The 71392-nt window shown below is 47.7% G+C and overlaps 8 protein-coding genes across 8 annotated transcripts; 2 read left to right on the forward strand and 6 right to left on the reverse strand.

Annotated features, from left to right (window-relative positions):
* Positions 1-3109: 3109 nt before the first annotated feature.
* N7446_012570 (uncharacterized protein) lies at positions 3110-3859 on the reverse strand (the record flags this gene model as incomplete). The annotated part of the gene is made up of 1 exon (XM_058521312.1): positions 3110-3859. One exon carries the CDS (start codon positions 3857-3859, stop codon positions 3110-3112), a length of 750 nt encoding a protein of 249 aa, XP_058366678.1.
* A 21361-nt stretch (positions 3860-25220) lies between these two features.
* Positions 25221-25493, reverse strand: N7446_012571 (ATPase AAA-type core; the record flags this gene model as incomplete). Its single annotated transcript, XM_058521313.1, has 1 exon — positions 25221-25493. The coding sequence occupies one exon, from the start codon at positions 25491-25493 to the stop codon at positions 25221-25223; it is 273 nt and encodes a 90-aa protein (XP_058366679.1).
* Positions 25494-26290: 797 nt separating this feature from the next.
* On the reverse strand, positions 26291-28967 carry N7446_012572 (uncharacterized protein; the record flags this gene model as incomplete). Its single annotated transcript, XM_058521314.1, has 4 exons — positions 26291-26579; positions 26654-27115; positions 27174-27324; positions 27386-28967. 4 exons carry the CDS (start codon positions 28965-28967, stop codon positions 26291-26293), a joined length of 2484 nt encoding a protein of 827 aa, XP_058366680.1.
* Positions 28968-38270: 9303 nt separating this feature from the next.
* On the reverse strand, positions 38271-39143 carry N7446_012573 (alpha/beta hydrolase; the record flags this gene model as incomplete). The annotated part of the gene is made up of 2 exons (XM_058521315.1): positions 38271-38624; positions 38724-39143. 2 exons carry the CDS (start codon positions 39141-39143, stop codon positions 38271-38273), a joined length of 774 nt encoding a protein of 257 aa, XP_058366681.1.
* Positions 39144-40102: 959 nt separating this feature from the next.
* On the forward strand, positions 40103-41388 carry N7446_012574 (uncharacterized protein; the record flags this gene model as incomplete). The annotated part of the gene is made up of 6 exons (XM_058521316.1): positions 40103-40372; positions 40400-40409; positions 40432-40499; positions 40556-40929; positions 41015-41351; positions 41374-41388. 6 exons carry the CDS (start codon positions 40103-40105, stop codon positions 41386-41388), a joined length of 1074 nt encoding a protein of 357 aa, XP_058366682.1.
* Positions 41389-48396: 7008 nt separating this feature from the next.
* N7446_012575 (uncharacterized protein) lies at positions 48397-49461 on the reverse strand (the record flags this gene model as incomplete). Its single annotated transcript, XM_058521317.1, has 4 exons — positions 48397-48983; positions 49013-49079; positions 49145-49336; positions 49408-49461. The coding sequence occupies 4 exons, from the start codon at positions 49459-49461 to the stop codon at positions 48397-48399; spliced, it is 900 nt and encodes a 299-aa protein (XP_058366683.1).
* An 18147-nt stretch (positions 49462-67608) lies between these two features.
* On the reverse strand, positions 67609-68460 carry N7446_012576 (uncharacterized protein; the record flags this gene model as incomplete). Its single annotated transcript, XM_058521318.1, has 1 exon — positions 67609-68460. One exon carries the CDS (start codon positions 68458-68460, stop codon positions 67609-67611), a length of 852 nt encoding a protein of 283 aa, XP_058366684.1.
* A 325-nt stretch (positions 68461-68785) lies between these two features.
* N7446_012577 (ankyrin repeat domain-containing protein) lies at positions 68786-69852 on the forward strand (the record flags this gene model as incomplete). Its single annotated transcript, XM_058521319.1, has 2 exons — positions 68786-69204; positions 69306-69852. 2 exons carry the CDS (start codon positions 68786-68788, stop codon positions 69850-69852), a joined length of 966 nt encoding a protein of 321 aa, XP_058366685.1.
* Between the last annotated feature and the right edge of the window lie 1540 nt (positions 69853-71392).

Consider the following 71392-nt stretch of genomic DNA (forward strand, 5'->3'; position numbering starts at 1 on the left):
TGATATCCCTAATGGTGGCATGCAAGTGTATTCCTGATGCATTCGATCCTAAATCGAGTAGAGTTCGTTGAAGTTAATTGTGACGTTATTGTGACTGCGAACCATCTGAACGACGGTGATGCAGATTTCGATTTCAGATAGTGCTTCATATCACGAGAGTTACCTAAATTAAATATCACTCGCTTTTACAGACCACGGCCCAAGTGTCTCCCTGGCAACGGCGCCAAAATCGTTTGACCGGAGTTATCGTCTTCTATCCGGTTCCCAATGATCCTTCGGATGTAATAGTCACTTCCCAACTCTAAAGATCTCCTGAAACTACCATTTTGTCAGTCTTCTACACACTACAAGCGCAATACAATTGGGACTTATCAAAAAAAAGTTAACTGCTTGTTTCCCAAAGCTTAAGCGAAAGCTTCAAAATTCATTCAAAGTCTTTTCTCCCAGTCGATCAAAATATCTCCCAAATATCCCTGCCACCGCTTCTGAATCCGAACGCACGCGGCGATCAGCTGCCCCATCCCCAGAGGTGTCCCCAACAAACATAAAAAACCATGAAAAAGAAACAACAGACACCTCGATTGACTTGCAATCCATCACCACAGAGCGCCACAAAACAGAGTCAAGCTCAACTCATCATCTGACTCAGATCCCGCGAGGAGAGTAGCAGGCTGGGCGGGTAAGTTGTGAAAAAGCAAAAGCTTTCGGGTGGCCACTTCCGTGGGAAACTTGTGACAGTTGCCAGAGAACGTCAATCAACTTTCTTTATCGGAGAACACCGTACTGATCACTGGAGGCATGTAACGGATACAGCTCAACTGAAGGGGTTTCTCGTCTTGAGAAGATCTGGACGACGGATTTTCACGGCTCCGGCCAACCTAAGCACCGCTCGATTTGCCTCTTCGGGCAGTATTTCCTTGTTTTTGAGAAGGCCTCATTGGGGAACACGGCCATGTCAACGCTGTAGGGCATGCTGCTTGGCCACGCATGTACCAATAGAGGCGAATCATGAGTTTCCGACTGACCCATGACATCTTTGGCTTGATCTAGGCGAGCATCTAACAAACGCAAAATTCGGTTGGCCCACACCTTTCGTCGAGAGCTATGGCGTCTGCACTCAAAACAAAGAAATTGCTTTGCAGCCAAAGATAATCTCTGCGCTAAATGATATGCGAAAGAGGAGTTATGGGAGAGCTGAAAGCACAATACTCCATTTATCCGGCAATCAATCGGCACGGTGTTTTGACAGTGATCCCATATGCACCGCTCACGGTGCAGTGGATCGCCCAATGCTTGGCCCAATACCCGTTGGAGATGAGTAGGATTCCAGGCCATGATGAGGAATAGCTGTAAACGCCTCGGGGTGATTGTGAGATCTGGGGTGTAGTCTTCTGTTTGGAGAGTTCTATTCTCGAGTGGTATCTGTGATCAAGTAGGAAGAGTGCAATATATAGATGCTTGAGAAAGCACGTAGTGGGACTTTTCATCTCGCTGGGCCTTTACATGCCTGAGCATGAAGTCTGGGCTTAATTGGCCACCAAAATTTCTGGTCTCATTCCTGGAAAGACGGTGTTAATTCCTGGGAGCTCTAGTCTCATTGTTCAGGGTTATACATGAAGCATACGCGATGCGTGGAGAAATGATATGCGGGACGTGCATCTGGGCTCCCTTGAACGCGAGGAAGCAGAAGCGGCTTTCTCGCGCTACGTCTTGTATCTAGAGTCAACTATAGTTGTTCTTAATATTGATTATTCACCTCGAGACAATATCAGCCTCTATGTATACGTGAGACCCTCACACCCGAGCCAGAAGCTATTGGGAGTATCGCTTCATTTCCAGAACGAAACCGAGACCCAATAGTTCTGACGCGCTGCTACCTTGTCTGGGGTTTCAGCTAAGTGCAACCTTTTTGAGTGTGAAGACACCCAACTTTGGGGTCGGCGGGATAATCTTTGACAAATCCTCTTGCCGGTTTTGATTGGACTGTGGGAATTAATGCATTGGCCCTGGAAACTCCAAAAGCAAATCTAGGAGCTGTGTATCCATTGGGAGCCCCAACTTAGCTCTTGGGGCCCTCATATTCCTGAGGAACTAAAAGTTATTCCTGGGACCTTCAGTCAATTTCCTGAATGAATAGTAAATGGCTTGGGGGATACATCGTCTGGACCTGGGAGCTGTTGCACTCCTGGGGCCCTACCTCTGGGTCCTAGAGTCAATCCTATGCCTCCGAGGGTCAAGAAAAATCCTTACTAGACACCTTCACCAGAGCTGCGCACAAATCTGAGTCATTCGATCATTCCCAGAAGGTCAATTCATAGTACCAGGAACTACGCCTAAGTTTCCAGGAGTTAATGAAGCTATTGTCAAGGATATACATGAAGCATACGGAACGGATGGAGATATGATCTGCGTGGGACCCACATGGTGTACATTCCCCTAAACGCGAGGAAGCTACCTTTCTTTTGCTTCCTCGCGCTACGTCTTGTACCTAGAGTCAACTATAGTTGTTCTTAATATCGATTGTTCATCTTGAAACACTATCCACCTCTATGTGTACGTGAGACCCTCACAGCAGCCACTGGTCATCCCAGGATCGACGAAAGTGTCTCTAGGATCAGAATTTCTTCAAGTATGGATGAAGAAACTTCAGGGCAGTTTCACGTACGGGTCCACTCCCGTCACAAGTTGGTTTTGCAGCCAGAAGTCGTAGAGGATAATAACCAGTGAGAAAAGTGGGAATGCTCGCAGCCCGATTCAATCGATCAACAGACGATCATGTGTTGGTAGGATTTGTGTTTGAATAGTAGGCTTCCTAATCCAGCATGACAGGTCACATCTCCTATGATGGATTTGAAACCCCCTTCTGATGCTTCAATATTTTGCGCGATTATACAAGGGGGAAACTACCTCCACTGCGTTTGAGGAGTATGTTTGTTTATGTTGTGTGTTCCTGCTTCTTAGGGTCACATGTCCTTCAGTTATCTATACCCTCCAGAGCTCAGATAGATCTTAGCCTCTTTAACTCCCTGAATTGATCCTCTCCTCCCCTAATTCTGCTCCTCAGCCTTCCTTCAAACAGAGTAGAATATAATTAGAGATATCAAATAGTCTACACGGCGTAATACAGCTGCCCAGTACCCTTCCCTTCTATGGCCGATTTCGCTAGACTATCTGCCATCCCGTTCCGTTCTCGGGGCACCATCCAAAATTTGACAGAGATATCCTGTTCAAGTTGTTCAATTAGCCGCTCAATCCGTTGGAAATAGGTAGAATTCGCGACTGGAGAGCCCTTAGCATTCTTCCAGCCATTTTTCTTCCACTTCGGGAGCCACTCAGTCAGGCCCCGCACCACGTACTCGGAATCAGACTTGATCACAATTGCACTAAGGCGATCATCTGCCATGTCCCATTCTGCCTGGATAATGATTGCATCAGATAGAGCTCTCGAGCAAGCCTCCAGTTCGGCTATCTGGTTTGTGTGACGGTCAAAGCTGTCTAAAGTATAGGAGATATTGAAGCCGCTGTCGTAGCCATGGAATACCCCAATCGCCGAACGCGCCTCGTCGTTGCCATTGTTCGAACATGCCCCATCAATCGCAATGACAAGGCAGTCATTGTGGGCCACGTGTGCGTTACAATGGGGGCACTTTCGCTTTGATCCGGGGCATGCAAGATAGATGCGGTCTCCTGTCGGAACCTCAATGTCGTCTTGGCTGAAATGTTGAGGGTATACATTTTCAGGGTGAAATTGGCGGCCGTGAGTCAAGTCGATATCTGGAGGCAGTGGTGGGGATGAGACAGATGAACAGCTGCCTTGGTTGAAGAGAGAGCCTGGGCCATGAGCAGAGGAACTATGCATCTCTTCCACATGGTTAGAAACCTGATCGTCCTTTGCTGAGTTAGTATTGAACCAAGCGAAGAGAAACCAACAAAAAAAAAGGGCTAAGAGCGAGGTGGATGTACAGTTTCAGGTTTGCCCCGAAATCCATCCATGTGCCCACCCTTACCTTGCTAGAACTGGGGGTATTTCTTCTCCTATATCGTCTTTGCATCCTGTTTGGTCTGTGGAATAGGCACTTCGATTTTATGGGAGTTGCGGAAAGGTGGGGAATGGGGGATGGGGGCGTAATCTCCTTCACTAAATCTGCGATCATGTGATGTACTTTAGATTAGTCACCAACGCAACCTTTCCCGTTTTGGTTTCTGTTTACACGGGCACCCAGCTCAGCGGGACCCGTGAAAAGTTCAACGTTACCTCAGTTACCTCAGCCGCCCCCAAAAAGGCGGTGAATTTGGCCATCCACCGCCTGCTGTTTCCAGCGATGCTGACACACCTTTTTTGGGGAACGTCTGAGCTGGGAATTTGGTGGTACCATACAAGTTTCCGGGGTTTTTGCCCGTGTTTATATGGCGAAGTTTCCAGGCGCGTCTTTCAATATTTCCAAGTTTCTCGCGCACCCACGCGAATATTAAGAATCGGGCGACGATGTCTTCTGCATCTTTCTGAGCTGAACCCATTGACACCAAAATTGTATGTATAACTGGAAAGGTGGGTGAGAAATATGTCCTTAAAATACCCGAAGGAACCCTTTCTTAAGCTGTCAAAGCCATTATATGCCCCAAGTATTCCGCCAAAACCTCCATGAAGCATATATTGACATATTTTAATGTATAGTGGCTACATCTGATCCACAATATTAACTCTATCGCGTGAGAATTGACTCCAAACCCGCCTCACGATGCCAGATCGACGCCCATCACGACGGAAGCCTCCTCGGAAATATAACGCGAAACTGAACGACCCCGGAAATGGACAGACACAGTTGGATAACTGGTTGGCCTCTGAGAATAATCGACCTTCTTCAAAGGCTGGAGAGCCTATTGAATTGGGAGTGGAGTACGAGAATGAGGGCGCAACTGTCTTGCTGGAGAAACAACAAGTTGAGAAGAATTCAGTTCTTCAAGCGCAGAAACTGATTCGCGATGCGTCTGAGAAGCGTAAGGATGAACAGGACCAAGCCATCAGACAAGCAATTCGAGAGCTGTATCCCTATTATCCACGTGCGGGTCAGTTGCAAGCATTGAGACAATTGATCTACCTGAGAAAGGACCTTATCCTGATTGCGAAGACGTCATTTGGGAAGAGTATGATATTGCAAGCAGTGTCACTCTTGCTTGATAAGTCTATCACCCTTGTTGTGCTTCCATTGAATCAAATTGGCGTTGAGCAGACCAATTACATCGAGAACATTGGAGGGCGACCTTGTTTCCTAAACAGGGAAACATTCTCATCCGAACTTCTTGACAGGGTACAAGCGGGCAAGTTCACACATGTCCTCGTGAGTCCAGAGCTTGCAATCAGTGACAAGTTCCGTTCAACTGCTATGCATCCAGGTTTCCGAGACCGGCTGGCTCTGGTTGTTGTAGACGAAGCTCATCTTGTGGCTCAATGGGGCAAAGATTTTCGAACGGACTATGCGCGATTGCATCAATTGCGAAGTCTATTCGGCAGTGGCGTCCCCTGGTTTGCATGCTCTGCTACGCTTGATATGAATACATTGCGCGTTGTTATTGAGGGACTTGGGTTTCCAAAGGATGTTGAAATCTTGCGGACATCCGTCAATCGTCCAGAGTTGCTCATTCAAACAGCTTGGATCCCACAAGGCGCGCATAAGAAGGCAACGGCCTTGCGTTTCCTGTTTGACAATGGTCCTTGTCAGCCCATTTTACGACCGTCACGAATCCCAAAGACATTGGTATTCTTTGACTCGAAGAATGATGCATATACTGCCATGGAAAATTGTCGGTATTGGCTGCAGCATAACAAGCAACCAGATGGGGCAAGTGTTCAACATTGCAACTATACCCTCAAAGAGGCAATGGATACGGTGAAGGTCTACCATAGCGACACCGCAAAGGGAGACAAGGAAGCAATGATCAAAGAGCTTCAGAAACCCGGACCGCAATCCAAGCTTCGTGTCCTCATGACCACCGAGGCACTAGCGCTCGGAGTGGACCTCCAGGATATTGATCAAGTTGTCATGTATCGGTTCCCCAAAAACCTACAACCAGCAACGCTCTGGCAACGCGGTGGTCGGGCATCTCGCCTTGGACAGGATGGAAAGATCGTTATTCTCGTTGATCAGTGGATACAGGGGCGTATCAAGAAACGTGCCGTGAAACGCAAGATTCATACAGAAAATGATGATCTAGCGGAAGACAACCCACTGGCCGATTCAGATGATGAAGTCAAAGAAGCAAACCCTGAGAGACCACAGAAAGGTGGACGCTTAAGTCATGAAGAGCGACGTGCTGTGTTGCCTGAATTTTGGTATCTCCTTGCCAATGAGCCTACAGAATGCCTCCGGAAACGGTTCCTGGACTACTTCAATGAACCTGAAGAGTTCAGATGTAATCCTCGGCGAGACCGGTGCTGCAGCAACTGCAATCCTGAGTATCAGCTCAATGATCCAACTCGTTATCTGTATACTGAGCACGGTCCGAGGTCAGGACAGATGGACGAGATAATCATCAACCAGTTAAAATATTGGTCCAAGGAGGTCCTTTCAAGCGCTTTGAACGGAGTGAAGTTCATACCTGATTGCTCAAGCATACTGGCAGAAGAACAATATGTCCATCTTGCGATATATATTGAAAATGCCACCTATTCGGAGCGGGAATATTTCCAGGCAAAGGATCTTCAGACAATATTGGGAATATGGGCTTTGTCGAATCAGCTTGCTGAGGGTCTTGTGGATGTCTTGAAGAATGCATATCAAGCAGCCTTTATGGCCACTATTCAAACCCCTGCAAAGAGGAAGCGTGTGTCGAATGACTCTAGTCAAATGAGTGAATGCAGCAACCTCACATGGTCTTCTGCAGTCACGCCAGAAAGCACCAGTCAACCAACTCCATCTCGGAATATCTCTCCGTGGGTTGATATTAACACGCCATCCCAAGCTTTTATGGACATGCCTCCTCCTTCGGCAACTCCAGTTCCCAAACGCAAGGCCCTCGGTGTGGTATCAGGAAATGGGCGTCGCGTGATGAAGGGTGGAGAAGACCTAGGTTCTAAGGTCTGGTAGAGAATGATGAACAATCCATCTGATGCATTCCATCAATGTGTGTCAGTCACCTTATAATATAGCGTGGGAGTATTATCAATGGAATGAAGAGAAGTATAGCTAAAGCTGTCCCGGCAGCAACCTGCTATTCAGTGTCATGTGTCATTCTCTTCAATCTCATCTAGAACAGCAATAGGAGTCGATGTCATCTTGCTAAAATCAACTTCTTGTGCCCACTGTCCGTTGACGACGAGGCTATTGAAGTTCTGTACGGCTTTGAAGAGCTTTTCGCCAATTGTTTCTGTGAGTATATCACATGGTTGAAAGCCTCTTGTCCGACCATTTGGTTGCTTTTGGATGCACTTCGAGATCTGATAAGCTAGATGACGAACATCCTGGCTAGCATCCTTATTTTGGTGTCGCCCATTGCTATATTCTCCAAAGGTAGCCTCCAGAAGCTCCTTTAGATCAGTACAGTAGCTGGCTGTGAGAGCAGTTCGACGGAACATGGTAGTGATGTCCAGATTTGAGGTCCGTCGAGTCGACATGAGTGTCTTCATATGAAGATTGAAGAACTCATTCAGTCGATCAATTTCGAACCAACCGTCCTCCGCACCCCGTAGATTCACAAGTCCGTTGGCAAGAATGGCAGTCTGCAGCTCGGGATCAGCTGCTTTGGTTTGAGTGAGCCATGTCATATACAAGGAGAGGAAAGAATATCGGGTTTTCTTTGTGCCAGGGAAGAGGAGACAACATTGTGCAAAGATCCGCTGGATAATTCCAATGTCACCAAGTTTGATGGCAAGCTTCAAGGACTTGTAAGTCTCCATCTGCTGAAGGAATTTCGCATGTGCTGAGAACTCATAGTCGACTGGTTCTCCTTCTCGTTCACGAACCTTAGACTGCTGCTCTTTAAAATGGAACAGAGACTGGCGTATCTGATCCACAACGTCCAGGAATTGACCCCTTCCGAGGCTTTGAATCCAATCATCCACATCTTTAGCATCCGCGAAATTGACTGTTAATGGGACAAACTGATAGAACATGGCCGTGACGCGAGCGTCAAATGAGCGAGTAGCCACCTCTTCTTTATGGTGGAATGGACTTTTGTGTCCCTGTACGCAACCGAGACAGACCTTATTATGATGGATCGTCGATTCAACGGTAGGGTGGTCTGTCCCAGCATAGAGCTCAAAGATCATATCCAAGTAGTTCATACGCCAGTGGAACAGTCCGGGGATTGGCAATATCCAGCTGAAACGATCGAAAAGACGAGAAGCCTCCGCACGTTCTTTTTTGACGGCACGAAGGAGTGACACTGTTTTCTGATCTCCATAAACCAGTTGTAAAAGCCCATCAAGGTCTGTATCATCATCATCCCCCAGTTGCTCCAGAAAGACATTCTGAATGACCTTGTATGTCCCCTCTGTCGTGCCTTCGTTGTATAACATTGGCCCAAGGCTGTAGTGAATTGTCTTCTGCGCTTGCAGTCGTTTAACTGCTGGGAATTCAGGCCAGTCAATAAGATGGGCTCGCGGTTTCATCTGGCCTGGTTTGACGCACGCTTCCGCAGTAAATAGTTTCTCTACTGCCTCCCGATGAGTATAGCGAATGGCCTCTGCAATCCAATGGCGCTGACATTGATGGAAGATCTCATCATCCTGATTGCCTGGTGCCATGTAGATATCATGAGGACTCAGTGCAACCTCTGGATGGAACATAGATCGGAGAAGCCCTCCTGCAGGGATGGACTGACCGATACAAAGCTTGCCAGTGGTGGCGGAGATATGCTCTGATGGATCACGAATAGTTTGATGTCGAACAGTCTGGCTGTAGTCAAAGTTATCCCATGCCACAATGAGATTCCTGCGAGAAGCCTGGGCATTCTGTTTCAATTGTTTCTGTACACATCTTGGGGTAAGAAGTCAGCCAGAACATGTTATTCTCCGGTGAATGCGGTTATAGTACCTGTCCTAGTTCTGCAAGTTCCTTCCGTCTGTCCATGATAGTCTGGTATGCTGAGTTTATCCCCAGGCCAGCCAGAAAGCTAATCACACGTCGCTTGACACCCATTGCATGTAAATACAAGCCGATCAACATCGGGAAGTTGTTGCTTTTCCGTGGTGCAAAAGCGCAAGCCAGAATTGAACAGACCATCACAATGCTGCCCTGGTGGATCTTGGGTGTATCGCGATGGTTTCCTGGAGGTGTCATGATGCTAACGAGCAGTCCACAGAGCTCTGGAGCTTTCCTCTGCATCTGCGTAGCCAAGCTAGAGATGTCCATATCTTTAGGGTCCACATTGGACTGGAACTCGCCGAGTATATCTCCGTTAATCAGCCCTCGAATCTCGGTCTGTATCCGAGACACGAGATCGGATGCACCAGTGGCATATATGTCTTTTGAGACACTACCTAGCCGCTCAATAATTTCAGGTTGCCCATATATAGCGTCAGACAATTTCTGTGCTCGATACGATGTCGAATATCCATTTTTTTTGACTGGTTGTGCATGCACCATGTGGTAAAGAAGATCCTTGATTGTCCACCGGTGCTTATCATTAAGCTCAGCCAGTACCATATCGACACGTTCGCGTGGCTGCAATCCTGAGATATAACGAGATCGCTGAGTAGACGCAGGTGGTTCTTGTAATGGTGAACTGGAAGAAGGCCACTCGAGGGAGGATTGTCGAGCACGCTTTCGCGATCTAGAGATCATATTGGGCAAATCCGGTGATGCCATTCTTTCTAACAATGTCAGAAATACTCTCAGAGAGCTTGAGAAAACACACCTTGACCAAATGGTGGGGTTGCTGGCGAGAACCGGAAACTTGTATGTACGGAAGGGGTTCCCGGCTCAGACCACGGGCTGATGAAGCAACCCAATCGGGTTAGCGTGGCAGAATCGGCAGAATTCTGTCTCATCATTGGCTGTGGTCTGAGGGAACTGAGGTAAGTTCAACGGGACCCATGAAAATATGACTAATGACGGGTCCCGATCAGCTCTGGCACCTCACCGGGTCCGGAAATCCTGCCTTATATAATCAATTTTTAGCGTAGAATTTTTTTATTCGCCCCTATTTCAGTGCTTTTACACAGCTCTTACAAGCATTCTTTACGCATACTTCATTATGGCGAATTCCTTCCTCCAATCGCCTTCCCTACCGCCTCAACCCTGTCCTAATATTGAAAGGGTTTCAAATATAGGGGGTATGGCTCAAGCTGCACTAGAACTCAATCGTATTCTTTACGATATTCCAACTGTAAGTTAACTATACCTTAGCGATACATTATACATATGCTAATTATATCCTTTATTCTAGCGTCCGAGATCAAACTCTGAGATCTCTCTATATGAGGACTGTCTAGATGGCTATCAGTCATCCGAGGCTAGTTCTCATTATAATAATGAGAACTATGATAATGAGGATCATGATAGTTCTTTAGGTTCTATATCTATGTTAGGCCTAAGCCAAACAGACGTATCTACTGATGGAACTTTAATTAGTACCAATCGTAGAGATACTGTCACTGCCTATGAGGTTCAGGAGCATCTTCTACTTCCAGAATATCCTGCCACGGACGACAATGGTGTCTTACATATCATTCATGCCTCTACCAATCCATTTCAGGATATGCCTAGTGACTTTAGTGGCATTAATGAGATATTTACACAACTTATGTCGGCTGTAAGATTTTGATATGCTTAACATATGGAATTAACGTATTCGGCATGCGAGCTGGCCGGGTAAGCGAGCTGGCCACCCACCCAAAAACACCTCATGTAATTAGACCGTCTTTATTCAACCACCCACCATGCCACCAATTCGCTCTCAAAGCTCTCAAAAACGTACTGAGCAAGAGGGTAGGAACTTGTTAGCTATTGAAGCCATTCAGAAACAAGAAATTAGCTCTTTACGCAAGGCTGCAGAGCTTTTTGATGTCCCCCGCTCTACGCTCTCGGCGCGTCTTAGTGGTATCACCTACCGCGCCGAAACACGCGCTAACAGCCATAAATTGACTGTTTTCGAGGAGGAATCGCTATATAATTGGATCATCTCACTAGATGATCGTGGAGCTGCTCCTCGGCCGAGTACTGTACGAGAGGTAGCGAATTTACTACTGGAAGCGCGTGGATCTACTCCACCCATTACGGTCGGCGAAAAACGGGTCAAAAACTTCGTCAATCGATATCCTGAGCTCTCTACTCGATTCTCTAGGGCTTACGACTACCGGCGAGCTCAATGCGAAGACGAAAAGGCGATTTCAACGTGGTTTAACTTCGTGAGGTCTACGATCGAGAAGTACGGTATTCTAGACGATGATATCTACAATTTCGATGAAACCGGCTTCGCCCTCGGTCTTACAGCTACCGCAAAGGTTGTGACGAGAAGAACCTACGGTCGGAGAGCTGTTTTACAACCTGGAAACCGCGAATGGGTGACTGCAATTGAAGCTATAAGCGCGGCAGGGTGGGCGCTACCGCCATGCGTTATCTTTAAGGGCAAGGTCTTTATGGAGGCCTGGTTTAAGGATACCAACTTGCCGTGGGATTGGCGCTTCGAAGTCAGCAAGAATGGATGGACAACCGATGAAATAGGCCTCGCATGGCTTCAAAAGCACTTTATTCCATTGACTACTAGCCGGACGAAGGGAAGGTATCGTCTCCTAGTCCTCGACGGCCACGGCAGCCATCTTACGCCTAAGTTCGACGATATCTGCTCAAAAAATAGGATTATACCGATCTGTATGCCGGCGCATTCATCTCATATCTTACAGCCTCTCGATATCGGCTGTTTTGGGGTGTTAAAGCGGGCATACGGGAAGCTAGTTGAGTCGCAGGTAAAGCTTGGTGTCTGTCGAATCGATAAAAACGACTTTCTTACGGCTTATCCTGCTGCTCGAAATGAAGCATTTAAGCAAGACACTATTCTGAATAGCTTCGCAGCTGCTGGTATCGCCCCTTTTAACCCGGATCGCGTGGTTTCGAAGCTTTCTATACGCCTACATACCCCACCTCCTCCGAGCCGTGGAAGCGATTCGAGCCTCAATTTTACCCCGAAAACTCCGTATACAGCGAAGGATGTACGGCGACAAGCATCATCTATTAAGAAAATGCTACAAGACAACCCATCGCGGGTAGAGGCAGCCTTTGAGCAGATCGTAAAAGGCTGCCATTTAGCTATCCATGGCGCTACTATTATGCGTCAGGAAAATAGCGAATTACGGGCTGCCAATGCGAAGACTACCCGAAAGAAGCAGCGTACAAGGAAGCGAATAGCTCACGAAGGTGGCATGACTGTTTTGGAGGCTTTATCGATGGTTTCAGGACAAGAAATAGCTGATGAAGCAGGATCAGCTAGAGAAGGAGGGTCTTCGCCAACACCTACTCAGCCTCCTCAGAGAGCAAGGCAGCGGTGTAGCCTTTGTAAAAATGTAGGACATAAGAGAAATAGGTGCCCAGAGAGGTCTGAATAGCTTCAGTTTCAATTATAAGATGTTGTGGTGCTGAAATGTACAATTTAATGCTAGTAATAATTGGTGGGTGGCCAGCTCGCTTACCTGGCCAGCTCGCATGCCGAATACGTTATTACTCATGAATATAGGTTCAATTCTCCACAAAACATCTCAAGTCTGCGAAGCAAATCAGCACAAAACTTCTCCAAAAAGGCCCTAATGACAAAGAATCAAAGTCATGGCATCGATCCTTTCAGTGTACAGGGATTCAGCACTGTCATCAAGTTCACTATAGCCTTGTGAACTCATCACCAAAGTATAATCGGGTTAAACCAGAACTGTTTCTTGAACTACAGTCAAAGGCCGCTAAGCCTATACATGGGACTATTAGCCAGATTATTGAGCAACGAACGAGAGAGTAGGTTAATGGTTTCTTAAGCTTAACATATATTTAACTAATATCTTATATAGGCTCTACTTTGGATTTCTCCACACCTGGAATATTGACGGGCCCTGTCGCTATGGTCCAGCTACCCTGACATGTAGTGGACAAAAGCCAAGAGTGTGGCAGCGGGACGGAGTAAGTCTATATGCTATCTATACGTAAGATATATACTTACTATAGTTAGATCACCTTTATTGGTTGTCCTAACAATTCACCCGAACAGACTTGGCATTATGCCCAACCTGTATCTAGAAGTGCTGCAAGGGTCGATATTGCATTTTTGAAACTTCTATGTGAAAAGGATGGAATGCAAGCGACGGGTTACCATACCGGGAATTGCCACTTTGTTACCCATCGTTCAGCTAGACGCCAACATTGTGGTACGTTTAAACTTTTGATATACTAAACATATGTCCAAAAAATGCTAAATATATACTAGATTCTGTGCACTCTGATGGGATTGGCAAATTGACTAAGACCGAGTGCTCTGTTAAGATGGACGTTTATATTCCTTGCTCATGGAATCGATTTCCATTCTTTATGGTTGTAACGTATTTCCCGGGCGAGTGGCCATCCCGGTCGAGTGGCCACCTCAAAACACCATACTAAATCGGATGAATTACAACGTAGTATCTCAACAACCACGTTTAAACTTTAGCTCCTTATTTATCGATGGACATAGATAAGACGCATTTGTACTATATATCAATTTCAAAGAGAGTTGAAGACTATGTCATCGTGGTTTCGAAAATTACCGAAAATTACAGTGCTAAAAACCAGAAATATATATATCTTAATCAGTACTTTATAAAATTCTTTTAAACCCCTTGAAGAGTCTTAACAATTTCCTAAAAAGTATTGTGCTATAAGGCAAATTCTCTATAGATCGCCGTTGTTAAGGTAGTGAGTTGTAATTCATCCGATTTAGTATGGTGTTTTGAGGTGGCCACTCGACCAGGATGGCCACTCGCCCGGGAAATACGTTATGCCGAGGGTCTCATTCGCATTTTCCACCGCCACCAACAAAGCTACCACATGAGATTGGTCGCGAGATTGTACAGGCAATCGACGCTCAAGATATACTAGGATTAACTGCACGTACGTTATCGTTTCCTAATACTAAGTCCTGTTTTATTAACTAACCCTAGGTAAATTGATGCTTTCGCCTACATTTGCAAGAATCCTAAGCCAACATAGAGATTCCGCGCTTCGCTATATCCATAAAAGCTTGCACATTGAGGATAAAGTAACTGCTTTGATTCATAAACAAAGACTGCTATATTACCCACAAGGTACAAGTCTTGCTGGCGTGTGGCGCGAATACCAGTTCGATCTAACTAAAAACAATGACGAGCAATGGATTCGTGAGGTCTTTTTCTTTGACGAACAAAGAGAGCATTATCTCATTATATGTTGTACTTACGAGCAAGCTAAGCTTTTTCAAAACGTACAACATCTTGAAATGGATCTTGCTTTCAAAATGGTTCAAGGACAGACTAAAGTGTTCTCAATTTCTTCGTGGAACGAACAGGCAAGAAGTATTAGTCTACCTTATCCTGAACATATGTTAAACTTATGCTAATTATAAAAGGTCTTAATACATACGCCTATGCTTTTATGAACCTTGAAACCCGTGAGGCGTATCGGGTTCTTTTTCGAAAGATCTTCAAGATACTTGGCGATGTTGGACGGAAGCCTATTCGATGGGCGTACCAGCAAGGTGGTGATGATCATAGTGACGGTATCCGTACTGTTACAGTGGATATGTGCAAAAAGCAGGCACCTGGTATGTGATTGATATACTAAACATATGTGAAAATTATACTAACTAGATCATTTATTTATAGGGCTTGGAGACTATCTTGCTGAACTAGATCCTCGCTGGATATGGTCAGAGCATTTGCAACATGTTCTAATCCTTTGCCAAACACATGTTAAACGGGCATTTCGCAAAAGATTTCCTGATCATGAAGCTACTGCGGCAATTGATCTAATCTGGACTGCAAATTCCAAGGCAGAAGTTATCCAAATCATGGATGATGTCGCGGAAAAATGGCCAGAGACCCAGAAGTGGTTTGCAAATAAGAAGGTTGACTGGATTCTTGCTGGAATCACGTCTGAAGCTTCAAAAATCCCTATTAGATGGTGGACAAATGCTCCACATCATACTGGGATTAGCGAAAGCAGTCATTTTCATGATAATGAGGCAATTGGCCGGAAGCAAGCTCTATTAACTGCAATTCTTCGGTAAGTTTTTTATATTAGTATGTTTCTATTACTAACATATATTATCTAGATGTAAAAGACATACTCGGGAGATGGAGAAGAAAAACAAACTTGCAATTGAGGAGGGTATCTACCCTACTTGGCGTTCTTTAAATCCTATTCATCGGATTGCAAAGCAATATCGAAAAAAGGGTTAGTATTTCTTTGTTACATATGTCTAACTTATGCTTATTTTATTCTAGACAAACGAAACCGTCACTCTGCAAATCGTCGAACTCGGAGACCATATCTTCCTTGGAATCCAGCCAATCCCTATGATACATTTGATCCAGCAATGCAGCCACCCGAGCCTATAGGTATCTCTGATTCTGTTTCAGTCGCTACTTCAGATACTACCGACATAAGCTCAGTATATGGTCAAGGTACACCTCAAGCGCAGTCGATTATCTCTCAATATAGAGGTAGTTCAATTCTATCTGAATCACCTAGATTAGCGCCACAGGATAGTATATCTCAGCAGCTTACTAGGAATCAGGTTCTACTTGATGAAGAGGCAATTTTACGGCAGGAAATTGCAGATCTTGAGCGAAAACAAAGGATTCAGGCTCTTCAAAAGAGAAAAGAGGAATTACTACGCAATTTGCATAGTTAATAGAGTCAATTTTATTTATTTGGATATTTTTTGGATACGTTTAACTTATGTTTATTTAGATCCAAGTGTGCAATTTGCATATGGTCAATGTATTATCATGTAGAAATAAAAATCTGCAAGAAAAATACTACAGCGATCTAGGCCACGGACTCGAAGGCACTGGAACTGCTAACGTCTCCATCACCACCCTCTACGTCGTCCCCATCGCTCTCACTATCATCATCCTCCGAGTCTTCATCGTCCTCAGTGTTATCACCAACGAAGTCTGGATCGTCAGATTCGTCGTCCTCAATGACACTACCCATGTTACCTCCGTTAGAAGCAGCCGTAGTAGGTCCGAAGCCAGGGAAAGGAATAGGATTAGCAGGGACATCGGGTCCACGCTGTATAATATTAGCATAAGTCAGACATATGTAAAAATCCAACTTACACGACGGCTCCGATGGCCAGAGGTTGGGGTTGAGGGGACTTGGAATCGATGAAAACGGGAGCCATAAGTGGCTCTGAACTTCGCGTTATTGGCCCTGTAGATATAATTAACATATGCTTAGTATATCCATTCACTGAGTTGCACTTACGCAATACGCTCCAGAGCATCGCACCAAAATCCAACAAGGCCATTATCAGAGCCACGACCAGGCTCATGCACGTAGCTCGCATTTTGCCAGCCAAGCTGAAGGATCCAACGCTTGATGGCGTTGTGGGCAGAAATGATGTCCTCCCTGCGCTTGGCACGACGATCAGGCATAACGACTATTTGGTTGGTGCATTGTAAGCATAAGTCAGGCATATCCAATCCACAAGTACTTACGAGCTCCAGCATGCTCCTGGCGTATGTGACGACGCATCGAAGGCCCATCTGGCAGGACCATACCGCACATCTGGCGTGGAGGATTGACCAGGATATCGCAGCTGTTGTAACTCATATTAGTATCCGCCATACATATGTGGAACGTATCCAATAACAACGTACACGCCGATGTTCTCCTTGTTGAGGACAAGGGCCTGGTTTGGAGGGGGGTTCGCCATGATATCAGCCGCCTTGATATCGTACTTGCGGATACCAGCTGCCATCGCTGTGTGGTATGCAATAGGCTTCCACCCTGGGTTGTTGTCTGGGATTGGGCCTGGATATGTTTATTATATGTAAATAACACGTCCTGTGTCCACATACCATGAGCGTAACCCGCGAAGACCTCGGGGTTTACAGCGGTCAAAACCGTGTTGTTGTCAAAATCGTCCTGGGATGGACCCAGTCCGGGGTGCAGTGCCAGGTTCGCCATGTTGGTTTCCTGGAGATAGTTAACATATGCCTGACGTATGTAAAAACGCATCAGAGAGGATTGTAAACAGATGTTCATACCTGGGAAAAGAAAATGTGGGTGGTGAAGAAGGAGGGAAGTGGTGGTGTGTTGTTGTTGATAAATTATATATCTCTCACTTTCTTTGTTGATTTTCCTCATGACCCTTCGAATCATTTAATATTGCTTTGTTTGTTTGCAATTTATAACAAGCAAGGCTATTTTGGTCGAATCCTTTTACACCCTCTTAGAAATCTAGACATAAAGCAATAATATACAACATGTGTATAGTGATGTATTAGGATATAGTGCGTTTTAGTATTAAGTGGGTCAAAGCTTTAGGTAATATTGTATAAAAGTCAACATAAATAGATAAAATTGAGGCATAAAAGCTGAACGGGACCTGCACAAAGCCAGGACCCGATGAGGTGGCAGAGCTGAACGGGACCCGTCATTAGTCATATTTTCACGGGTCCCGTTGAACTTTTCACGGGTCCCGCTGAGCTGGAACCCGATCTAAGACGGTGAGGGGTCTTGCTCAGCGCTCGCTTGCACTAGTTACAAGGAGAGAGGGCCGGCTTTTTGGATGTTGCAAAAATGTGCGAAATTGCTTCTTGCATGGGAAAGAAAAAGATCAACCGAGGACGACAGGGAACGATTTCCTCCTATGTAACTGATGAATTGGCTATACAGAAGGAGGACAAAAATTTTGCCATCAGAGCCGTTCAAGCGGGCATGAGGCAGTTGGTAATGGAACGAATGCTCAAAAAAAGGCTTGAAGAAGAAGGGTACTCTACCACAGCATCGGGAATATCTGCCTTTACAGCTCTCGCTGTCCGACCGTTCAGGTCTCTAAACTACAGGGAGATTCCAGAGTTTCTGGATCTTCTACTTGGCTCGACTTCAATTGATTCGCCACTCTCAGGGGGTGGTCCAGCGACGGACGGCAGTTCCCCGGTATCCATCGCAGATATCATTCAAGAGACTTCAGTATGGTTTGATCGTCTGCAGACACATTACGATAGTAGGTCTCGATGTTTCATACATTAACCTTTGACTAATTTGACTAATGTTGCCTTAGAATTCGGATGCACCAACAATCGAAGACCCAAATGATGAAGTATGGCACGAGGCCAGCGAACGAAGCGATGACGAACAAACTCATCAATGAAATCGTTTGAGATTCTTCAATACAACGTACACAAATCGTGGCCAGTGATGGCAACGTTCCTCAGAGACAGAAATGTCCTCGCGGCGGACGTCGTCGCGGTGCAGGAGCCATGGAAGAACGAAATGCAACACACAACACACCAACCAGCGACGGCAACATTCCAGCTAATTTACCCACCAAAAGCAGCTGCCGACGGAACAACCCAAGGCCAGGACAATCAAGTCCAAGCCTCGGATCTCTCCCAACCGGGCGTATGCCTGTTTGTGTCTAAAAGGCTTGACCCGAGCACTTGGTCGTGTCAACTCGTCTCACAGGACTACCAGTTACTGAAACTTAGAAAGGCTCATCAGGGCAGAGACTGGACAGATCTCTTCATACACAACATATACAATAGGCCGGGCAGCAATACTCTTAGACATCTGAGAAATGAGCTGTCAAAACGACCTCATGGAGAACACATCATCCTTGGAGATATGAACGCGCATCACCCGAGATGGGGAGGAACAGGGACCAGGGCCGATGAGGAGGCCGAGCAACTCCTAGAAATTGCCAATGAATGGGGACTCGAGTTGACGACCCAACAAGGCAGACCTACCTGGTCTCGAAACGATCAGTCGTCGGTGATTGACCTCACCTTCATCACATTCAACCTGGTTAACAGGCTTATCAATTGCGAGAGGGCGGATGACATCGAGCACGCATCCGACCATTTCCCGATCAGGACCGTGCTTGATATTATTACACCCATTGCTATACAACAGAAGAGAAGAAACTGGAACGCAGCTGATGATCAGAAACTCATCCAGAAGATCGAAGGAGGTCTACAGGCAGGGGGCCTATACCAGGCAGATCCGCAGAGGATAGAAGCCAAATGCCAGGAGCTAATGGGTGTGATCCAGTCAGCAATCGAGGAATCAACCCCATGGGCAAAACCATCCGCGTGGTCGAACCCCGACTTTGACGACGAGTGTAAAGTTGCGGTCAAAGAAGTTCGTCGCCTCCGTCGCAAACACACGAGAACCAAAGACCCCTACGACTGGATGTGCTACTCGGAAGCACGCAACAAGAAAACGCGACTCGTCAAGAAAACCTTGTCAAGGGCGCACCGGCGCCGAGTCCAGCAGGTCGTTGAAGATGGCCCACAGGGTATGTGGCGATTGGCTAAATGGGCAAGAAACCGAGACGGAGCATATGAGAAGGGTATCACCCCTTCGCTGAAAATACAAGATCCCCAAATACCTGGGACTCTCGCGGAAACAGTTGAGCAAAAGGCAGAGGCATTCCGCACTGCCTTCTTCCCAAAACCACCACCAGCCGATCTATCCGACACAGATTCATTCCTGTACCCACAGCAAATTGAGTTTCCAGCAGTCACCGCTCAAGAGATACAGGAGGCGGTGCGAGGAGCGAAAGCAGGGAAAGCACCCGGAGAAGACGGTATACCAAACTCTCTCTGGCACAAGCTTATCGAGATACCGGTGATCCTAGAAACAGTGGTCCAGTTATTCAACGCATGCATAAACACGGGGTACAACCCGTCACATTTCCAGCGCTCAATCACGGTGGTGCTCCGGAAGCAAGGCAAAAGTGACTACCAGCTCGCAAAATCCTACAGACCCGTGGCGTTGCTGAACACGCTCGGAAAGTTTCTGGAGGCAGTTGTCGCGCGACGGATCAGCTACGCAGCAGAAACCAACGGTTTACTCCCACGAACCCATCTAGGCGGACGAAAGGGTATATCCACCGATCATGCTATCCACATTATCATCGACCGAATCAAAACTGCATGGGGAAAGGGCAAGCCAGTGGTATCTCTGCTGATGCTGGACGTGTCCGGAGCGTACGACAATGTCTCCCATGAACGTCTACTACACAACCTCAAGAAACGACGTCTGGGACACTTCGTTCCCTGGGTGAGGGCCTTCTTGACCAACCGAAGCACACGGATCCGCATGCCCGAGGGCACATCTGATCGAATCCCGACACCTACAGGCATCCCTCAAGGATCACCGATCTCACCCATTCTATATCTCATCTACAACGCAGACCTCGTTGAGAACTGCGGTAACGGTGTGACTAGCAACGGGTGGGTCGACGATGTTTGCTTCATGACAAAGGGAGACAGCGAACGCGAAACCATCAAGAAACTCAGAGCGGCATGCCGCAAAGCCGACCAATGGGCCGAGAAACATGCATCAGTTTTTGACCCGAAGAAGTATGCACTCGTGCATTTTGTAAACACCAGGGAAGTCGACCCACAATACACATCGCTTTCTCTACGAGGACACACGGTGACAGCGACGAGGACGGCTGAGCGGTACCTAGGCTATTGGCTGGATCCGGGTCTGGAATTCCACCATCACCGCGAGAAAGCGGTGGCCAAGGCCGGTGTCTCTCTCCACGCACTACGAAGCCTGGCAGGATCAACGTGGGGAGCCTCACTCTATGCAATGCGAAAGATCTACCAAGCGGTGATAATCCCGCAGATGCTCTTTGGGGTTTCCGCGTGGTATCAACCTATGCTCATCAGTCATTCCAAGGCACGCATAATCAGTCGGCCTTTCGTGGCAATCCAGAAGCAGGCAGCATGTCTCATCAGTGGAGCTTTCAGAACTACGGCAGCAGAGGCACTGAATGCAGAGCTTCACCTACCGCCTATTTCTGTTCACATGAATCGACTGGTGAAAGAAACGGCCCTTCGACTACGGACAGGACCAAAGTTCGCTGTCCCGCCAACGATGTTACGTCGACGACTGGCAGATGAGAGAGACTGGGCTGGATGGTCACCGATGGAGGCGCAAGCTTGGAAGGCGGGCGGATGTCTTATGGCTCCCCCGGATACTTTGACGAGGAAATGGGAGAGTCGAAAGGCATTCGTCCTGGCACCATGGCAAGCGCCACCAGAGGTAATCATCGAGGACAGAGAAGCTGCGGTGAACAATCACAACCAGATCCTGATGAAAGACCCAAGAGAAAGACCCTTGATTCTGTACACCGACGGGAGCGGAATTGATGGAAGGATCGGAGCGGCAGCGGTCGTGGACCTTGAGGATCAACATGCTCATAGCCAGATGGGAGATGATAATACGTCCACCGTATATGCGGCAGAGCTTCGAGCCATTGAGATGGCACTTGAAATGGTTCTGGAAAGCACAGAGCCATGGGCTAAGCAGGCGAAAAACGGGGTAGTCATCTTTGTAGACAGCCAAGCAGCGCTGAAGGCGCTGAGACGACCGCGGATGCCGTCAGGACAGGTCTATCTAGCAGGATGCCTCAACCTGATCCGACAACTTGCGGGCAGAAGCATTCGGACAGAACTCAGATGGATTCCTGCGCACCAAGGAGTCATTGGCAACGAGATCGTGGACCAACACGCAAAAGAAGCGGCGCAGGAACAGGACGGGCTGCATAACCCCCTCAACCGAGACATATGTCTCGCAGCCGCAGCGAGACGACGAATTCGCAGAGAAGCGAAGCTGGAGTGGGACAGAACGTGGGCCAAGGAAGCGACCAGTCGTCCGACGAAACGCTTGATTGAAGCACCAACAAAGAAGACGCTGGAATACTGGACGGGCTTGCGCAAAGCGACGACATCGATTCTGATGCAGCTTAGAACTGGGCGAATTGGCCTAGGGGCTTACCTGAATCGTATCAACCGACGCGAAACAGCGCGGTGTGATTGCGATCTTGGCAGCCAAACAGTAACACACGTCCTACTGGAATGCCCCTTGCACCAGGACGAGCGAGACTGGATGAGAAGCGCTCTCTCATACCAGGGAGTCGCTCTCCACCGGGACGAACTCCTCACACGACCGGAGGCCCGCACAGTTGTGGCCGAATTCATGGTCAAGACCGGCCTCCTAGGCCAATTTCAGACAGTCGACCCTACGGCTCTGGGCGAGGAAGGGGACGACAAAGGAGCGGAGACAATGATCCCTTAGACAGTGTGACGGAAGAAGAAGGATGGCGCCCATTAGGAGTGCAGTGCCAGGTCCACTGTACTCCCTTGATCCAAGCGAGCGCGCAAGCGGCAGCCGACAAGACTGGACAGTTGGAGAGAAGAGGGCGTGGGAATGGTGTGTTGAAGCGGGGCCCTGGTCTTACCCGCGACCAGGGGTAAATGACGTTCATTTTGGCTTTGTGTTTATCATGTTTGCATCCGTGCATTTCTTTTGTTTAGTTTACGTCTTTCGATTCGAGGGCGATTGATCAGAAATTCGCAAGGCGAGTTCCCTGACGGTCGCCCAGTGGGCTGGCGACCACCTTCCAGCTGTCGGCAGGCCTGACAGCACTCCCGCATAGCAGCATATATATAGAGCGAGCTACATCGGGCAAATGAATACATCATCATCATCATCATCATCAGAGTTACACAATCCTTGAATTAGATCATCTCAATTGAATTGGAGGCCGTAGTCAAGGCGTGTCCAACAGTGATCAAAATTGCTTTGCAGGAACAAAAAAAAAAAAAAAAAAAAAGCAATTAAAGTTTCTATGATGTGGGGGACATGGCAAGAGACCGCGTTGCCTCTGTGAGACGGTGACCAGCACTCCCTTCACCGCCCGACCATTCAGCACATCAACATCAAACATCAACATCAACATCAACATCAAACATCAACATCAACATCAAACATCAACATCAAACATCAACACATCAACACATCAACTCTCAACTCTCAACACATCAAAACACCAACACATCAACACTCTCACCAATTCTCACCAACATGTTTGCCCTACGCCTGAATGAAAGGTGTCAATTTCACTACGCGAAAGGACTATCGGACCGCAAACCATCAGTGCAGAACATTTGGGAACCTCCCCTTTGATAAAAATGACACTTTCGTTGTTATATAATGTTGGCCATTGAATTTGGGACGATCTATCTAGGGCTCATTCTATCTGTCCAATGATGATCCTTCGGAAAAAGAAACAGACTATGAGGAGGTTGGGCAGGTCTTTGCTTCTTCGAATACTGTTGAATATCGAATACTGGTCTCTAACACCACGAAGAGGTGCCTGCACATTGCTAGAGGGCTTGTTAACGCAGCAATCCCCTGCAGAGCACGTTTGTTGACGCAGAGCTCGTCCTGCGAAGCACCTTCTTACACTCACGGGGCTCAGGGCAGCGAGGGAGCACATTTTTACAGTCACAGGGCTCATTGGCTGTGAGGGAGCACATTTTTACATACACAGGGCTCATTGGCTGTGAGGGAGCGCAAATCTTACATCGCTGGGCTCATGGCAGCGACTGCCGTGGTCACGGAAGGTCTGGAGTACTTGGTTTCGCAGAGCCCATCCTGCGAGGCACACTTGTTGACGCAGAGCCCATCCTGCGAAGCACACTTGTTGACGCAGAGCCCATCCTGCGAAGCACACTTGATCACGCAGAGCCCATCCTGCGGAGACTCTTGGTGTCGCAGATGTCCCTGCGAGGCGCTTTGTTGACGCAGGACCTGGGCTGCGGAGAACTTGGTAATGCAGCGGTCTCCTGCCTGTCTCACTTGTCATCACAGCGCCCCCTGCGAGGTAGTCTTGTTTTCGCAGCACCTCCCTGCGAGGATTATTGTTCACGCAGACCTATCCTGCGGGGTAGTCTTGCTTTCGCAGCACCTCCCTGCGAGGATTGTTGTTGACGCAGGTTTTGACCCGGATTTATTCCTCTCAAAATCTTGCGTTGAGTATGGTAAATCACTTTCATCAACTGTTGAAAGAAAGCAACGCCGCAAAAATGTGATTCCTACATATTGTTGAGTTTGCAATCAAATCGCTCAACGCGGTGGCACCCTACATCTGCCTGTTCTAGCCACGGTCACCGTCTCTTCCATGACGGTTGAAGTGCTTCAACAGATGCCGAAATAATAAAAGTTGAAGACTGTGGCCGACAAAAACGCCGAACTGTACCTGCGGTTGGCTGGAGGACCCTTTGGTCTCGCTAGAATCAAGCCTGTCCATCCCTAGCCCGCCGCCGCTGAATGTTGTTTCTTTCCTGTCTACTCGCAGCCAGCTAATATTGCCTTTACTAGGATCTCTACAGTACTCGCTGGCCGCAGATACTGACATACTTTTAAATCCATGATGAAAATTGTACTTCTTTGGGAGGGCATAAAAAGTCCAGACCTTATTGAAAAGCTTTCCATAGAAAGCGAGCCTATTTTTCAGGACAACCATGTGAACTGTTGCAAACAAGGCTCACGAGATAGGTTTTCGTGATTGCCACCCCTCGCAAGATTGCAACGCTACTATCACACTGATGCGGCCCTGGAAACGAATAGCCCCCGACGGGCTAATCAAACACTATGCGTGAATATAGACAGACACAGGTACAGTTCTGCCATGCAGATCCCAGCGACGACCCACGGGACAGTAGATCAATGAGGTTCTATTTGTGGCCCAGAGGAGAAATCGGAAGGATTTGCAAAGGCTTAGACGCGATCCACAAGACCGAATCTGATGGCCGTGGGTCTTTTTTGCTTAGGAGGTACGGTTGAAGTACGGTCGACGCAGGTGAGGGTGAGCTATTTGGAATAAATACCACGCGGAATTCTGGTAACAGAATGGTAGGTTAAAACCCGATCCGTGGTTACAGTATGTTCTCCTGTCAAGTGGCGAGCTGCTCACTGTCTATCTGGGCTGTAGAACATTCTAGAAGTTATGTCTGTCCTGTACCTTCCTCTGATAATTATACACTTTTCGAGCCCGACAGGTCCTCCCAATGTGTACAATTCTATCGCCAATCACAAGCAGATAGCCCGTAGCAACCATACCAATTATGGACAGACCACATGAGCTTACGTAGATAAAATGTCTCCGGCCTTCTTATTGCTGATTAACTGACTGGGATAGGATGTGGATAGGCGGTAAGTGATGATGAGCCTTGACCAGAGAAGATGGCACCGCGGTTAAGGGAGACTTCGAACGAGAGATTGTGCATCCAGCCCGCCGTTTTGCATTTTCTCTTTCTCTCGATTACGGTCTTCGTTGAACAGTGCATCCATATGAATGGTAGCAATGCCATTTTTATCCTTTGCCCTCATCACCAGCAACAACTGACCAGCCTGTGTAGAAAGATCAAGATTCTCTTGGAAGAATGCGTCAGGTAATGGCGAAGACTTCGACTGAGATTTGATCAATGGATGAAAATGAATTCCAAAGACGCTGGAAAGTTGGGCCATTCCGATTACAGTGCTATAATTGAATCGATTGGGGTAACTGTTGCCCATACCAAAGCTCTTGTCGCCGGCAACGCACATCAGCGGCGGGTGACTCTTCAAGCTTGGATAATGATAACGCCCAATGATAGCATATTGCTTCAATGTTGCCCCTGGCTAAGTGGATATGAAAGTGAGCTTTTCCTTGCGCTAAATCGGCAGATATCTGAGCGAAGTGCGTGCGCTGTTTCTTCAAAGAGTTTCATTAAATGTTATTTGTGCAGCGTCAATACATGGAGACACTGAAAATCAGGAATCAATACGGCACTCGAAACTATCACAGAGCCGTCACAAACGTTGTTAATAACGCCTCGCGTGTCAAGACGGTGGACGCCTTGGATTGCGCGGAGGCATCCCAGAGATTTCGAAAAGGTGCGCCACGAGGGCAGCTAATACAGCCAAGCAACTAGGCCACGGAGGCCTCCACGAGGCTCCAAGTTAGTCTAAGAAGTGGTACAACCTGCCTGTGCATCTATATGTTAAGGATACTTGGTGGTGGGCGACCTTATTCCGATTTAGCACGCCCCATTGAGGATTAATTTCCGACCTTCACATTCGTTGGTTTGCTTTTCCTCTCGCGTTATCATTGATCGAGTGAAAAACTGCATACCCGTTTTCGGGTTAGGCTCTACCTGTTTTGGCTAATAGTAGATCTTGGTTTGCATCTATGTACCGGAAGTCAAATACTTTTGTTACACCACTGTAGGTAGCCTTCGAGAGGCCGTCGAATCCCCAGAGCTACCAAATAGTATACCGATTGTTCATATCGTAACGCTTGAAAATTTTGTGAAAGCGCTGATTGAAAGCACGAAATTGAACAGGTCGTCTAGCGAATCGATCGAATCGATATGCGCCATGATCGGCATGATCAAACGGTCCAGCAATCTAACGAGCAAGTCGACGGGTATGTGTGTCCGCTCCATGAACATGCTGACAACAATGATTGCGGTGAGGGCGGCGTTGCTGGGAGCTCGTAGATACGCTCTGCTGGAAGCTGGATAGTACTCGGCTGCGCAGTCGAGACAGGCCTGCGTGTGCCGCAGCCTTTGGCTGTCGACAAGTTCATTGGCAACTAGCATTTCCTCATTCCCTGGTGGCATGATGCGAAGCTCAAGAGGAAACACTTTGCCTTCGCCACTTGGCGAGGCAGTCGCCTGCGCGGGGTGGGGATGGTGATGTTGCGATGTGGGGCCGAGGATGCAGAACGAGGGGAAGACCCCTGGCACGGGCTGGGGTTGTTTTGAATGGGGAGATCTTCCTTGATGCTGAGCAGTCCGATAGCATTTCCAAAGCCGAGATCCTGAGTCCGCGATCGTGGGAGGTGCAGACGCAAATCGTGACCCTTGGAGGGTGTGCCTGCATCTAGATCTAAGTCCGATTTTAAATCCAAATTGGGATTCGAGTGTGATACTCGTGGGCGCCTATCCAGGTGGGCCTCGGCTGGTATATGTGCGTGTGGGTTTGGCTGGGAGGTCTCCGGCCGTAAACCCAGCACAACGCTTAGACGGGGTTCTTCCAGGTTCGGCGCCCGAGTGTTGTTCCTGCGCCTGAAGAATCGCATGGCCATGGTGAACGGTTTATCGGTCCTGGACGTCTTCGAAAATTTGTCAGTAGTGTTGGAGTTGGCGTTAGAATGTCTCGAACGCCGTTCGGCCTCGTCCTTTAACTTTGAAGTCTCGGGGTTTGGGAGTTTTATGTGTCTTCGACGGGTCCTCGCGTTTGGTTTTGGAATCCTTGTCGAGGAGGGGAGGTGACAACTTCTTCTGGTTGCGCGGAAAGACTTGAGCGTGCAAGACTGGGGGTTCATGGCATCATCAGCTGTTTTGACCGTTCTGTGGATGCTCTTGCTCTTAAACAGTGGGTGCATTTTGGAGTGTGGATTCGTCGAGGGGGCGCTGGCGCCGGTCGCGTCGCGACTAGGTCGCCACTGTGCCGACTGATCTGCAGCGGTCCATCTAGCACTAGTAGAGTCCGTCGCTGGATATGTGGGTCTCTTGTAAGGTCGGCTAGGCCATATTCCAGTTCTACTGCGGCTTGCGCTAATGTTAGAATATGGCGCAGACGCTGGCCATTGCTGGCTTCTGACCGCTCAATGCGACCGCCCGAGAGAGATTGACTGGGATCACGATCACTGCACTCTCCACATATATGACATGCTTTCCCAGATTTATTTCGCTGCATGCTTGTTGTCTTGAGGTTCAACTCGTGGTGATGATAGGTCGAGTGAAATCCAGATGATTGCGAAGCTACCGTTGTTGCAGATAGGGGGGCGTAGTGATTGCGGTGCATGGCTAGCGGACCGGGCTCTTCACCGGGCTCGAGAGGGAGAGGCTTGTTCTTGATGTCGTTAAACGATAGCTTCGAGAAAATCGAGGCGCGTCGAGATGGCGACATTGAGCACGATGGATAGGTAGAGCCTGACGCATAACCTTTGCTAGATGTCGATTCAGTCGGTCCTGGCGGGACGAATGTCGGAGCTCGCAAAGAACACGCCGAAACAGCATCGTCAAAGACACCAGCCGCAACGGGTGACAGAATGGAGTATCGATGAGGTTCTTTTGTGGCTGGCGTGAAGCATTCTGTCTCAACACTCGCGATAGAAGTCCGGCTACTATAGCAAGACGAGACGCAGTCAAATAAATCCCCGGAGCCCGGCACCGAAGTTGCTGTCTTTTGTTTCAGAGCTTTGTTCACGTCTGTGGCTAGTATATCGACAGCATTAGCCGAATCCTTGTAGAGGGTTTGAACCCGCTCGCGGAGTTCTGTCTCAAAATTCGACGAGAACCCGATTAGCCCCGTGCTTTGCTGATGGGCAGCAGCACTAGCTCCTATCGAAGACACAGATACGAAATCGGTAAAGGATAGTTCGGGAAAGAAACGGGGTAGGGCTGCGCTGAAGCGTGGTACAGTAGATGGCTGGTTGTCAGGTAAAGGCCAAAGGTCCGACTCTTCGTCATCAGAAGAGACGGCTGTGTCGACGGCAATGATTGTTCGTCGTGATTCCCGAGGAAAAACAGTCCAAGTTTGTGTGGATGGCTCGGGCGATGTTTGCTTAGGTATGGAGATGGAGGATACCGTTCCTTGATGGCGGTTTGTTGGAGACATTCTGGCGCTCTCCACTGGTCCTGCAGATGGTGGATATTGGATGGACTTTTCTTTGGCTCCGCTAGTTAAGGCCAGTCCTAGGGACTCTTCCATCTTGATCAACATCTCCTGCAGTCTGATGCCCTTGTTCTCTTTGTCCTTCACATTCTCTGATGATTCCGAGATATTGCTTCCGCGGGTCAAGTTCATCAAACCGATATCTTTTTGAACATGATTGTGGAAGAGACTACACCCGAGTTCGGGTGGCGGAGGCAGGCTACACCTTTTGTTGCTCTTCTGTTTTGTGGAGTTTCTCCACGGTCGAACGAATGGAAAGATTCGAGGAGACTCCATTATAGACGTGTTCGGATTGCCTAGCCCACCGAAGGTTCAGTGCCCCGGCGTTATTGAAAGTTGTCGATTTGACTGTGGTCTACATTTAGTCATGGGCCCTTATGGATGTTTTCTCCCACGGGAATAGTGTCCTAGAAAAAGTATGAACGGAGGACGTACCGGAGGACTGCTGTCTTGTGGTCGTGAGTTGTGTTGATAACACTGTCTTTTTTCTGGGTTCTATAGAATAGGTCGTCATATGCATGGTCCTAATCTTGCATGGCCTCCCGCTGAGACCCCTTTCCTAGAATAGCAAGCCCCGATAAAAACCGTCCGCGGGGGAATCCTCGTGTATGTAGACGGCCGTGAATTAGTCTTCACTTGCTACCTTCTCTGGACGGACACACAGCTTGCGCACAGAAAGGGCCGTTAATAACATATTCTCGAACGCTTTCTGAGAATTCCCTACCTTGGCAGAACCTGCGAAGGCAGGTATGCTTTCTAAAAGCTGGTCCTGACGCCTACCGCAAAATCAATGTCAAAATTGGAATAAGAAAATGGACTAGAGATCCGACGTATAAATAAAATAGTCAGGCCAGGCAGTGCTGGTGTTACTCTGAGAATCAAATAGAGCGAATTGTTTCCCCTCCTTAGCTGGCGAGATTTATAGCGAATTATCACCCACTGATAAATTTCTTGTAATAGTAGGCACGTGCGTGGCGAGTGGATCAAAAAGACGAAGAGTTTAGCTCAAGTTAGCATGCCGTTCAGCAATGGTGGGATTATTACCGAGTCTTTGGCGCCCAGTTAATTAAACAATTATAAAACGTGGCAAGACTCTACTTGTTCTAGGCGCAACTACCGGGGCGGCGCTGCTTATTACACGTTAAGCTAACAAACCAATTAAAAGGTTCGGAAAACAACGTATTCGTCCCGAATAAGTAGTGTACCTAGAAATCATCCTGATCGTCTTTGTGTTCTTTGTCTTAGATTGAGGAATTTTCCTTAAAGCATTAGATTAAATAGGAAATGATGCATAGTGTAATATGCATACCTAACATACAGGCCCGCTCTGTTCGATGAATTATACATTAAGTTAAGTGAAGGAAAGTAACAACGTAATCGATGGCCAACGCGATCTCACGGTCAACCCGATTGCACCAAAACGCATAGTAAATGCGATAAATTTCACTTCATATCTCAACAACCGACAATTTTTACTTGAATGCTAGGGTAGGCTTTCTTAGCATAAGAAATAACGTATCCTAGTTCTAACTAATTTCGACGTTTCCTTTGCAACATTACTATATAATCCACCGTAATTTAGACGTGATAAACAGAAGTATATTATCTCCATCTTCCCAAACTTCTCTTTTTATCAAAATCACTTTGGTGGACTATTATGCTATCTATGCCATCGTATCCTGATATAATATTCTAACGACATGGTTATTGACATATGAAGTGGTGATATATAATTATTTCCTTGCTTGCGTCTACCCCGGCGCCACACACGGGATACCGGGCACATTAAACCCGTTACTACGGATTGTCTGTAGGCGCTTCCGAATCAGGTTATTCCGATATAGGGTTCGGAAATCGAAAGATTAAATCCTGCCTTGCAAGTTAAAGAAGAAAGTATCCGTTCTTCCCGTGGAAAGGGGGTTACGATTGCTGGAGAACAAGGTTTCCATTCAATGCATGGAAAGCCGAGCCCGAGGTTCCGAGCACACGCCTTATAACCGTTGCTGGGGAGTTAAATCTGGGGGAAAAACACCAAATGGAAAGAAGCAGGTGGACAGTTGAGTGCGATGTATTTAATGACCCAAGGACAAAAAGCGGCGAGTTGCACAACACCTAGCCTGCGGCATGTCCCGACTACCGTAAACCTTTTTTATAAATATAAGAGAACCTATATGGCTCTGGAGGTTGACGGAACTGCTAAACGGTACAGGAAAGAAAGGGTCAACTATCGCTGTTACCGCCTCACCCTGATAACGATCGAGCTGCCTAATTGTATACTGTGATTATTCGACCTAGTGAGCTAGGACTTCCTTCAAACGGGGATAGTATTACAAATGAGACGATCGAGTACGATGAGATTTGAAAGATGGATAGTGAGATTGTAAAGTTCAATCTCAAGACTGGTAATGGGAGCAAACATAACCGGATTAGGATATTGGGTATATCAACGGCTTCCCCCACCAGATAGAGCTCACTTCCTTGGACAGTACTGAAACAGTAGCAACAGTCATTATCTCGAGCAGATCCTTCTACGCTAGTGGGGCGCAGCTGACTCTGTAATTCTGGAAAAGGTGTCTCCTATTGGGCGCATTTTCAGCGATAATATTCTTCGCGATGCGGACTCGGTACTAGAATATACAACTAATCATCTTGGATCAAGAGAGGGTTTAATCCTAGTATCTCTCACGGTTAACATAGCCTAAGTGAAACTACAATATAGCAAAATAAATAATAGTTTTTTCTCTTATTTTTACCCCTTATATTTTCGTGGACTTAAGTGATACACTAGTCGAAGTCCATAGAGGCATGTTCTCTTTGTTGGGCACGTTTGGCTTTACTGGCTGCATTTGCATCCCCCTTGCACGCATGCACGTGGCATTTTACCCTGCTTGTTCTGTTGGAAACAAGAGAGTAAACCCTTACATAGCACCTTGTATGTGGAGGAAGCTAGCTCGTGTCAAAGATATTGATTAATTGATTAACCTTTTAGTTAAGCTTTTTTAAAAACTACTACACCAACCACATTGCTTGAAGCAAATGACTGGAGCAATTAGTGTTCTCGAATTTCCGAGCCGTGTGTGTGTGGGGAAGATGGAGAAATAAGGTTTTGACTCAAGCCGCCAACCAAACTTCTGTGGTTAGTTAAGGCTTCTTAATCTAGCAATAAGCGAAAAGCAAATTCAAACCTCGGGATTCGCCCCCTTATCCCCACTTCTTATTTTATTCGCCACGTGGAGCGGTGGTGGAGCCTTCACAGGGAATCCAACCTAGCAGATTCTCGGAGAATTTGAAGTTTATTGTTATCAAGGTTTAGTTACAGCCTGAACTGTAGCATCCAGGAACCCATGAGATCTGTTACAGAGGATTTCGAAAACAGTTTACCCCCAGACACACACGCTTTCTTTCCCAGCGCCCCACTCAGAATGCGCTAATCTAACTTTGGCTAGCTGAGGTACCTTCCTTGAGATGTAACACAGTATTATTGGCTGCGGGAAAATCTAAAACCCAACGATCCGGGCTAGACGTCCTTGTGGGTCTCTGAAGGGAAAACGTGTGTCTGGGGGGTAAACTGCTTTTGAAATCCTCTGTACATACAGATACTAGTCAAAAATATCTTCCCACTGCCCCACTACAATTTGACCAGGCAACCAACCCACCTTTCTATTTTTCTTCCTACACCTCTCCTACATGTCCGATTTCAATAGAAATAAGTTCAAAACGTCGTAAAACGGCTGAACTATCTACTGAGCAAAGGTCAGCTATTGTATTTGGCCATAAGAACGGTATTTCGCAGTCAAAGCTAGCTAATGAATTCGAATGTAGCCGTCGGACGATCTACAATACGTTGAAACGCTTCGAGGAGCATCAATTATTTGAAAGCCTTCCCCGAACCGGCCGTCCTCCTATACTAAGCTCTCGAGCTTCCACTTGCCTCTATTTACAAGCGCGCCGACACCCCTTTTGGACCTATAAACAGCTTAGTGCTGCGACACCCGGTCATCCGTCTCGGTCCACTATACAGCGAGTTTTAAAGCAATACGGTCTCGGAAAACGTCGTTCAAAAAGGAAGATACCAATTAAGCCCTCTCTTGCAAGGAAACGGCTAAGATTTGCGCGAAAATGGCGGCGTGAAAGCTTCCAATCGTGGATCTTCTCGGACGAGTGTTCGGTGCAGCGAACCTCGAACTTTGGACCACAATGGTGCTTCCGTACGGACTCTGAGGGTCTTCGCCGCGATCTTGTGAATGCAAAAGTACACGTTAAAGATATTTCGCAAATGGTTTGGGCCGGAATCTGGCTAGGTGGTCGGACAGAATTAATTATCATGCAACGGGACGAAGACTCGCCTTCAGGAAGGGGTTACACTTCAAAATCGTATATCGAAGCACTCGAAAAAGGTCTGACGTCAATCTATACCCCTGATTTAGTATTTCAGCAAGATAACGCAAAGATTCATCTAGCGGTGGCGACGCAAGAATGGTTTGAAAGGCACGGAGTATACGTCGAGGATTGGCCCGCGCACTCACCTGATTTAAACCCAATTGAACCGGTCTGGCGTTGGTTGAAATTGAAGCTTTTTGCAATGTTTCCAGAGCTTATTGGCCAAGGAAGAAAGGAGATAGACTGGCTTTATTTTAAAAAATGCCTGGTGGAAGCTTGGAAGGCATTAGATCAAGCAAAGATAGATGCGCTGATATTGAGTATGGGAAGACGTTTGAAAGCAGTACGGAAGGCTAAGGGGTATTATACAAGATATTAAGCGAGATTTTTATCGTGCTATTATTAAGCAACCTCAGTTTTTAATTATAGCATTATAGACCATAAAATGGTGGTGCTATATACAGTGTAAGTGATATATATATTTTGAGAGGGGACCCGAAAAAGTGGAGTGGGAAGATACTTTTGAACGGGTATGGTATCATACATGAAGCTCTGCTTTAGGAACGGGCCTTTTAAGTTCAGTTTCTTTATATTAGATTTTCCATGTCGTGAGAGTAAGCGGGGGAATTGATAGGGACACTCCCACTTTTGTTCCGGAAACTCCTAATTATGTAATATCCATGATTAGGTAATTGAAAACGTCATGTGATTGTATTGGTATTCATTCTCCGTATTATTTACATGACCTTCGTGTATGCCCAACTTTATCACATGCAGTGCATTTAAAGGGTGCCCTCTTCCGTTTATTCATAGTCTCGCTGTCGTCTTTCTGCTCCAATTGATCCCACTTCCGCTTTTTAGGCTTTGGAAAAGGAATCAAAGGCTCTAAGAGAGGAAGGTATTCTGATTCCATTTCAGAAAGCCCAGTTCGCCAGAATGGGTGGATATCTGTCAATGGGATAGCTTTATTGCTCTCCAATAAACTAGTAATCCGATGGGCACAAGGAAGACCCATTGTCCTTGTGAACGTATTAGTACAAGGGGGTAAAGGAGCAAGATTTGTAGCTCTTCTAGCCTTTGTAACTTGCTCGCCAATCAGTCGTATCGAATAGCGGGAGGTCCTGATCACAATATTAGTATAAAGTTGATGTAAGGTTACTACTGGCCTCTCAATCTGATCTCGTCTAAAATCATATTCAAGCGTAGCATGCTGGGTTTGTAAAGCCTGTGAAATCCTTTCAAATACGATCAACATATCCCCTGTCGAAGCACCGATGTGCTTTTTTAAAAAGGCATGTGAGCCTTCAACTCGAGAGGTCGCAGAATTACCGAGGTGTAGGCATTGTTGTGTCCATGCAACTATGAATTTTTCTTTATGAATTAGCCATGTCTCCTTAACATATCGAAGAGAAGGGGAGGTCTGATATCGCTTCTCGAACTCTGATAGCCTCGAATTGTAGTCGTTCTCTGTAGTAGAATAAATTAGCTGATTCCATGATTTTTGAAATGTTTGATATTCGGCGTTCGTCGTAAAATGCTGCTTCGTATTAGACGTTACGTTCTTGTTAATATGCCAGATGCAAAGAAGATGGGGATAATCTGGACAGACGACCTTGACAGCACCTAATAATGCAAGGTCTCTATCTGTACAAAGAACTGGATAGAAAGAGAGGGGGTCGAGAAATGAGAAAAAAGTCTTTAAAGCCCAAATATAGCTCTCTTCCTGTTCATTCTGCATAAAGCAAAATGCAACGCTAAAGGTTGAATTTGATGGCGAGACACCAATAATATGCAATAGAGGCATACGATATCGGTTTGTCTTATAGGTGCAGTCTAGGACGAATACCCTGTTGTATAGGTTAGCATACTTGATTGACTCTGGGTGTGCAAACATAAAAAAGAGGACATGTCCTTCGCTATCCTGCTTAATAGCATATTTCCAGTGATTTTCCTTCAAAGTCTTCAGTAGAAACTCAAGGGGAGTACTATTACCGAGCTTTTGCCTTCGTAAAGCACTTCGCGCATTGTAGATGTCTCGAGGGGTAACTAAAGCATTAGGATGCTCTCGTTTGATTAGAGCTAGGATGCCACGAGGGTTAGATCCAATTTCCGATAGATGTAGGACCTTTTGAAGCTGCTCCTCTGTGAGCCGACGGGCAGCTGAATGTCCGATCATATTATCATCAGCTGTGTGATTATGATTCCGGTTTTGGACCTGTAACTCCCACTTATCATCAAAAAGCATTTTCCCGTATAGCTTAAATGGACAGCCAATCCGCCGTGTAGTTGTCGTTCTTCGTTTCGCTCCATCAGGAGCATTCACTCGGTCACGATACGTGCCACCACGGTCACAACCAAGATAGATGTACTTATCTGTGATTGATCGTATAGTAGTGACAGCGTAACCTTGCGAGAGAGCATGCTGACGGACAGAGGCAATTAATAAATCTCTGCTATCAAAAATTTGCTCAGTAGGGGGCTCCATTTCTGAAAAATCCGAGAGGCAGAGATTTGAGGAGCTAAGAAAAGAGGGAGGCGAGGGCTGGGGATTTATACTATACTATGGTATGACATTTAGAATGATGTTGCTGTGGTAATTCCAATACAATCACATGACGTTTTCAATTACCTAATCATGGATATTACATAATTAGGAGTGTCCGGAACAAAAGTGGGAGTGTCCCTATCAATTCCCGTAAGCGGGGCATTGATTACGTAATGAGACAATTTCTACTTAAGTTTATCCTGCTTACTTCGTACGTACCATTCTATGTCTTATCTTAAGGGTAGCGGGCTGGTCAATAATGCCGTGCTCCTGCCACTTCTATCGGCACTAGGGAAAGACGCTTTTACTAGCGGAAGCTTCCATCAGCACTAAGGAAAGACACTTTCACTAACGAATATATTCAGTCTACCCCGCATCTCTCCAAATCCTTCATTAAATGATTCACTGTAAAACAAAGAAAAGTTATATATATACGTATTGGAATGGGGATGGCTCGATGGCAGTCTGATATAGCAGACGGGTCGATATCAATGGAGAGAAGACAACCAACCACTCCCATGCCCACCGTAGGCGTAGAGAGTAGTCTCAGGAAGCGACCGAAGTACTGATCTTGAAGCTATATCATGAATGAAGAATCTGGTGGAAAAACTGTAGTCATATTGATGATGGATGGATGCTATCCCTAGAAGGGGAAGACTGTATGCAAGCTTCCTAGGGCATTTGCGACACCTTAGGCCAATAATACGCTACAGTCACGGTTTCCACCACTACAGTATATATATAAAATAGCGATATGTATAGAATAGCGGTAATAGGCTAGAGTTGTGAAAGCTTGAGCAAATAAAGACATACTCCTATCAGACAGCCATTCAACAAATAAGGATAATCCCGAGAGCACATTCCATATCCTTTGGTGAGGTTGGCATTCGAAGCAAATAAGATACAATAATGTCCGAATCGTCCGAAGCGGGCACTCTATTAGGCAACCGCCAAAGTTTATTAAGAGGGATAATAGCGATAGGAACGTGGCCGTTTGGCCTATCGAAAGTGTCAGGGTACAGGTCCTGTAACGGGTATATCAGGGGTTGGAGTAGCGAGGGTCCGGAAAGATTGGTGAATTTTGTAGGGGCCGGTTATCCGTTCGGCAGTGTCATCCTTTCCGTTGTGGATTTCGTTACCACGGAATTGTACCCTGTCGTAAGCGGCGCGGAAGCGATATGAGTTGTAACAGGAATGGCCTTTATAGCTATGGAAATACACTGTATGCCGATCAGAGCAACTGAATCAAAGAGAAAAAAACAGCAATGAGACCTGGAAAGGGTGTTGATTCTGGTGGACGATATACTGAAGGCTGACGGGTTGGGATACCCTCGAGAATAAGTTGACCCGAAGATTACATGTCCGAGGTGGCAGAAGGTTGCGAAAAGGACGCGTAAACCAAAGAGAGGGTATTGTATGACCGGCCCAACCTGAAGCCCCATTCAAATTCACATGGTCCTATTCCGGGCTTCCCAGGTAAGGTGATTTCCAGCTGCTTGAGAATCATGATTATTGTTGTAAATATTTCTGGACAGACACTTCATAGAGTGGAGGACCACTCAACATTCTCAGTGGCGATACGAGGAAAGCACCAAACAGTACTCCGTACTCGGTGCTGGTTCCAAGAGGATCACTGGGAGGAGTAAGTCGAGGATCAGGCGGTCGTTTCTCGATTCCAGCTGCCAGGACGAGATACGAGAGGCGCGATGCAAGTGGACGCAGCCTCCGAAGGCAGGCGACATGTCCGAGACGTGACTCTGCCGTGCCGAGCGGTTCAATGTTTGGTTCCAGAGTCTTCACCACCTAGCGAGGAGTCACATTTCTGCCATCATCTTTTCCCTGACTCTTTAACAGAGTTTTGAGCCTGTTTCAAAATGAAGTTTCTATATTATATTCAAGCACTTGGCTTTCAATATGAAACCCCCACTTGTGAGCGAGGTGCCGCTGGAGATGAAGCTCCTAGACTAAGTGGGCCGCAACGCATCGATTTTTGACCTTTTTACGGCACTTGTAATTCCAAGTTACAGTCATTGGCACGGTTAGCTCTGTTCGACAGAGACAAAATCTCCTTTTCGCCAGGGTTGGCAGATTCTATTGGGTTTTATGGTGGCTTGGTTGCGGCACAATTTCTCGTAAATAAGCTTTCAATGGGGCTTCCTTCCCTCCCCACCTTGGGAACTCGACAAATGTTGATTGCGGTATTGGGAGATTGATCGATAGTCATTCTTCAGGTTATCTCGGACCTCCTCGAGGATATGCGTGTGGGATCTTGTCCTGGTTGAGGCCCACCTTTTATGCTATCAAGGGGCAAGCTTAAGTACAACCACTTACTCAAATTTCTGACCAGTACAAGTGCAATAAAAGGTGTTCATGGGCCAGGTATGCTGGGCCATGCTTCTTTCGTTATTTACCAGCTGTACGCTGGAGCGGTTTAGTCCGTGTATACCATTTGTACGGCCGTCCTAGGGAAGCATCATCACACGCAGGGAGCTACTATGGCTGCATGTCTGCAGGCTCTCGCTACTGATCTCTCCATCTAAACCCAGCCAGTCACGAACTTCACAAAATAATCAAATAATCAATTCCAATGCCCCTAACACTGGAATGCAAAGCAATCGTTGGACGTCAAACACAGTTCTGAACCCAACAACAACCTAATAAATCCCATTCTGCTCCCGCCCCGCCTTTAACGCAAGCTCCAGTCCATCTGCCGTCTCCTCAGGCTTACTCAAGAAACCAGAGTGCGACGCATCAACGTGAAAGGTTACCGGGTTACCCAATGTCTGCGCAAAGCCCTCCTGGATGGACAGCGGCAGAGCAGCATCCTTGTCGCAGAAGAGGTACATGGATGGCATCTCGTGCCAGGGCTCAAAGGTAGCCGGCTCCAGGAAGGAGGGCTTGGCGTGCGGCTTCAGCTTGGGAATGGCGGTTGCTTGGGCTTCGGGTGTTATGTCGTGGTAGAAGACGGTTTCTTGCTGGGAGGAGCGGCAGTAGCCATCATCGGGGTCCTATGATCATCAGTAACAGTTTTTTTTTTTTTTTTTTTTTTTTTTGAAATTATAAGTGTTTGTCCTTGCAATGCAAAGGCTGGACCAGGGAATACATACACTGAGAAGCATCCATGGCAGCCAATTCCCTCCCAACATATCAATAACAGACTTGCCCTTGGGCGTCACGAAAGCGGCCAGCCAAACCACCATAATCACGCCACCGGGCTGACCGGCCTTGGACCGTTGAGCGTATCCGAGCTCCTCGACGGCGCCTGCGCCCACCATGCCACCATACGAGTGCGTGACCACGATAATCTGAGGGCCCTGCTCTGCCAATGCCCGGAGGACACCGTTGGTATGGGCGATATCAGCGTGGACGCCGGATTTGGTGGGTTCGGCCGCGCCGACAGAAGGGAGCGCAACAGCTTCGGAGTCATATCCCCGTGTGGTCAAGAGAGCACGGATGCCATCGAAGGTATCGGGTGTGTGCCATGCACCCGGCACAAAGACATAGATGGGGGTGTTGTTAACAGCCATTGTCGTCCAAGTCTATATGTAACTTGTAGCCTGTCGTGATGACTCGAGGGAGCAATTAGAATAGCGAATTTTGTAGAAAAGCCTGGAGTAGGACTGGAAAGCAGCACCAAGCAGTAGCTGTGACGACAGCTAGTTTAAAGGGGCAGGAAACGTTTAAGCTCGCACCTCAACCGAAGTTCAGGCAGACCACCGACAACGGCGGCCCACAAATCTCTGCGGAGCAAGCCTGCAACAGTCCCTTCATTCAGTTCACGCTGTTCACTTTGCTAAAGCCATGGAGTCCATTCGAGACGACACATTCCCCCGTCTCCTGGGGACAATAACATCACCCATTCTCCAGCCCAGATCGTGCCGCGTTCAAAGTGGACATAGAGCCAAGCCTAGCCCTCCCACAACTCCCGCGAGAACGCCAACTCCCAAGTGGGCTCCTATCAAGCATCATAAACGTAGCGATCTGTCACACCAGATATCCAGCTACAGAGCACCAGGATTAGCGTAGGTCCCGTGCCACCTGGAAGTTGTCCGGGGCCAACGGCGTGGCAGACTGCGGCTCCACAGGGTTGGTAGAGGATAAATGATGCAGGGCTCGAGGCCGAGAAAAGGAGGCATGCCAAAGTATTTTTGTGCCGAAGAAACAAGGATGATTCGAATGTCGAGAGCTCATTTGTTGGCGGGTCTTTCTGAGCTTGGCCGTTTTTGACATAGGTTCAAATGCGCCCACCCATGTGGCTCTAAGCCTTTAACAGCTGCTTGGTCAGCAGTTTCTTCGGAGATTGCAGGGGGGAATCCCGTTGGATTAATTTCGGTACTGAAGAACGCAACATATTGTGTGCACTTGTGGGCTGAGTAGTTCTGCACACTTTATTTTCTTTCCTTGCAGGTTTCAACAGGGAACCATGCACTAGATTAGGTGCTTATTTCGCGTGGTTAATTAAGCGTCGCGAGAGTCGGACTCCAGCATGGCGACTGCGGATATCTATGAGAGTCGTCAAGGAGAGTATCGAGCAGGCACCATCTCGATGACTGTTCTGGGTGTGGTTTTTGTCATTCTGCGGTTTTTGGCTCGTTGGAAGAAAGGCCTGCGGATTGGTGCTGATGACTATGTGATACTGCTTTCGTTGGTAAGTGCCATCCTCGTCTCTCTTTTGGAAAAGCCTTACCTGACTGGAGGGCCTTCCGCGATTGATTTCAGTACTTCCTGTTCGCGACCTGTGGAATTAATCTGGCGAGTGAGACAGCCCCTTCCGCAGGTATAGCCGGTGCATTGTAAGTGACTGACACATCGCAGTGATTCACTTTGGCATGGGCCGACACGCCGATGTATTGCCAGAAGGAAATATCGTGATAATTGCCAAGGTACGATCAAAGCGAAAACCAGACATAATTCAGACCCGTAGATTGACATTTACCAGCTCCTGATGTCTTTCGAATGCGTATACTGCATGACAGTGGGAATCGTCAAGATCTCCATCTTGCTCATGTATGCTCGTATCTTCCCCACGAGAGGCTTTCGCATTACCGCAATAATCCTGGGCAGCATCGTCATCGGATGGGTTGTCGCAATCATCTGCGTGAGCGTGTTTCAGTGCACCCCGATTGCAAAGGCTTGGAACCCTACCCTGTCGGGTGCTTGCATCAACCTCAAGGGCTCGTTCATCGGAAACGCAGTGCCGAATATCCTAACCGACATCGCTATCTTGGCTCTGCCAGTGCACGTTGTCTGGGGGCTGCATGCGACTGTAACGCATCGGCTATCGGTAATTGCGGTATTTCTGCTGGGCAGTTTGTTTGTCTCCCCTCCCTCCCTCGAAAATAGACAAGTTTCAAAGCTTGAGTAGCGGACTGTACTAACAAGCATCTCACTTCCACAGCGTCGTCTTCTCTAGCGCCTACCGCTTCTCCACACTCTTCGAATTCCAACCCATCGACACCCCCTGGACCCTCGCCAAGGCTTGCACCTGGTGTCTCATTGAGTGCTCCAGCGGCATCATCTCGGCCTGCATGCCCACCCTGCGTCCCTTGTTCGTCATGCTCTCCTCGAAATTCGCGAGCTCGATCGGCGCCCGCACACAAACGACTGGCGTACGTGGTTCCGGCCTGAAGAGCTATGACGTGAGTAATTTGGCCTTGCGTCCACCGGGCGAAGTCATGGGCAAACAGAGTGTGCAGTTGGAGGTCAGCCAGCCGGACGATGCGTCGGGGGATGAGGTGCCGCTGAATACGATTAGAGTGCAACGCGACATGACGTGGCAGGAGTCGAGCTATGATTCTGGGAATGGTTGATCAGCTTAGGGTTTTAAGAGCGATGTATGGCATAAGGCCTTATTAGGGGGTAGAGAATTGAGTATAGGCTGTACGGGAGAGTCCAGGAGGTCCTACAACCCAATAGCTCGAGTAGTGATGTTACAGACATTAAACCCAGCTTCACGGTAAGTTGCTCGAACGGTGATATGCCAGATATCGTCCAAACGCGATGGGTTTGCGAAAACATCATCGATGCTTAAAGGACAGCGAACTCGGGAGCTAGAGAAGTCGGTGATATGCTGGCAAGGCCGCTTTCGCCGCCAATTGCGATATGTTAGAAGACGGTCTCAATGGACAAAGGATACACGATAGCTTGACTGACCTGGAGCTGCAGTGACTTTCAACGTACATGCTTTGGACATAGTGCTTGGGCTTGGAGAGGAAAAAAGAAAGCTTCGGGGCCAAATTGATCAACGTTCTGTCCAACTGGGAGCATACAAACACTTCTAATAGCATGCAGGTCCGTGTATGTCCGAATGGTTCGTATAAGTCGACAAGCTGAGCAACGCGGAGAGGGGAGAGGGACTAGGGTGGGACTGTATCAGACGGTATTTTTTGGGTCATGGGCCCTATCTTTGGTTCGGCTGTCCTCGGTCTTGTCCACTTGATTTGAAGCTGAGATGGTTATTGTTAGTTTATTCGGCTAGAAATAACGGGACTTTCGCTTCGCCTTCTCCTTGCACGCAAACTTTAACTAACAACCTGGCCGTCTGCGAAAGTACGGCTCGTCCGCTATCAAGCAGACAGAAACACCAGAATTCTCGGCGTCTTTCAAGTTCCATGCTCGAAAGACTGTAGACGCCATCCGAGGACAACGATGGTCACCCACTGGACGTCAGGTATCCAAGCCGCAAGTAGGCTATCCCCTGTGGGTGTTCAATGCCTAGAGACAGACATGCTATACGTTCATTGAAGTTTGTGTCTTGCATCAGATAGACACACCAACGCATGATCTGATGCACAGAAACGGCTGGGAGAAAGAACCGAAATACACTGTATGAAGCGTACGGTGACTCATGATCGATGCCAACCGTATTCATAGTGGGAGGGACAGAGCATTTGATCGCATTGGTGTAGGGAGAGCTCGAGCAGACAAGACGCTTGCTTGCTTCGCATTCGAGTGGTGGTAATCTGAGGGTGTGTTCCTGTTGTGGAATCCGAGTCAGCAAGATTTGATCCAGCTGGACGCTATTGTGCTTTATGTTGTTCATGAAGAATCCGCCGAGTGTATGCTTGAGACCGATAATTAATTGGAATTGTGATCATACCAGCTTAACAACTAGATCACTTCAAATTCTCTTCGGCAACGCAGTCACCAATCATGCCATGCTGTATCCAGGTTCGTCGCACTCTCCGGCTGTCGCTTCGAGAAGCCGCGCTGGATGCGCTGGCACGTTCACAAGACGGCAAAGGCGCGCGACGAGCCCCCTGTGACAAGAAATTGTACAGTCGTATTGGGAGACTGCTTCTTGGAGAGGCACTCAGTTGTTGAGGGTGCGAAGGCGGTGAGGTGGAAGGCGAAAGACGCGATGGAGCGCGTCGTAGTGCCCTTGGTTTATCTGACTCGGCAAGGAATAGTTCCTCGCACGGTGGGTTATCAGCTGCTTTTACAACGGCATGGAGATGTCAGTGGTGTTCGTGTTTGAGGCGCAGGCTTGGCACAAGCAATCAAACCCGGCGCAGCAAAAGCGCGATATTCCACTCACCTTATCGTAGACAACGAACGTCTCGAGCTTATGCATCCTGTTGTGGGCCTGCGGCATTGAATTGCAATGCTCCACATAGGACACGCTGCATGATTTGAAGCGGCAGGACCAGAAATGGTGTGTAACCCGTGGCTTCGCGCGGAGCGCTGACGGGATGCTGGCTCGGACGCACTCTGGTGCGCTGTTGCGCTGTCAACGGTCTCTTGTCCATTATTAGCTTGTACATCGGAGAGATGACTCACAGGTTCTGAAGGTCAAGACTAAAGAAGAAGACACGGGAAAGTGTTCCATGGCTTTTGCGCTGGTGTATATTGACCGGAATGCACGGTTCTAGTTCTTTCGCATCGTCTGTGAAGTCAGTCCAGTTTCGGACAGGTCGCGCTGAGATCTACGTAGCTGTATGAAATCGGGTTTTGCATCGATTCATCCAGAGGCGGGACAGTGAGTCCACTGATTTGGTGGACAGATGTTCGCATAGGTACTTTGACCGGCTAACCCAAATCTTGTTGGTTGGTCGCCTGGCATGGATTGCATAGTAGACCTAGTGGTAATCTCGCAAGCACTTTCTAGCTTGTCGGCCCGCATTGTATCTATAGACGTCAGTGCAGTAGGTATTCCAGTAGGGTCAAAGGGAAGACTTATCAGGTGCCTCACCGAAGGCCTGCTCGAATTTGCGCGGCAAGTGACAGTATTGTAGAACAAATTGCTGGGGGAGAGGGCGTATTTATAGGCTTCTCGGCTCCTGTCGCGTATGTGCTCTACTAGGGAGCAAATGTTGGACACGATGCCTATCCTAACTGAGGTCTGTTGCAATCTATGCCTTCGTTCTACCGCAACTATTTGCAGCGAAATTCTGGTGTCATCTCTGATGCCCAGCGAGAAAACATGCTAGAGTCAAGTAGAGAATGAGTCAAAGTGAGTCGGTTAAGAAACGTTGGCTCACTGTTGAATCTACGGTCTTAATACTGAGGCAATGGAAGCTGTGCATTCTTTGATTTTACCAAGAGCGCTCACATTTTCATCCAAGGAACATGGAAATTTTCTGGCCTCGCTCGAGTGTTGATTGTCTGCGCTGTGTGTGGTTCTGTCCCTCTAGGCTGCGGAAAGCGTCAGGCCGCGCGACCGGTACTCAACCCGTCAACCCGTTGAAGCTTGGCCGTCCTTGCTGACGGGAGTCAACTTTTGAACCTGTGATCATGGTTGAGATAGATATCCTTTTTTCGATTTTCTTTTTCTGTCCTCTAGATTTTACTCTATTTACGTTTGGGGTTTCTCAGCTCTCAACCGAATGTGGAAAATGCGTTGTGGTTGAATATATATGTTGAGATGGATGCAAGATCCATCGTATGATGCCTTGCATTTAAGGCATCATTCTGATGCATCAATTCAGATGCCTCACATCTCTTTAGGTCAATATTGACACCTCCCAGTTCAGTACTAGTGCGACCGTATATATAGCAGATCTTTCATACTATGGAAGATCAGACTTAAACACCTCTCTGGAATAGACTGTTTTGCATGCTCCATTCATCTCCTACCATTAGACATCCCAAGTTTTAACAATATATCTCCTGGACCGTTCATCACCAGTTAGCCAATAATATGAGGCACATTCACCAACAATCAACACTACGAGATTCTCACCAGCACCATTGAACGGACTGCTAACAGAGCCCCGAAAAGTCTTTGGGTTCTAAGCAAAGTCAAACTGTGTTAATTGACATTCACGGTGAAAGTGAGAATGAGTAACCACCTGCGTCTGCTAGTCTATAAAATCCTCCAATAATTGATGGACATGCTATTGCTCAGATACTCGAATTTTACTACAACCAAGATGGAGGCCCCTAGCAGCACGCCAGACCAGGAAAAAGAAGGAGAACAACAGCCCAGTGCATTGCCAATCGTTTGTGAAAAAGACAATTTGTAGGAAGCTTCTGATCATGTCCCTCCACAGGTAAGTAATGCGGCTCAGCTTCCAATGCTCTTGCTGACCGTCGCAGCTCTCTCCCTCGCAACAGGAAGCAGAAACAAGACATACCTTGGCGACCGAGCCCTTTCAACCTATTTTGAAGGTGCTAGCAGACCTTGAACGCGACGATCCCAAGTTTGCCTTTCCAGCAGGTCGAATTGTCGGACTCTATCGACACCTATGGGAGTCGTGCGTGTCCAAACACATCGATGGACAGAACCTAGAGCAGAGCAATCAGATCTTGAAGGAAGCTAGCACACACCTGACTCAAGAAAGGGACGGACTTCAGCTGCGCCACGACAAGCAGCTGTCTCGGCGGCACTTCTTTGAGCAGGCACTGGAATCATCTCGGGGTCGATTGACTAGGATCCTCGATGACTGGGATCACCCTTGCAGACTCAATCTACCAGGGTTTTTGGACAACGCAAGAGAAGAGTGAAGCATTGCATGTTTATATCTGTCCTATGTCTTACTTTAACAACTTGGAGATAATACGACAGAGCCGCAATTGAAAGAGAATTACCGCATGGAAGCATTCTATATTTGGCACGTATTTACAGTAAGAAGGGCATGAATAGCCGTCGTGGAATGCGGTAGAGGCTCCATACTAGGCCATAGGGTCATGCGGAGCCTAATGGCTATTGCACCAATCCTATGTCGGGGGACTTTGTCTAGCAACTGCCTGCGTACTCGACACAGATTCCCCAGGGCCGTTTCAACCCGGGGAAAAAGAATATATGCTCTCACAGACCGAGCTAGTCGACGCTCTATCTATTGCACCTCTTCCGGGAAAAACAAGCGAACGCTGATATGTAGAAATTATAGCTAGCCTGAGTAGAAATGAACGAAGAATCTGGACCCGTCCACTTGAAGCCGGAGAGGTTATCGCTATTGGGGTTAAAAACACATTCATTGAAGGGAGACCCCCGGTCCCATATTCTGCAGGCTCGGTTTCATCCTAGATAATATGTCGCGGATCCAGATCCGTGGCAAGACATGAGGGCGTTGTCGATATACCAGAAGACTTCTGCCAGATAGCCTGAAGGTCAAGATCGAAATCACAGTCACTAATTTTAGCACAAAACATGCATTGAAGAAACATGTACGGACAATACTCGCTCATTTCGTCCATTTCAATTCAGGGTCTGCTAGTGGGAAATTACAGAAGTGTCTAAAGTAGCATTTGACGGGTTGGGAGGGACAAGATGCCGCAAGCTGAGCAGAGATCTTATTTATCTTCAATTATAGAAGACCAGGGCACGTTAGGAGGGCTTTACGGCCAGATCCTAAGGCCTCGAAAACCAAGCGCTTGAAATATCAACAGCTGTGGAACGTTGACACTTCGTCACAGAACCCGATTAATTTCATCCGCAATTGCATTCGCATTCTCTATAATCAGCGAAGATAACTGGTAGAGAGCACCAATACATAGCAGAAATATCCAAACGTGTCCTTACCCAAGCGCGTCAAACAATACTGAGATCTTATCAATTCCCATCAACATGATAGGCTTGAGGATCGCTCGCTTGCAAGGCTGAAACCACACCGTTACAAAGGGCCTGAACTGCTCGTTTTCGATCCCACAATATCAGTTTCTGTTCCTCGCAAAGCTGCAGAAGGATGTCACTGTCGCTTGCTAGCCACTCATTCAACTCTTGAAGCTGTCGCTGCTCATCCTCAAGTCGCATCTTCTCGGCAGATTTGACGACGTAGCATTCCCATAGGCAAAAGTACAGGTCAAGCAGTTTCAGGGCTGGCGTAGCGAGGGTGTCATTGTATTGTAGAATTTTCATAAACTCCGCCGTCAGGGCACCAGGTGTCACTGGGATCTGCAGAGCATTAGTGTTTCTGTTCGTTTCCTGCCGAAGAGGTATGACCGACCTTGGGCTCGACGATTGTGCCGTTTGAAGATCCTTGCGGGTGGTTTTCCAATTTGGACTCATCTTCCCCATCTTGGGATACCCGACGCTGTCTCTTCGCTGGCCGATCAAATGGAGAAGGCGAGGTGGCATGGTCCATCGTGGCTGTAGAAATGAAATGGAGGAAAAGATTACTCGAGAGCCTTTTATATACCGGCAAACTCACACCATGGCTGCTGTGACTGCACTCATAACCCCTCGGGTCTGGTTTTCAACAGCATTGAATAGTTCGGTAAACAGTCACTCAACTGTCGATGCTCGATCTCACCTGTTGTTCACCCAAATACTCAGTTATACGAAGAATTGGGCGACAGGTGAAGCCTTACAACATACATTGCAGATGATATCCCTAATCGTTTTGGATATACAGTAATGCACTCCATTTTTCCTAATACGATCAGTCTATTTCCGTCCACGTCAAAATTCTGAACCCTTATGTGAATAATTTTCAATCAGGAACAAAAAAATGGAAAATTGGACGGGTACTGTACAATGGAGCATTCCCGCAGAAAAAAATCAAGGAGGGCGGGGAGATAATCACTCGCACCTAAAACAACATTTCTTACCCTCAATTAAAGCTAGCGTTGGATGCCTTGTAGATTATACCCACTGCTTTGCATGCCTCATGTTTTAATATTTTACCCATATTTTTCATCGCCCGATTCTCATGAAAACGATCCTTTATTCCGCATCAACTAAAACACCAATTCAATGTACACGAATTACCTCATGCTTACCCACTATTTAGACCGCACTTTTTTTGGCTTTGTAGAAATTTCAGCACAGGTACATAATTTCTGAACGGAGGTATATTGTGGATTGACAGATACTGGTATGTGCTAGTATCGGGACGTCCCATTGAGATGCATTGACTGTTGTATCTGGATCTTGCTCTTGAAGCGTTATCAGATCTCAGGACTCGTTCCTAGCGTGTTACAACGCTGGTAGCCGAGCGTACCCCGTTTACCATAAAAAGACAAAGAGAGAATGGGTACTTGATGCATAACCCTATCCTTAGTGGTAAATACCACCCCCTCAGTTCGAGAGGATAAGCTAAAACAGTACTAACTAATATGCATTGGTAAGGCTAGATCGACCAGGAGGAAACCAAATATATTAAATAGTTGATGGATTGAAGAAAGTTTTCTCAAAGGGTATGTTAAATAGCCCATGAAGCTTCGACTTCCAGCACATTTACCGGTAGAGAGCGGAGTAATGGTGCGCTACTCGAGTAAACTGGTTCAACTGCTGCACAGTCCCAGAAGTAACATGCATCATGCTCTGGTTCTCGGACCCACGTCCTGACGCTTTCTTCATTCCGCCACCATAGTAGGCAGCACATGTGGTATCACCTTTCAAGTCCAGAAGAAACACGGCACTATCATGTTGATATCCAAACCAGACTCGTAACTCGCCATATTTATGGGAGAACCCTCGTACACGTGCACTGAGCCCATCGCAACGCCATGTATGGAGCGAAGCTCATGCCTGGGCGACGCTGATTGTGGGTAGAAGGACTGCAGTGCGAATGGGGTCTGGTCTGGCGTACTGGGGACTGGCACGGCCACGGGAGTCTCGTGGTGTGGCTGAGGGACAAGTTGCCAGACGTACTGTAGGTTCGTCGCCGAAGGTAAGGGCACACTTTGTGCTATGCTGGCAGGAGAACCCTCGTACACGTGCACTGAGCCCATCGCAACGCCATGTATGGGCGACGCTGATTGTGGGTAGAAGGGCTGCAGTGCGAAGGAATTCTGGTCTTGCGTATTGGGGGTTGACACGGCTGCAGGAGTCTCGTGTTGATTGTAATGTTCCGACGTGGTGTCTACAAATGGTGTTTGAACCAAAGCTCTCGGAGAGCGGGAGCCGCGTTGGGGTTTCGTGAGAGCAGCTTTGCGGCAGGAACTACAATAAAGAACGCCGCGATGTGAGTTGGTTGACATAGCTGGATGGTAGTTTTCAGAACCGCTTTACCTTCTTCCGCAGGTTTCTTCTCGACATACGCACAGTCGCTTCCCAGTGTGCACTCTTCTATGACGGGCTAGACTGGAGGACTGTGGTGGTTAGTGGATTTACTGGACCCAAGATCCAGGGCGAGAGTCTCACATCTGAGAAGGCTTTCTGGCACCCCTCATGGTCGCAGACGTATGGTTTTTCACCCGTATGAATCCTGGAGTGTACAGTCAAAGCGCTGCGCTGAATAAAGCTTTTGTTGCAATCTTTCATATTGCAATGGTAGGGCCTCTCATTGGTGTGTATCCGATAATGGCGGCAGAGATCTGACTTGCGATAAAAAGACTGGCGAAGGGATCGTGTTAATCCGCAGGGAGCAAATTTTGTTCATCACCAGAAAGGGGAGAAAAACGGACCTTGCCACAGCGTTCCCAGGAGCAGGTGAAATTACGCTTACTTCTAGGGGACATGACTTTGAACTGAGTGGTCTTCCCCAGAGCACAAATTCAATCTGCTGAATAGCGAGTCACCGATGGTCGATCAAGAAGCAGAACGCAAGAAAACGGCGTGCGGATAAGATCGCCGGAAGGAAGAGGGCACCGAAGAAAGGAAGAGGGCGGAAGGCATGTCATTGACTGTCAGCGATACAGCCTGGAAATAATCCGTCGGGGAATGGCTTCCAGTGTCCGGGCCGTTCCGCGTCCGTGCCTATCGAGCCAAAGCCCCACCAAGATGATCTAGATGTAATGGAGATTAGAGACTGGAATAACCCTTGAATGGAGCGAAGTTTATCTCCTCCACTAGTACGAATGCAGTGTAACTCCTAAGTTTCAAGACCCCGTCGACTATCGCCCTCCTATAATATTACACAGCCTATTTGTGCAGTAAATAGTTTTCATTTACGATTTGAAGTCTTTGATTGGCGGGACTACCACAGGCAGAATATGTCGCTAAAACTTATGAGGTGCCCCTATATATGTCGTACCAAAAAACATGAACTACTCATCTAGGAAGATACAGGAACGTACTGTTCCACAGCGTTAATTATGGCTCATTCCCCTACAGTGTGAATTGATGATCAGGGATCTCCAATTCCTGACTTAGTGCGGCCAGAACGGGACCCACTCGCGAAACATGAGGAGAAGCTATATTCCTTTAATATCACGGTTTTGAACCACTGGTTCCTATTACCCGATCTATCTCACGTTAATTGCGGCGTAGTGAAGACTAGTGAAGACTATGTATAGAGTGCAAAGACTACGCGTCTCGCAAACTGCGTCTTATATGCGTGGGCCAAGCCGACTGAGGTTTTCATAGCTGATAGTCGAGTCGGTCACCTAAAACCTCAACAGATTATCCAAACCAGTTGGTGACCATCGTCATGGGGCTTTTTAGCACGACGAGTAATTGGCCCCAGATTGAAAAACGCGACACTTTACTGAGTTCAGTATTTACGATGGGCAGACCCATGATCATTGGGGGCCTGTCTCTCCCTCTTTCTTTTCTCATTCCATGGCATTTGCGAGAATAAACCCAGGTTCTAGTAGTTACTAGTTTCATCTTTGTAAAGGATCCAAGGTATGAAAGCCCCTGTAACACCTTTCTGAGCTTATTGGTAGGTGCCGAATACGACTGGAATGTACAGATATAAACCGAGGATTGTACGAAACTGAGAGAGTGTTAATTAACTTCGTAATATATGTATTCAGTTGACAGCCTGTTTCTTGTGGCTACTTTCCTCAAGCCAGGGCAATTGAACTCAACCCTCCAGAGAGGTAACAATGCCACCCAACAAGTCGTCGTAGACTTGCATATCCGGTGCCAGTCAGATCTTCTGAGAGGATAAGTCGATAGTGTTAATTCGCCTCTAAGAGTACATCTACATGTGATAGAGTGAAGTGCTATTATGAAACAGCCGTTTTAAAGAGTCAACTGCTACTTGAAATCAATAAATTTGCAAATTAATCTTAATATTCTTAGTTAACTACCAATAAAATTGCGCCTGTAAAGAAACATAACTGCTGCATATTTGGTTACCCCCAACGGGACTACGCGGTTAACTAACGTTACCTGTGGACTGGCTGACACATCGTTGTAGAGGGAGAAGCGGCTCCGCTATTCCGGTCCCAATCTAACTCCCTCTGAACATCGGCATCACTACCTTATAAAGGAAAAACCTATGCTTCAAAAATAATTCGCAAATATCCAAAAGACTTACACTCACTCGATAGTCGTCGTGTCAAGCTCGGGAGAAAGGTTCAAATAGAAATGAGACCCGCAAGACCAACTACACTTGTAAAGGAAAGCATGGAAGAATGAACGAAATTAATTACGTTACAACCATCACACTTTAGATCACCTACCCTTCTGTTAACCGTGTGCGACTGTGTTAGCTTCGTTGACACCCAAGTACTCCATAAGAAACTCATTATCTTAAAATCCCGTTGATCTTGAGTGGGGCTTAAAACAGGCTGCAAACAAAAATAGAGCAGTGCAGGGCCTTCGGACGAGCCTTTAGGGCCGCAGAAAGTTTTTGAGTAGGATGATGAGTCTTCTTTGCTGATCGCTCGGCAAGTCACCTCTGCTGGCACACAATGTGTCAAGTCAGTTAAGCTGATCATCCACTGTCTTAACTATGCTGGTGAGGGTTCTGATACAACTACCAATTGATATGATCGGGTAGAGAAATGAAGTTCTTTTCCTAATGCTCGTGCTAAACCCCAGTTGAAGTCCCTTGTTTAGGCATCCAGACTAAATCAGCCAGATTGGGCGGACTTCCCATTTCACCGAGAGTGTGAGCCATTTGATTGACAGATATTGACTGGGTAGTAACGGCGCTGCACAGCAACCGGGAAGTCTCGGCTGGGTTTTGGATTCTGAAACTCGAATAATTCTCTTAACAAGCTTAACAGGGCCTTATGAAACAAACTTTGTATTGCCCCCAAAGTAACGGAGCTAGCGTAGCATTCCTGGGGCAGTAGTCTTCAAATCAAGTGTCACGGCCGAGCCGTCGCTAGCTAGCTAGCACCGCTATACCTGATCATCCATATCCACCACCAGCCCGCACCTCCGCTGCTAAGTCCTTCCTAAGTCCAACGAGACACAGCCTGCATTCTTCGCAGGATGCTTAGACATCGAATTTGTAATCTGGCGTTCGTATATCGCTGCCCCGTTCCAGAAGGATTGCACCAGATTCTCATCGCAGGATGCGACGGCGTACCAAATAGCAGACCGGTTCTTGACGTCCGTTATATTCAGACATGGATTAAAATCCAGTAAAATTGATGCAGTAAACAGAAGATTCCTTTCCATGGCATATACGAGTGGGGTCTGCCTGCGCTGATCTTGCCAATTGATATCCGCTCTTTTGTCGACAAGAAGCGTGCGAATAATTGTCTCGTTCTTAGTGCGCATTGCATGAAAAATTGGTGTGCGAGATTTATCGTCCGTAGTGTTGGCGTCCGCTCCGTAGTCGTCCAACACCATTTTTACAAATTTCGATTTGCCTTGGCGAACTCCCCAAAATAAGGCAGAGCTGCGTTGGTGTCGGACGTTGAACGTGTACAGATAGTTGAGGAAAAGGTCATTCGCTGCATGATTGAGACAAGCCAGCGCAAACAAATCTCTGGCTTGATCCAGGCTCTCCGCTATGCAAAGAAGCATTTCAACGGGAAGATCGAGGAGAAACATCTATCCGTTACGTTAGTATTAACTCATACACCAAGTCGTGTAGTAAATAGTGGAGGCGGGCATACTCACATTGAAATGTTGGGTTGAGAGGAGCTGATTACGGCTTGGTTCGTGTGGAATTAGCCTGGTGGGTGACTTGGATAGAAAGATGAGAGATGGAAGAGAACGCTCGACTGTCTTATATGTGTCATAAGATATATCTTGCGGCAATCTGTCTGAGCTCGGAATGCAGGATGACTTGTTGTACGCCTTAGGAAATTGATAGGTGGGAATCAGGAACGATTTAGGCTCCCGGGAGGCAGGACCTACCATATAAGTATTCTACTTACAATTCAAATGTGGTGAATCTCGGGTGGAAAGAAAGATTCTTAGTCGTCAATAGATGGCAATGCTCTAGACTCCCGGCGTACGGCCTGGTCATTAATGCGAGGAGTTGCTACCTCCTGGAGCAGCCGATCGGGCTCCCAGGAGGAATGGTCTTGTATGTGATGGTCTCACGGATACAGAGGTTGATAGGGTCGCGGATAAGCAATCAACATCAAAGACGACTATATCTGACGTAGACAAGTCGTGGCTCAAGGAAGCAATAGAGAGAAGCTTCCTCGCGTTTAGGGAGACACATATGTGGAACAAAACTGGGGGCGCACCGAGTCATAGCCACGGTTAGCAGCAATGTGAGGTGCAGGACTATTCAGGTGTCCCACCAACATCGTATGCACCCATGTGGGTCCCGCGCAGACCACATCTCCGTCCGTATGCTTCGTAGGGCTAGGGGCTCCTTGAGAGCTGCTTCTTGGCTCCCACAAACGTTTCAGAGGCTCCCAGGAGCAAGAGAACTCCCAGGGCCCAGATATTAGTTCCTAGTACGGATGGAACCGTCTGCAGAGCGTGAAAAGTTCCTTAATAGTGATGATGAAGATGTGCATCTTTGTATCTGGATACTGCGATGAGTACCTATTTGCTATTCATACGGACAGCGACAGAGACTACGCGAATAAAACTGGTATCGTTAATCAGGCCTAATAAGTATGGTTTCCCACTTACTTCTGGAGGCAGTAATGGGACTGCCTCTGTCTGGGAACGAATTGGAGGCGAGCGACCGAGATAAAAAACACTTGCTGGTCCTATGATCTAGACCTCCGCAAAGCCCATAAATGGGCCCGACCTTTAGGCCCATAGCCCAACCAGCAGTGGGCTGTGGGCCTAACCTCTATAGCCCGCCCCAACCCATAGCCCATGAGTGGGGGCCCATGAGGCCCCCAATATAGCCCATTTCTATGCATAACTACGATCTTGGCGCTCATAAAACCGCTGATTAATGCCTGTTTTTTACGCATGTTCCAGTCTGTAAGCCTTTACAAGGCATACATCGGCCCGACGTTTTACCAGGCCTGATCTAGTATTTCAACTCCCAATCCGGGGGTTCAACTCCCCCAAGAATCAAGATCTCAAGATCCAACGGCGACGACATAGTAATTAAGGTCGTAGATGAAGCCAGCTACAGTAGGCACTATAGTTTACCGGCGTCATCCAAAAAACAATCCAATTTCACCAAGTTTTCGTAGTATTCTAGTACTTAGAGAGTTCCAAAGTGTCAACATGTAGAGATATATATCTCATATAATTAGAAGTAGGTGCATGTTTCTGTTGAACTGTAGATTCAAGGGTCAAATCTATGAATTATAGGTTTATAGAGTTGAAATTTATACCAAAAGATAGCCAATCTCTCAGACTTAACGTCTGTCTTCACAGAAACGTAATATTCTAGGGATTACAGAGATGAGAGAGGTTTGAAGATATCTCATGAGCCATGGGGTGAAATGTTTTGGGCGAACAAATTGTAAATGGGCGGGGAGATGGGTTATCCATGGACTTTTCTTGGGCTTTGGATGGGCTGAATTCACTGCATATGCATGATCTAGCCAATCAGATGCTAGAATCAAGATATTCCGTTTTAATGTCGACTGCTACGGTGATCTCTGTTTACAATATCTGTTTGCTACGGCGTCGATACGTCGACAGTTCTCTCACTAAGAAGGTATGTCGATTTCTTCCTCCTGAAGCTATTCCCCTGAAGCCCTTCATCCAATTTTGAACCTACTATCAAGTTGTCATCCTGATCATGTCGCAAAGCCAGGAGTTTAGATCCTCCCAGTTGGGCCTGTTCGACACTGAGCCCGACAATTCGTCAATTGCTACGCCTTCTCTTTGCCCAGCTACTCCGTCCACCTCTCGGCAGGTTGATAGCTTCTCGTTCGTTGAGCCGTCTGTTCCTTCGTCTATCGCCCTAGATCCCCTTGAACGCTTCCAACGTGTCGGTCCTGGTAGGAGAGGAGGCCAGTTTTTCCTTTACGACGCGATGAATCACACTGATTGGGTCAACTGGTGGTTGGAGACTGACTATGGATCTAAAAACAAGATCGCTTGGGAGTCACAGCATGGCTCCGCTTCGGAGACCTGGAAACAGTTTGAGCAAGTGGCCCATACGGCGACTGGAAACCCAAAGGTCTTGTGTAAGCGTTGCGATGCAATTCTTGAGCACCCTTATACTACTAAGAAGGATGCCAATGGGAGGGTTGGTCGTCATGGCACGACAACAATTACCCGTCATCTTCAGACCTCAGCCTGCCAAAAGGCTACAAGTGGACGCCGGCAGAGGGCTGAATTGACGAGGTTCCTTCAAACGGTATACTATCATACCTAGCTCTACTAGACCCTACTAACTAGCATCATGATCAGGGTAGTCATAGCCAGACATTCTCGCAAGAAGGTTTTGAGAGTAAAATCTTGGAGTTTATTACTACTAACCGGCTTCCATTCCAAATCGTTGAAAATCCAGCATTTCGTGAGCTCATCGCAGAGGTAAGTCCGTCAGACGCCAGTCCGTAGGCGTCAAATCGCCCAAATCCTCCAAATCCGCCGTCTTTACCAATCAGCCTCTATTTGCCTCGTCACCTAACTAAATCTTAAGTCTTGAATCTAGGCACAATCCGCCCTAAGCCCTCCGATCGTGCCCTCCGCTGATACAATTCGACGTCGCCTGTCTGGCCGTGTTAAAGAACGACAGCATGATACACTCAGAATGCTTCCAGAACATGCAAAGATCTCGATTGCGTTAGACTGTTGGACATCTCCATTTCAGCAGGCATTTATGGCTATTACTGGCTATTTCATCGATGCCGAATGGGTCTACCGTGAGGTGCTACTCGGCTTTAAACCCCTTCACAGTTCGCATACAGGTGCAAACCTAAGTGCTATTCTGATGGAGACGCTTACCGAACATGGCATTAAGGACCGAGTCTTTGGAATAACCACCGATAACGCATCGAATAATGAGACTCTGGTTAAGGCACTACAACAGTCTTTACAACAAGAGCCTTCGGCTTCGGCTACTGGTTTTAACGTCATCCGGGTCCCCTGTCTCGCTCATGTCATCCAATTAAGTCTGAACCAACTACTTCACCGACTTAAAGCACGCCCAAAGAATGAACAAGCCGAGACTGTCTGGACAGAGGAACAACAGATTAGCCTTGCTAAGGCGAATGCGGAGGCCAGGTCTAAGAAACGGGACATTGCGCATACCTTAAAGAGGATACGATCTCTTGCTGTTTATATCCGCGGGAGCCCTCGGCGTCGAGATCACTTCCTCAAAGTCCAACACGACCTCGACAAAGGCCAAGGCAAAGTTCCAGGGCAAGGACTTATGCCGATCCAGGACGTCAAAACTCGATGGAATTCAACGTTTCTGATGCTACGCCGGGCGAAGAGACTCCGTACTGCTATCAATGAATACTGTCGTCAGTTCAACTGTACAGAATTCGAACTTGATGATGAACAATGGCGCCAAATTGACTATCTGATCTATCTCACAAAGCCATTCTTTGACTTTACGCTCGCCCTTTCGAAGACACGAGAGGCGACGTCGTTTCTTGTCTTCAGGATCTATAACCAGCTCTTTGAACACCTTGAGAAGTGCAAGTCGCAGCTACAACGAAAACGTGTTCCATGGAAACAGCAGATGCTTACCTCCCTCGGAGCAAGCCATTCAAAACTGTCGGAGTACTATAAGAAGACGGATCATATGCGCGGGCATATCTATGCGGTTTGTACGATGCTATCGCCGGAGAGTAGATTCCAGTTCTTTTTATCTGATAACTGGGAGGATGCCAAAGAGATCCGTGAGCAGTATCGAGTGGCTTTCCGTGAGGCACTTACTCCTATCCAGGAGCGTCTTACTACTTTAAATAGCCCGCAAGTGTCTTCCTCTGGATCGATGCCAAGATCCTTCCTTCTTGGCCTGATGGCTCCCCCGAAGTCTCTCTCCAAACGCAAAGGCAAAGCTGGTAAAGCAACGCTAGGCCCGACTAAAGATGATGAGATGACGCAGTATCTCGACGGCAGTAAGTTAATCTCTATGTTTATTCTTTCTTGAGAGATGGTTTTTCGGCCGAAAACCCATCCCTATCTTCATGATACTAATTTCTTACAGGTTTAACTATATCTGATGAGCCGCTCTCCTTTTGGAGAGAGAATCAATATCGCTTCCCTGCTATTGCCGCACTTGCAAGAGATTACCTTGCAATTCCAGCCACAGGTGCTGGAGTTGAACGTCTGTTTAACACTGCACGCGATATCTGCCACTATCGCCGGGGCTCTTTGAAGGCGCAAACTATCGAAGAGCTGATGTTGTGCCTCTGTACGTCAAGGTTTGATCTTGAAGTGCAAGAGGCGAAGGAATTTGAGCAGTTCTTTGGCTCTGATGAGATTCAGATCCTGGTGGAGGAGGCTCAGGCGGCTCAAAAGCCAGGTGATGATGCCGAGGAGCCAGCTGAGGTGCTAGCTGTCGTCGACGTTGATGCGATCAGTGATGCTGAAGAGCAGGGTGATAGATCCGGTGATCTGATAGATGTTGACGATGACGATGACGATGCTACTATCGCTGCGGCACCGTCTCATGCGGCACCGTCTCATGCGGCACCGTCTCATGCGGCACCGTCTCAAGTGCGGACATCAGGGAGGAAGAGGAGGCATGTTGAGGATGATTTGTATGAGCATTATTAGCATGTAGATAGTTTTACCTCTTGGGATCTAATCGATCGATCTCATCAGTTGATCTCATCAGTTAATCTCATCAATCTCATAAATCAGTGAATTGCGTCGATTTCCATGAGATCTCAGTCAATTAGGGGCCTCAGGTGGTAATTGTAATACTCAAAATTACTAGGAAGGTCTACATAACTTATGCAAATGCCAAGAATTGGCATGTTTGCAATGTTTGGGGCCCATTTGGGGGCCCATTAAACCATATTGGGCTTCTACCTTAGGCCCATAGCCTACCAGTGGGCCTAATGCCAGGCCCAAAACCCGCCCCATTTATGGGCTGGGGCGGGTTGGGCTATGGGCTTTGTGGGCCGGTGCGGAGGTCTAGTCCTATCCATAGCGAACGACCGAGTACGTAAAAGCAAAAAAATCTTGGCACGGAATGCTTTTTTAAGGGAAGAAATGGTATCTCTTATTAATTCATGTCAGCATAACAGTGAATCAATACAGCATGTGTGGCCTACTGGAAGCGTTATCGGGGCCGCGTCTCAAAACCGGCCAAGTCGTGTTTGCCTGTGGGAAATAGTTTTGCCGGGGCGGGATCTGCTGACATCAGCGAAGTGGAGACAGCCCATCGACGCCTGTCGCAGGATATCACTCTCTTCTTCACTACTCATCAATGGCTGACCCCAGCTTCCCAGATTACAGAACTCTTTATCTGCAGGCGGAAGAGAGACGGTGTCAGGAAGCAGAAGGGAGGCGACAGGAAGCAGAAAGAAGGCGGCAGGCGGAAGAGCGCGAGAAGCAAGAAGCAGAAGGGAGGCGGCAGGAAGCAGAAGGGAGGCGGCAGGAAGCAGAAGGGAGGCGGCAAGAAGCAGAAGGAAGGCGGCAGGCGGAAGAGCGCGAGAAGCGAGAAGCAGAAGGGAGGCGGCAGGCAGAAGAACACAATCGACCGACCACTTTCACGGAGCTCATTCAGCACTGCCATGTCCTTCTCTCCCGATCGCTGAGAATCGATTCACCATCCCGCTCAACAACTGGGAAAATACCTCTTCCCACCGGAAAATACTGCCCGACTCGATTGGAACATTGGACCGACTGCCCAGAACAGCTCTCAGAGGTCTACAGGTCCGTCTGTCAATATCTTCAGCCCGAGCCGGGAGAGGCACCACGTCTATTTTCGTCTGTGGCTGAAATAGAAGGGCTCGGTCGTCGATTTGCTCGCAAACCACTTAGTAGCGAGCAAGAACTTGAGGCCTACGAGCGGTTTGGCGTGGAGGAACATGTCCACGATATAATCATCGAGCTGCTCGTGAGGAATTCGGGCTCGGTGATGGAATCCAGTTCAGCAATCATGCGAATTCCTTGAACGAGAACGACCCCGTTGAAGCTGACGCAAGCCAACTTCCGAGCACAAGTCACCCACGGCCTGACCAGTTTTGCATAAATCGTGTCGACGGTAACTCCACCACCGTCCTGACGACGGTCGAGTACAAGCCACCTCACAAGTTGTCTGTTGCAACCTTTCGCAAGGGACTGCGACCAATGGACCTATGGAATGATATGGTCAGATCCAACAAAATACCTACCGACCAGGAAGCAAAGTTGAAGCACAGTGCAGAGCGCCTCGTCTGCTCCGCCATTGTGCAAGAGTACCATGTGATGATTCAGGAAGGACTCGAATATTCATATGTGACAAATGGGCTTACCCGTGTTCTCCTCCGTATTCCGCGTGACCAGCCTAGCACGGTCTATTACTTTTTCTGTGATCCTCACAGCGAAGTAAACCCCGAAAGCGATACGGTTGTCCAGCCATGGAAGTCCTCTGTTGCGAGGGTGTTGTGTCTTTGTTTGATGGCATTTCGCTCACCCATCCGTGAGCAAGAATGGAGAAATCGAGTGCGCCCAAATCTTCACAAATGGAAGACAAACTTCGATCACACGCGTTCGCAGATTCCGAGAAGCGAGCTACAGCAAATCTCCCACTCCGATAGCACGAACCCTGATTTTCCAAGTCCGGAGTCTGGTACATCCTATGGACTACCATCGTCGTCTCCGCTGCCGTCTCCCTCGGAGGGCCATCGAGTGCATACACTATCTCAAACCACTTGTGCACCCTCAGAGATTCGACCGCGCTCGCAATCACCGGACTCGTCCGGCTCTGACGCTGATCAAGCAGCTGGCCATAAGCGGAGGATCAGCCAAGTCACGCCTTCACCGTCCGCTCGACGATCAAATCGCCAGCAAACGACTGGGACTAACCAAGACGACCATCATCGACGCCGTGCCGCACAATTCTGCACGCAACGATGTCTGCTCGGTTTGCAGAACGGGGATGTTCTTGATGAGTCGTGTCCCAATGTAGGCCATCACCGCCGGGGCAAGAACCTCGCGGCTCAGCATTTAATCTCGGCCAGGGACATGATACTTTTACTGAAAAATGAGTTGGACGAGAATATAGATCGTTGCATCCCCCTGGGGGTTGCGGCTCATACGGTGCCCCATTCAAACTTACCTGCATGGAATATGGTTACACGGTCATCGGTAAAGGCACCACGTCAGGATTATGGGAAGAAGTTTCCCGCGAAGCGCAGGTTTATCGAGTGCTGCGCAAGGCCCAAGGATCCGCTGTACCTGTATTCTTGGGTACGATTGACTTGGCAAAAATCTATTTTCTTCATGGCGCTGGAGAAATTTGTCACATGCTCGTAATGGGTTGGGGAGGCGAATGCACAGCGACGATGGAGCTGACGCAGTGGCTTCGCCGCGAGATACACAAATCGAACAAGGAAATTAGAGCCCTTGGTATAACACACGACGACCTGCGGCGAGACAATGTCCTTTGGAGTGAAGAGCTTGGCCGTGCTTTGATCATTGACTTCCATCGCTCTACTTTGAAATGTCGACCGGCTTTACAACGGTCGGGGGCAGCCAAACGACGACGACTATGTCAAACAGAGGCAGGAGACGCAAAACGTTTTCGTATCTCTTGACAACGGGATTTTCTTTTGATCTGTTGAATTAGCGATCTTATATATGATACCCAGATTTTCAATCTCATCCAGTCATTCTAAGTACTGTATAATAGAGCGAATCACAAATCTTCAACCTCGGACTGAATTCTTTCAAATTAGAATAAGAGAACGACGACACTGAAGTTCTCACTGAATTTGATTAGGCATCTTGCCATGGTCTTCCTCCTTTGATTTTACGTCAGCATATACATATGCGCCCTGAGCTTACCTCAGTTACCTCAGCCGCCCCCAAAAAGGCGGTGAATTTGGCCATCCACCGCCTGCTGTTTCCAGCGATGCTGACACACCTTTTTTGGGGAACGTCTGAGCTGGGAATTTGGTGGTACCATACAAGTTTCCGGGGTTTTTGCCCGTGTTTATATGGCGAAGTTTCCAGGCGCGTCTTTCAATATTTCCAAGTTTCTCGCGCACCCACGCGAATATTAAGAATCGGGCGACGATGTCTTCTGCATCTTTCTGAGCTGAACCCATTGACACCAAAATTGTATGTATAACTGGAAAGGTGGGTGAGAAATATGTCCTTAAAATACCCGAAGGAACCCTTTCTTAAGCTGTCAAAGCCATTATATGCCCCAAGTATTCCGCCAAAACCTCCATGAAGCATATATTGACATATTTTAATGTATAGTGGCTACATCTGATCCACAATATTAACTCTATCGCGTGAGAATTGACTCCAAACCCGCCTCACGATGCCAGATCGACGCCCATCACGACGGAAGCCTCCTCGGAAATATAACGCGAAACTGAACGACCCCGGAAATGGACAGACACAGTTGGATAACTGGTTGGCCTCTGAGAATAATCGACCTTCTTCAAAGGCTGGAGAGCCTATTGAATTGGGAGTGGAGTACGAGAATGAGGGCGCAACTGTCTTGCTGGAGAAACAACAAGTTGAGAAGAATTCAGTTCTTCAAGCGCAGAAACTGATTCGCGATGCGTCTGAGAAGCGTAAGGATGAACAGGACCAAGCCATCAGACAAGCAATTCGAGAGCTGTATCCCTATTATCCACGTGCGGGTCAGTTGCAAGCATTGAGACAATTGATCTACCTGAGAAAGGACCTTATCCTGATTGCGAAGACGTCATTTGGGAAGAGTATGATATTGCAAGCAGTGTCACTCTTGCTTGATAAGTCTATCACCCTTGTTGTGCTTCCATTGAATCAAATTGGCGTTGAGCAGACCAATTACATCGAGAACATTGGAGGGCGACCTTGTTTCCTAAACAGGGAAACATTCTCATCCGAACTTCTTGACAGGGTACAAGCGGGCAAGTTCACACATGTCCTCGTGAGTCCAGAGCTTGCAATCAGTGACAAGTTCCGTTCAACTGCTATGCATCCAGGTTTCCGAGACCGGCTGGCTCTGGTTGTTGTAGACGAAGCTCATCTTGTGGCTCAATGGGGCAAAGATTTTCGAACGGACTATGCGCGATTGCATCAATTGCGAAGTCTATTCGGCAGTGGCGTCCCCTGGTTTGCATGCTCTGCTACGCTTGATATGAATACATTGCGCGTTGTTATTGAGGGACTTGGGTTTCCAAAGGATGTTGAAATCTTGCGGACATCCGTCAATCGTCCAGAGTTGCTCATTCAAACAGCTTGGATCCCACAAGGCGCGCATAAGAAGGCAACGGCCTTGCGTTTCCTGTTTGACAATGGTCCTTGTCAGCCCATTTTACGACCGTCACGAATCCCAAAGACATTGGTATTCTTTGACTCGAAGAATGATGCATATACTGCCATGGAAAATTGTCGGTATTGGCTGCAGCATAACAAGCAACCAGATGGGGCAAGTGTTCAACATTGCAACTATACCCTCAAAGAGGCAATGGATACGGTGAAGGTCTACCATAGCGACACCGCAAAGGGAGACAAGGAAGCAATGATCAAAGAGCTTCAGAAACCCGGACCGCAATCCAAGCTTCGTGTCCTCATGACCACCGAGGCACTAGCGCTCGGAGTGGACCTCCAGGATATTGATCAAGTTGTCATGTATCGGTTCCCCAAAAACCTACAACCAGCAACGCTCTGGCAACGCGGTGGTCGGGCATCTCGCCTTGGACAGGATGGAAAGATCGTTATTCTCGTTGATCAGTGGATACAGGGGCGTATCAAGAAACGTGCCGTGAAACGCAAGATTCATACAGAAAATGATGATCTAGCGGAAGACAACCCACTGGCCGATTCAGATGATGAAGTCAAAGAAGCAAACCCTGAGAGACCACAGAAAGGTGGACGCTTAAGTCATGAAGAGCGACGTGCTGTGTTGCCTGAATTTTGGTATCTCCTTGCCAATGAGCCTACAGAATGCCTCCGGAAACGGTTCCTGGACTACTTCAATGAACCTGAAGAGTTCAGATGTAATCCTCGGCGTGACCGGTGCTGCAGCAACTGCAATCCTGAGTATCAGCTCAATGATCCAACTCGTTATCTGTATACTGAGCACGGTCCGAGGTCAGGACAGATGGACGAGATAATCATCAACCAGTTAAAATATTGGTCCAAGGAGGTCCTTTCAAGCGCTTTGAACGGAGTGAAGTTCATACCTGATTGCTCAAGCATACTGGCAGAAGAACAATATGTCCATCTTGCGATATATATTGAAAATGCCACCTATTCGGAGCGGGAATATTTCCAGGCAAAGGATCTTCAGACAATATTGGGAATATGGGCTTTGTCGAATCAGCTTGCTGAGGGTCTTGTGGATGTCTTGAAGAATGCATATCAAGCAGCCTTTATGGCCACTATTCAAACCCCTGCAAAGAGGAAGCGTGTGTCGAATGACTCTAGTCAAATGAGTGAATGCAGCAACCTCACATGGTCTTCTGCAGTCACGCCAGAAAGCACCAGTCAACCAACTCCATCTCGGAATATCTCTCCGTGGGTTGATATTAACACGCCATCCCAAGCTTTTATGGACATGCCTCCTCCTTCGGCAACTCCAGTTCCCAAACGCAAGGCCCTCGGTGTGGTATCAGGAAATGGGCGTCGCGTGATGAAGGGTGGAGAAGACCTAGGTTCTAAGGTCTGGTAGAGAATGATGAACAATCCATCTGATGCATTCCATCAATGTGTGTCAGTCACCTTATAATATAGCGTGGGAGTATTATCAATGGAATGAAGAGAAGTATAGCTAAAGCTGTCCCGGCAGCAACCTGCTATTCAGTGTCATGTGTCATTCTCTTCAATCTCATCTAGAACAGCAATAGGAGTCGATGTCATCTTGCTAAAATCAACTTCTTGTGCCCACTGTCCGTTGACGACGAGGCTATTGAAGTTCTGTACGGCTTTGAAGAGCTTTTCGCCAATTGTTTCTGTGAGTATATCACATGGTTGAAAGCCTCTTGTCCGACCATTTGGTTGCTTTTGGATGCACTTCGAGATCTGATAAGCTAGATGACGAACATCCTGGCTAGCATCCTTATTTTGGTGTCGCCCATTGCTATATTCTCCAAAGGTAGCCTCCAGAAGCTCCTTTAGATCAGTACAGTAGCTGGCTGTGAGAGCAGTTCGACGGAACATGGTAGTGATGTCCAGATTTGAGGTCCGTCGAGTCGACATGAGTGTCTTCATATGAAGATTGAAGAACTCATTCAGTCGATCAATTTCGAACCAACCGTCCTCCGCACCCCGTAGATTCACAAGTCCGTTGGCAAGAATGGCAGTCTGCAGCTCGGGATCAGCTGCTTTGGTTTGAGTGAGCCATGTCATATACAAGGAGAGGAAAGAATATCGGGTTTTCTTTGTGCCAGGGAAGAGGAGACAACATTGTGCAAAGATCCGCTGGATAATTCCAATGTCACCAAGTTTGATGGCAAGCTTCAAGGACTTGTAAGTCTCCATCTGCTGAAGGAATTTCGCATGTGCTGAGAACTCATAGTCGACTGGTTCTCCTTCTCGTTCACGAACCTTAGACTGCTGCTCTTTAAAATGGAACAGAGACTGGCGTATCTGATCCACAACGTCCAGGAATTGACCCCTTCCGAGGCTTTGAATCCAATCATCCACATCTTTAGCATCCGCGAAATTGACTGTTAATGGGACAAACTGATAGAACATGGCCGTGACGCGAGCGTCAAATGAGCGAGTAGCCACCTCTTCTTTATGGTGGAATGGACTTTTGTGTCCCTGTACGCAACCGAGACAGACCTTATTATGATGGATCGTCGATTCAACGGTAGGGTGGTCTGTCCCAGCATAGAGCTCAAAGATCATATCCAAGTAGTTCATACGCCAGTGGAACAGTCCGGGGATTGGCAATATCCAGCTGAAACGATCGAAAAGACGAGAAGCCTCCGCACGTTCTTTTTTGACGGCACGAAGGAGTGACACTGTTTTCTGATCTCCATAAACCAGTTGTAAAAGCCCATCAAGGTCTGTATCATCATCATCCCCCAGTTGCTCCAGAAAGACATTCTGAATGACCTTGTATGTCCCCTCTGTCGTGCCTTCGTTGTATAACATTGGCCCAAGGCTGTAGTGAATTGTCTTCTGCGCTTGCAGTCGTTTAACTGCTGGGAATTCAGGCCAGTCAATAAGATGGGCTCGCGGTTTCATCTGGCCTGGTTTGACGCACGCTTCCGCAGTAAATAGTTTCTCTACTGCCTCCCGATGAGTATAGCGAATGGCCTCTGCAATCCAATGGCGCTGACATTGATGGAAGATCTCATCATCCTGATTGCCTGGTGCCATGTAGATATCATGAGGACTCAGTGTAACCTCTGGATGGAACATAGATCGGAGAAGCCCTCCTGCAGGGATGGACTGACCGATACAAAGCTTGCCAGTGGTGGCGGAGATATGCTCTGATGGATCACGAATAGTTTGATGTCGAACAGTCTGGCTGTAGTCAAAGTTATCCCATGCCACAATGAGATTCCTGCGAGAAGCCTGGGCATTCTGTTTCAATTGTTTCTGTACACATCTTGGGGTAAGAAGTCAGCCAGAACATGTTATTCTCCGGTAAATGCGGTTATAGTACCTGTCCTAGTTCTGCAAGTTCCTTCCGTCTGTCCATGATAGTCTGGTATGCTGAGTTTATCCCCAGGCCAGCCAGAAAGCTAATCACACGTCGCTTGACACCCATTGCATGTAAATACAAGCCGATCAACATCGGGAAGTTGTTGCTTTTCCGTGGTGCAAAAGCGCAAGCCAGAATTGAACAGACCATCACAATGCTGCCCTGGTGGATCTTGGGTGTATCGCGATGGTTTCCTGGAGGTGTCATGATGCTAACGAGCAGTCCACAGAGCTCTGGAGCTTTCCTCTGCATCTGCGTAGCCAAGCTAGAGATGTCCATATCTTTAGGGTCCACATTGGACTGGAACTCGCCGAGTATATCTCCGTTAATCAGCCCTCGAATCTCGGTCTGTATCCGAGACACGAGATCGGATGCACCAGTGGCATATATGTCTTTTGAGACACTACCTAGCCGCTCAATAATTTCAGGTTGCCCATATATAGCGTCAGACAATTTCTGTGCTCGATACGATGTCGAATATCCATTTTTTTTGACTGGTTGTGCATGCACCATGTGGTAAAGAAGATCCTTGATTGTCCACCGGTGCTTATCATTAAGCTCAGCCAGTACCATATCGACACGTTCGCGTGGCTGCAATCCTGAGATATAACGAGATCGCTGAGTAGACGCAGGTGGTTCTTGTAATGGTGAACTGGAAGAAGGCCACTCGAGGGAGGATTGTCGAGCACGCTTTCGCGATCTAGAGATCATATTGGGCAAATCCGGTGATGCCATTCTTTCTAACAATGTCAGAAATACTCTCAGAGAGCTTGAGAAAACACACCTTGACCAAATGGTGGGGTTGCTGGCGAGAACCGGAAACTTGTATGTACGGAAGGGGTTCCCGGCTCAGACCACGGGCTGATGAAGCAACCCAATCGGGTTAGCGTGGCAGAATCGGCAGAATTCTGTCTCATCATTGGCTGTGGTCTGAGGGAACTGAGGTAACCCTGAGCGCTCGATACGTATCATCTATAGTCCTAATTACGGCGAGGAGCACGACAAGAGGAAACCGAAGTTAGACGTGGTAGTTGAAACAGCCTTTCCAGGCACACCCTTGGTAAGATCAGGAATAGTTGACTTGATGGCTGCCAAGGCACTGAATGTAGGTGTTCCGGTGCATGGTGGCTCACCTTCGCGAAGAAGATGATCCATTTGGCCATTGTGCTCCACAATGCTTCCTGGCTGAGGCGACACATTGCACCAGCCTGGCCCCCTATCACATCAACGCGGTATGGCTCCAAGACTGTCTCCTACAAAGCTCGTTCCCATTCGTGATATGATAGTGAGCCAGTCCTTTACCATATCTGAAATAGCGGAACAGGCTGAATGTAACAAGCTGACCATCATCAATATCCGTAGAAACCTGTGACAAGTTGGAAGCATGTACGCCCCTTAACCTCAAGTAGGTCGCAAACGCACTGTGACGCCTCTGATGCTTGAAGCCCTCTGTGTACGACCGCAGTGACAGGTGACCCGTTATGGCTCAACTATAGTTCCGTACTATACCCGTGCAGCCAGAAAGGACCATTTTCAGAATCCGCCTGTGTCTGAAGTCAAAATACAAATCAAGCAACTTCTCGGCAAAATCTGACGTTGAAGGACGTGATGCTGATAGTTCTACCGATGAAGACTGGGAGCTTACCACCCTGAAGTATGTATTTTCTGCACGAGCACGCCTTGTGGAAATCTTTTACGGTCCCGATGCAGAGAACTTTGACGAAGATAAGCTACTTTCTCGACGCATCCAGGTAACTAATGATACGGTTGCGCTTTCGCAACCGCCCCGCCGAGGCAATCGAGTCAATTGGAATTTCGATTATTTCCCTCAGCCAAACGAAACCTGCTGCCAGTAGCTTTTTGAAATCTTCTCCGGATCCTGACTATTCTTCACATTTATCCAAATGGGTTGAAAGTTTTTCATCCTATACGATGCATCCCGAATATTCTGGTCCAAGACGAGGACAGCATTCCGTTGTAATACCCAGTCGATACAGTTCCCAGACACTGCAATAACAGGAACTCCCAGAGAATCAAACTTTTCCTTCAACTTTTCAATCTGAGCCTGTTGCATCTTTGAGCTCCGTTCCGTCTCGCCCGTCCACTTGCGTAAAAACTGTAGTGAGCGTACCCATGCAGGTCGAATTCCCTTAAATCGATTTGAACATGCCACCTCCATGACGCGCGCGAAGGCCACTTTCTCCTCGGCTGACACCAAGCCTGCATTTTCCACTTGATCTCGGAGGAATGTCCACAAGAGCGTTCGGTCCCATCCACAGTCCTCTAATAACGCAAAGAGACCGGCGGCGCAAGAGAACTTCCACTCGCGAATGGCGACTACCAGAGGTAGAATGATGTGACTCGTTTCGCGGGGCCAAAACTTGAGCTTCCTCGGTGGGCGCTTGTTTGTTCTTGCAGCATACGCGGCACGCACGTGTTCTATCAGCTCGGGATGGAGTCTTTCGAAATGACGAAGATATAGCTCGGCAGGCTGCGTTTCGCAAGAGAGTAAAGACCAGTTAGAGGAGAAGTATTTAAGAGTATATGGGAGAGCCAGAAAATGGAGAATGGGATTGATAATAAAGTATGCTGGGAAGCCGACGGCAATACCATAAATCGACTCTATTAGAAAGCTTATTGCACTTAGAAACGTGTCGATGGCATCTCGCATCAGAAGCATGATTGGAAAGGTGGGGGGAATATCCACCCGATCAGCAGAGTTTTGACTGAACAGACAGATGAACGCAACCTATGCCATCTTTATTGATCAAAAGACAAGTAACAACGCTAAAAAGTCTTTGTTTCTTATCTTCATGAATGGAATGCAATACGAGGAGGCGCAAGACACTTGTCTATTCTGAGTTAGTAGAGATCAGAAGTCCAGCCAAATACGAGCGGCACAACCACACCATCGGATCGAGAAGGGAAGTAGGAAAGAGCGTATATTAATCTGGAAGCTCCTCAATTCTCCGCTCCATCCGCCATACACTTACTGCACTTCGAGTATGCCCATATCCACTCGGCTGAGAAAAGTCTTCTCCAAACTAAGAAGAAATAAAAGCAAGCAAAAGAGTGAGACTCGATCTTCACCCACCAACAACGCACTCCAGCAAAACCCAAAAGTTGCACAGAGACAGAAAACGCTAGTTGAAGCTTCTCGCCAAGGCGATATAGTCGCCGTGACAGAAATTCTCCGACAACGCGGAGCATCTCCAGAGGGAGAAGAGTCCTTGCGTGCAGCAGCCTCGAATGGCCATGCAGATGTCGTTCTTCTGCTCCTGCAGCATAGAATAGATCCGAACAAGCTCGACAGCGTCGGCCAAACCGCTCTGCACAAAGCTGTTATCCATGGCCACGGCAAAGTTGTTCGTCTACTCGTCGAGAACGGTGCAGACCCGTTCATAGGCACTGCGCCCATCCTGTGGTTTGCGGAGCTATATTGGAATAAGCGACCGTTGGGATTACTGCGAGAATTGCTCCGCAAACATCACCCGGAAAGATTCGAGGAGCAGCATCTTACACCAGCGAAGCCAGCAGTGAGGCCAGCAGTGAAGCCACCAGCGAAGCCAGCAGCGAAGCCAGCAGTGAAGCCAGCAGCGAAGCCAGCAGTGAAGCCAGCAGTGAAGCCAGCAGTGAAGCCAGCAGTGAAGCCAGCAGTGAAGCCAGCAGTGAAGCCAGCAGTGAAGCCAGCAGTGAAGCCAGCAGTGAAGCCAGCAGTGAAGCCAGCAGTGAAGCCAGCAGTGAAGCCAGCAGTGAAGCCAGCAGTGAAGCCACCAGCGAAGCCAGCAGTGAAGCCAGCAGTGAAGCCAGCAGTGAAGCCAGCAGTGAAGCCAGCAGTGAAGCCAGCAGTGAAGCCAGCAGTGAAGCCAGCAGTGAAGCCAGCAGTGAAGCCAGCAGTGAAGCCAGCAGTGAAGCCAGCAGTGAAGCCAGCAGTGAAGCCAGCAGTGAAGCCAGCAGTGAAGCCAGCAGTGAAGCCAGCAGTGAAGCCAGCAGTGAAGCCAGCAGTGAAGCCAGCAGTGAAGCCAGCAGTGAAGCCAGCAGTGAAGCCAGAAGTAAAGAAGGCCCCAGCTAAAGCATCCAGGAATTCTACTAGAGTCTCTCCCGCATCTCCAACCGAAGATCTCTGGCCAGATCGGGTATTTCTCTCCAGAGGAGAAAGGAGAAGGGTCACGCCTTCCGACCCAGCTTACTGGAATTGACTCTTTCTAGCGAATACCATCGGGTGGTGAATTTAAGTCTTGCATGATAGTAAATTGGCCGGGAATTGATAGGGACACTCCCACTTTTGTTCCGGACACTCCTAATTAACGTAATTCACTAGTGAGCTGCGCACCACTAGTGAGCTGCGCACCCTACCTAACCTATCAATTTTAAATGCATTTATCTCAACCAAAACGCCATTAAATTTAATAAGCTAAAAACGAGTTCTATTAGGACATGTAGTCAATTTATGACCCTGAATTCCACATATACTGCACTTCGGTAAGGCTCTCTTACGTGGCTGTGAAGGTGCGGGAGCCGATTCTGCCTCACGGGGTATTAGTGCTAAAACCGCTTGCTCTGGCCGTGCTACTAAGGTAGAGGCCTCTAAAACTGTGAGGCCTTCTTCGGAAGCTATTTGCCTTTTAGACCGAGTCCTTTTTCGCTTCTTCGTCTCGTTTGCAGCGCGTAATTCGCTTACTTCTTTCTCGAGCAAAGCTGCCGATTGCATCGTAATTTGGCAGGCCTTTAAAACCTGATTTATCGCGGAGTTAAGCGGGCTCGGTGGGCTTTTTGAGCGTGCTTTTAGCAAAGCTTTAATTGAGAAAGCTTGCTTTTGTAATTGTACGTAGTTCGAAGGCGTTTTTGGATCCCACTCGCTCCCCCGACTCGAGGGGGGTGTCGGGGTTCGAAGGCGAATATCGAGCTTCGAAATCACTCGATCGGGATTATAAGGCATTAAACCGGCGGCGGCGAAGCTATTCTTAATAGTCTCCGATTTAAATGCCTCAATTCGCGCGGACGGGTAGGCTTCGAGGAAGTCTAGCTTATCAATATGATTGATTCTAGCACGCGTTTTCGATTCGATAAGCCGAGCGTAAGACCGTTTTAACCCCGCAAAACAGCCGATATCGAGAGGCTGTAAAAGGTGAGACGAGTGCGGAGGCATACAAATTGCGATAATATCGTTCTTTTCGCAAATTTGATCGAACTCCGCGGTTAAATGACTTCCGTGGCCGTCGAGTATCAAAAGTCTATACTTCCCCTTCGTACGCGAAGAAGTAGACGGAATAAAGAGCTTTTCGAGCCAACGAAGTCCAATTTCGTCAGAGGTCCACCCGTTAGGACTAACCTCGAAGCGCCAATCCTCCGGGAGGCCGTCGAACCAAGATTCAATATAGACTTTGCCCTTAAAAATCACGCACGGAGGAAGCGCCCACCCCGAAGCATTTATACACTCAATTGTAGTCACCCACGCGCGATTTCCGGGCTGTAAAAGTACTCGCCGACCGTAGTATTCAGCCCTCGTAACGATCTTCGCGGTCGCAATTAAGCCCATTGCGAATCCAGTCTCGTCGAAGTTATAGATATCGTCGGGGTCGATACCGTATTGAAGTATTGTTTTTTGGACG

The sequence above is a fragment of the Penicillium canescens genome (genome assembly GCF_028828765.1).
Source record: "Penicillium canescens strain IBT 15451 chromosome Unknown utg000010l_segment0_segment0, whole genome shotgun sequence".
Lineage (NCBI taxonomy): Eukaryota > Fungi > Ascomycota > Eurotiomycetes > Eurotiales > Aspergillaceae > Penicillium > Penicillium canescens.